The sequence below is a fragment of the Caloenas nicobarica genome, chromosome 27, assembly GCF_036013445.1.
Source record: "Caloenas nicobarica isolate bCalNic1 chromosome 27, bCalNic1.hap1, whole genome shotgun sequence".
NCBI lineage: Eukaryota > Metazoa > Chordata > Aves > Columbiformes > Columbidae > Caloenas > Caloenas nicobarica.
Genome location: NC_088271.1, coordinates 875,408 through 936,355, shown reverse-complemented (window position 1 = coordinate 936,355; position 60,948 = coordinate 875,408). Strand labels below are relative to the sequence as shown.

Sequence of the window (60,948 nt, the reverse complement as noted above, 5' to 3'; positions counted from 1 at the left end):
ACTACAGCCTCCAGTGACACCAACTATTTGTGCACCAAAGCATCTTCTTTCTCAATTATATTAGGTTGTCCTGTATGCTTGAGAACTATGGACATACTCCTATCAGTGGAGGGGAAAACAGAGGTATCAGAGGAGAAAGGAGCTTGCTCCTGTTTGTTCAGTGAGTTAGTGGCAGAGACAGGGAAAAAAAAATGATCTCCTGTGTCATGTTTTTCTCCCAGACAAAGCAGATATTTTGCTGGAAAAGAGAAGGTTCAATGTGCTTTCTGCTTGAAAACCACTGCCAAAACATTGTTTCGATTTTTCTTTCAAAACAAACCCGTTTCTCCAGTTTGAAATGGATCATAAACTTCCCTTTTCTTGCCAACCTCTCCTTACCCCCTTCTTTCCACTCACCCCATTTCCTTCTGTTTTACCTGAATCTTCTGATTCCTGCACTCTCCATCTTGCCAGGGAAAAGATGAACTTCATCTTCTAACTGAGCACCTGCAGTGATGAGACACGATAAAATATCAGTAGTCATGTCTGTTCAACACTATGTAACCCTCCATTGTATCACCAACGTGGATCTATCTCGTTCCAACCTATCTTATCACCAATAAGCCTATCTTATCACCGGTACATGCCTATTTATCAATTGCACTGCGATATCACGAGCACATACTGACCTTCCTATCTCTTGCAGCTATCTCAGCACTATGTGACTAACACAGCTCCGTGCTCACTAACCTTTGTATCATACCCCTAAGTCATTTACCGAAGGAAGGATATGACTTTTCTGTGGTTGCACGGAGAGCTGGAGGAAAAGCTCCCAACCACCTTTGTCTGTTTTCATACCTTCATCTCCAGACGATGTTTTCTTTTTATGTTCAAAGGCCTTCACAATTCAGAGAAGCTGATCCAGCCAACTGAATGGCAAAATAAAACATGGACAACCACAATGATATGAAAAATCACGATGAAGGAATTAAAAGCGATTTTAAAAGTAAAATGTCCGACTCTGGGACTCGGAGAGTGTTGATGTCACAGGGCTGTCCCCATACAGGCAGAGATTTGTAAAAACTGGTACCTAACTGGTATCTTGGCCTCCACGAGCTGGTCAGCCAGGAAATCTTGTAGCCACAGAGCCAGAAAGTCCAGGGACAAGGGGGCAGGTGAGTGAGCCTTCATTTCCACTGAAAGCTTTGACAGAACCAAAACCTTTCCACGGAACATTTCAATTCAGTCTAATCAGCATTTTCAGATGGAAAACTCTTTGGTAGGAAAATTTTCATCCAACTCAAGTCATTTACTCCTGGGGTAAATGAGTATGATGTGGGTGTAAAGCACGGTCATGTCGGAGATGCAGCAGTTGCCACATCCTTTGGCATGATGTAAAGAGGGATGTGGTGTAACAGACAATGGAAAACCAGCTCCCTCCCCAGCCTACAGCACCAGTGCACCCTGTCATCCTGGACAGACTTAAAAAAAAAAATCTATTTTGGCTATGCATCAGTGAATTTTGGGAAAGAGGATGGAATGATAAGCGGTCAAGAACTCTGGACCTGAAGTGAACAGGAAATCCTGTTTACCCAGAGCAGTGCTTCCAGAAATATACAGTTAATCACAAATAAACTTCCACCGCTGCAAAGGAGTGCAAAGGTACAGCAAGGGCAGAGAAGGGGCAGAGAAGTTACTAAGCAGGAGCATAGATAATTACATGGGCTCAGATACAGAAAGTGGAAGGTAAGGATGACTTTTCATGATATGATAGAATATAAAAAACTCAGAACAATTACTCTCATTAGAGGGCTAGGAATTTAGCAAAAGGTAGTTAAGAGATTGGCACAGTGAAAATTTCAGATTATATTCCAAGAAAAGTATAAGCTACAGGAACCACATTTTAAAGGCATTATTAAATTCTATTTTGCCATCTTTATTGCTCCATTTCACATAAAAACATCTGTTTTGTCTTCATTAATGTGACTTGAGAAATGAACAAAAATCTCCCCTCTAGGTTTTTTTAACTAGGTTTCCTAAATCAATTCCTCGACCTGATTGTAGTTTCCCCTAATCAAGAACTACTGCTCTTTTCGCTATGACTTAGGGATTTCGACTTCCCTTCTCTGTATACTTGCAGTAAAGTGAGCATTTGCTTCCCATACCCCACCTGTTTTGCCCTCCTCTATGCAGGGATCAGAGCCCAGAAGATGATGGAGAAAACCAGTTTGACAGGATGGAAAAAGGAGCTCACACTGGTGGAGAAGGAGGACACAGCTCCCGTAGTTCTCCCTCTGCCTTTGGGTCGGGATTCCTTAGCGCTGTCACAGACTCTAGAAGATCAACGGCAGGAAAAACAGATTTCATAGGCAGAGCTCAAATGCAGGGGGAATTAAGCGATGGGAATTTGTGGAGGTCATTCTTCCCAGCAAGTCAATGGAAGGAGGATGTAAATGTTCCTTTTGCACAGTTTCCAAAGGACAATCTGACTTACAGTCAGAATGAGGCTAATCTTCGTTTTCCCTTTCTGCACTTGGTTTTCAACCCATCCAACTGCAGAAGGACATCTCTGAGGAACTCTGTGCATGTGCAGAACTTGTCCGGCATATTTATGCCCTGATGCATGTAGAGAATGTTTTCCCTAGTAGGAAGGGTCACAAATGGTGATGTTTGGGTTTATCATCAAACTCCCTTGCCTAGAATCTCTGACCATTCCCCATGCAACTGTTCTGAGGGTTCTCATTTTCACTGCCATAAAGCATGCAGTGAAATTCCCGTTCCATGTCGGCATGAGCACACGCATGTACAAACTTCAGTAACAGCATGGAAATGCTCATTTGTTTAGATGCGATGCTGTAATTTCGTGCTTTGACTTCAAGAGGAGAATTACAGAACCATAAATGAAACTTTAGGCCTCAGCTCCCACATCAAGAGGATCTTCAAGTATCTGATCCTTTAAACATCAACCCTTAAGTAGGTTTTTTGAGAACATTACTTTCTCAGTAGACATCTGTACACAAAAGGAGTAAATTCTCAGTTCAGCCTCAGGTCATTCCTGGAACACAGAGCAACGAGGGCATTTCTGCTGAGCAGAAAGTGTGGTCTGTCTCTGTGAAAGCCGAGGTGAGGACAGGTATAGGGAGGATGGAAGAAGAGTTTCCTAAGAGAATAAGGAGAGCACAATCTTTGTGATTATGCTGTGTTTGACACACAGCCCCCATGTGAAGCAGCTACAGCTCCTCTCCTTCCTGCAGCATCTTTGTACTTCGAATCACAGAATCATTTCAGTTGGAAGAGACCCTCAAGATCATCAAATCCAACTATAACCTAAAACTAGCACTAAAGCATGTCTCACCAAGTCCACAAAATCCTCTCTGCTGGGAAACGGCTCTTTGGGTGTCCTGTGGGTATGAATAATCCAGTGACAAATCCTCCCTCTGCTCTGCCTCGCTCCAAGGGCTGCCTGCTGTGGTCACAAAGCCTCTTGTGCTGCCCCCATTTCATCTGGAGTTCTTTGAATAGCATCGAAATGGTAAAAGAGCGAGGAAATGGTAAAATGCTGGCACAGCCTGGTCCCAGAGGGAGAGCGCTGGCACCACAGATGTCAGAGTGCTTTCATACCAGCAGCTCTTGCCAACTCTTAAACAATGGCTCGAGCATGACAGAAAGGACCAAGGAGCTCTCCAGCCCCTCTGGCCAACTACTTCCCAGAGATGAGTCCTCCCAAAATCTTTGACCGAAGGCGCAGGACTGCAGCGATAGAAGCAAAATCCACCCCAACGCCAAAAATCTAGTGAGATCCCAGCTAAGCGTTACCATCCGTGCAGTCCAAATCCAAATCACCATCCATCCTTCTCCAGTTCTGGCTGACTTTCCCTACCTCACATGGCAGCAAGTTCCAGAGCTTACTCTTATATGAAGGTTTTTTACTTCATTTAGGCTAAAACATGTACTGTCTCATTATCAAGTCCCTGCAGTAATTGCCAGAATGGGATGGGGGGATCTATTCTTCTTGGTAGCTGGGATGAATGACCCCTGAAGGCAGCTATACCCCAAAACCGCTGTTGTGGCCCTTTCTACTCCCTCTTCGGTGCCAGCGTCCAAGTAATTCCCCTTGAAGTTAGTAATCAGTCTGTGCAGGTAAAGCCCAGCTCAGCTGGAATAGAGGTGGTGGCAGAGCAACAAATTGTTTGCTGGCGTTCAGGGGAAGAGCACAAAGAAGCCAAAAAGGAGGTAAGGCCACGGTCTGGGGTGCAGAGGAACGCTCTGTGGTTGCTTGTGTGGGTGCAGGGGTGAGGTGAGGTTTCAGAGATGAGGTTCAGATACAGCATCACACCAGGAAAGGTGAGACAGTTGCAGGTTTCCTGCTGTTTTGGTAACAGCACAAAGCGTGCTGAGCTCTACCTTGAGTTGGAAAGAGAAACAGAGAGGAACCACGTGTCCGAGAGCCAGAAAAGGGTCCCCAGGGAAGCTGGGCAGATGTTGTCCCTGCAGCAAAAAGTCCAGCAGTCCCATGACTGTGTATTTAGAGCTGTTTATAAATTTCCTGTTCCTGGCAATGATTTTGGCAACAGAAAACAAAACAAAACAAAAGGTTTTGGCTTTTTGAGAAGTTTTTCTTCCCAACCTTTGGAGGCATTCTTAAAATGACAAGGATGGAAAGTAAAAAACTATTTGGGGATCTTTTTGGCTGCAATGTTTTGATTGTCCAAGCTGAAAACCACTGGGGAGAGGGAGAAGAAATAAGAGAAAAGTGGTATTTGCTGCGGAAAACTTCCACTTGATGTTCTGGGGCAATCTGAGAGGCTTTGTGTCCACGCCAGCTTGCTCACAAAAGGTATTAAGCTGTAACTCTCATCTAAAGCACTCACCTTCCGCTGCCTTTATGTCAAATACAGAGAAAGATGCTAAGATGTTTTCTTTTCTTCTCAAGATCTAAAATAGATCAGATCACTCACACCCTACAAAAGCCCGTTTCTCTCCATTCACTGTAAGAGGAATCTCGGAGGATGGGTACATATGCAGAAACACTGCTTTTGCAGATACCTACAGTGAAATGAGATCAACAGGATCCCGATTCCCATTTTTGGGAGCAATGAGGGAGAAGAGTGACCTCTACAGCTCAGCCCCTTCCAGGCCTCACTCTCTCACTTGTTCACACTAATCCTGTCAGAAACAGGGGGGGAAAAAAAAAAAAAAATGAAGCCAAACTTAGAGACAGACCTTTAACAGCCACTTCAGATGCACAAGTGCCTGTGTCCCTCAGGCTGAAATTTTACTGGTGAAGGCTAAAGGAAAGTCAGTTTAAAAATAAAATAAAGCCTCTTGTCCCTTCCTGCGTTTGGAGGGCTTTGGAGCAAAGGCACTGCAGGCGTGCGCTGGTGGGCAGCGACTCGCGCACACCGGGCACGTTTGCCTGCGAAAAGGCACATTGTTTTCTACTACAAAACAGTTCACCCCGCTGGCATACGGAGCCACCCTTTCCACACCGCTATTATACTTTTAAACGTCCTTACCAGCGTGTCTCCAATCCCATTTGTACTCCTTCAGCTCGGAGGTTCAGGTCTGAAAGGACCCGAGCAAGCTGGGTTGGACATCAGGGCTCTGTCTGTGCTTTCAGAAAACATTTATTCCACCCCAGCACACTCAGTGCTCCCTTTTTGGTGTCCAGCAGGTAGCACAGGCCCCTGGCAGGTTTACAAACAGGTAATGGGGCAGCAGAGCACAAAGGTGATTTCTGCTTTTCCGAACTGCACCGACTTAAGTTTATTTCTTAATTTCAAAGCCATTCTGCCATCCCCGGTGCCTTCGCCTCCCACTGGGACCTGCAGCACCTCAGATGCCACCATTGTGCGGAGCAAGCTTGTTCTTATGTGAGGGAAGTGTGCCATAAACACTCCAACATGCTCTAAAAGTGATATATTAAAGCTTTTCACATACCTTGAGGGTGCAGACGCCTCATTGAGGGGGCCCCTTGTCCCGGGGCGGGCTGACATGGCGGAGCCGCCACAGCCCACGGGGTCGGCAGCAGGAGCCACAGGCACAGCTGATTTTACTGGCCTCTGGGGATTTAAAGGCAAATCGCAGCCCCAGCCCTTGATAAAAAGCGACAGGCAGCTGTGTTGCTGCATTCAGCAGCAATTGTTCCCCCGGCTTCCAGGGGGACCTCAGGGCATGGAACATGGCTGCCCTGAGGGAAGGCAGCGAGCTGAGGCCTCCGTGAGGCCTCCAGGAATCCGCGACGCCCCTGAGGCAGCGAGGTGAGCAGCGCCCTGCGGGACAGCCCCTGCTCCGGGGCTCCTTGTCACCACAGGCTGGGGGGTGAGAGGGTGGATGCAGGAAGGGGTTGAAACGAAAAAATGAACTTAACAGCAGAGTCAATTATACTGTTAAGCACTGGGGAGCTCTGGAGATCACCCTCCCGAAGTGCTCCAAAGACTGGGTGCTCTTGTGTTGCTTATATTCACACAATTGTTACATATTAATTACAATTTTTAGGAACTTTTAACATACACTATATCTATACAAAGAAATAATTGATGTTAGTTATAATTTAGTTTCTTACCTACAATACATCTATCAATTATTTAAATATAAACTAAGTGCTCTGCTTCTAAACAAGGTGTCACTTAATCTTTTGTCTCCTTGTCATGCAGAAGGATCTAAAACTTGAAAAATATGCCCTCATTTTGCAGGTGGTCAGAAGGCATTGATCATGTCGATTGCTTAATGATGGGTGTGTCTTTTGTAACTTAATCACAGTCTGCATTAATTTAGCAGCTTCTCCTCAGGGCGGCAGAGGGTGACCCCAGGGGGCTGGCGGGGAAGGGGGCTCTGCCAGGAGTGCCTTGAGGCAGGGGGGACACAGCCTTGAATTTCCCTGTCTATTTGTACTCTGCTGGCTTGCTCTGCCTCTGATTTAAAGCAAGATCCGCCTGGCTGCATCCATCGAGCCCTCCTCTTCTCCATGTTGCCCCATGGGGCTCCCCCACGCCACCCTCAGCCCGCGGCTCCTGCCGCCCTCAGCTCTCTGGGCACCGTTCTGAGTGACTCAACACCTACAACAGCTTTTTAAACTCCAGCCCCGGCAGGGAGGTCTCCCCCCTTGCTGCCACGGCCGGGGCTGACGTACTTTTTTGGTGTAAATGCCACGGGGAAGCTCGACAGCAGCTGTGTTGCTGGTGGGAGCCACCTGAGCCAACCCCGCTCGGTGATGCCGCCTGCTCTGCCGCCGCGTGTCACCGTCTCTTACGTAATCACTACATGACTGCAGCTTTCCTGAGCCCTGGTTATGCAAAAAAAAAAAAAAAAAACAAAAAAGAAAAAAAAAATCCTCACTGACCCACTGACACGGATCTCGGTGCAGGGCTGTCACAAGTGGGTGTGCGGTGAGTTCAGCACAAGAGCAGTTTGCCGTCCCCATCGTGTCTTGCCTGGGTGGCTCTTGGGTGAGGAGCTGATGGTGGATGACTCTGGGTGTCACGTCTGATCAAGGTAAGTCCTGCCCAGGTTTGTGAGGGGGGAGTTGCAGCGATGGGGCTTTTCCAGGTGTTGGGGGGCAAAATGGCATCAATACTCCACCAGAAAACTGTTTCTGTGCTTGTCCCTAGACCCCTGCTAGCTTTCCTGAAAAGTGAATGACTTCCAGTGTGAAAATTGCTGGCTTTTTGGTTTTGCATTTTTAAAAAATTTTTTCTTTATTTTTTTCCTTCTTTTTCTTCTTTTCTCTTTACCTGTTTTCATTTTTCTCCTTTCTCTCTCCCCTGTACATTATCTCTATACACTCTATCCTTCTCCCTGTCTGTCCCTGAATTTCTGTCTTTCTCTAAACTTCTGCTCTCCATCCTGCCAACCCACCGACACCTGCATGTGCACACACAGGGATGCGCACACACTCCCCGTATTGCACTGCCTGATATCTTCCTCCCTAATTCCTCTTCTCATCCTCAGGGAGTGATGGAGCTGATTAGATTTGTAGATTTTGTTGTATGCTTCTGTTTGCTGAGACATTGGCCCAGATGACAGGGTCAGGAGAGGCAGGTGGCTTTAGTGATAACAGTGGTTAGGATGGAGTGAAGGATTGCCAAGGCCAAGCACAACCCTGTATGGTATCAGCATTTGCTCAACTTCATATTTTAACCATGGCAAACTCTGCTGTGAATTTCATGAGATATGGAGCTTGCACTAGAAGGACAACCTGTGTTATTCCAGCTGGTCTGTATATGCTTCAAGCCTTTTGCTTCCATCTCCCTGGCTTCATCCTCTCCTTCCCTGGTCTAAATTTCTCCTATGACACTTTTGGCCAGTTTTTCATGGTGTTGGAGTCTCTAGATGCAAACCTCTTCTGAAAATCTCATCCTATATGTCGAAGTCTGTGTAAAAACCTAACGTTCAAAAATTGGTATTAGCTTTGCTTGCTCTTTGTGGGGAAGATATTGATATATATGCCCATCACTATGTCCCTTACAATATCGGAGTTACTGAGAACTAGGACAGAAAATATAACTGATCCAGGCATTGGAAACTCTTAAAATTATTAACACCATGTAGGACTGTTTTCTTCTTTCTATCATTGCTCAGCTTGTAATGTGGTTTCTTCAGTTCACACAGCTTCTGGGGACAAGCCTTTTCCTCTCTTGCTTTGAAAAACCTTTTTCATCTAATTTCAAAGATGGGGAGGGGTTGTTGTAATTTCCCTCTCTCCCTCTCAGACATCTCCTTCTGTAGCAAGTTTGAGAGAGAACGACAGAGAGAAAACTGTTCTGATGGCATGCAGGATTTATAGAAAGGCAGATGATACACATGTTTAGTTTACCTGGAGGAAAGTTTAAAATTATCACCCAAAAATCAATATATTCAAACCCTTTCAGGTTGCTGTTGTAGCAATGATCCTTTCTTTGCTCTTTGTCTAATGCTAAAACCAATATTCTTTGTCTACTTTATAGTCATCGCAAGGAACATGCAGTAGAGAAAACTATAGAGACAAAAGCTGCTATGCAAAAGAAAATGAAACTGCAATCTTTAATTCTGTGGAATTAACCAAATTTCCCCTTCTACATAAGTGTCAAGATTGTAGATACATGATGCAAGTGAATGTAACAGTGTACATTGGAAAAAGCTGGTGAGTCTTGTATGACAGCAGCGTGTTTCTGTCTGGATGTCGCAAACTGCCAAACCTCAATCTGCTCTTCATACTTACTCGGTTATTTGTATAGGCAACACAAAATTCAGTTTTGGCTACAGAATCTTCTTATTGCTAGTGGACACATAGTAAGAGTAAACTAATATCAAACACATGCTAAAAAACTCTGTGAAGATTTCTCTGAAAAGTTACATCACGAAATAAGTAAGTGGAGACCGTGGGAGGAACTCTCACATTCACTGACTTTCAGTGCCAGGGGCATGTGCTTACTTAGCTGAGAAATGAAAAGGTGCTTTTTTTTTTTCTTTAAAAGTCAAATATGAAAAAAAATCTCCTTGAATTTAAGCATTTAGCAGGGCAGAGTCAGGCAGACACCACGATGAGATCAAAACTGCAGCTTCAGACAGAGCAACACAATTCTGTGTATTTTAACATTCCCAGCAAAACCGTTTCTTCTGCTCTGTACAGCTGATACCTACATAGCAGAATTTGGCTGTGGGCAGCAGGTTTGATTCTCCTAATTGAAATGATGATGCCTGCGAGCAGGTTTTACACCCCACGTGCAAAATCTAGTTTGATGTGAGTAGAAAGGTCTGAGCAGTATAAAATGTGCAATTCCAGTCTGCTGCATTCTTTTTAGTGGGGTGGGAAGGAATAAACCCTTGAACGAAAGACGCTGGTCTTGTCATGTCAGTGTAGCTGAAACATCCAAGTAGTTGCTTTATATATGAGGTATGGACATTTTAACCAAGAGGATTGTTTTTAAATCCCATCCATGTATAATACCGAAAATAATTAGTAGCCAGAATTACTTTCGATTTATGGAGACCGTGACAGTAAATAACTGTTCTGTTGATTTAAAAAAAACCTATGAGAAGGACCAAGAAGTGAGCACTGAGAGCTCACATGAAGGTTGGAACCTCCTGTTTCTACCTGTGACAAACACCCTTGCTGTATCATACAGGATACAAGACTTGACATTTTTGAAACATCTACATGTGGTAAATTTTTTCTTGCTCTGAACTTTGCTGCGGCTTATGACAAGCTACATTTTTGGGGACATTGTTGGAAGAAAGAAAATGCTTTTTGTAGTGTACTGTGTTATCCCGTATCTGGCATCTCTGCTTATCAGAAATAATTATTGCGATAATTAACTGTAGGATTACTTCCATGCCAGCATGAGTGGAATAATCTGCAGACATCAGGCAGTATTTCAGAAAAAACTGACTCCAGACTCTGACATTTCTGATTGCCAAATGAAAAGCGCTTCATTTAAAAAAAATAAAATTCAGGCATCCTTTAAGATGTCTCAGAACTGCAGTCCTCTAATAAAGAGACTCTAAATCATGAACTATTTTAAGAAAACATTCCAGTTCTACTTTAAGAGACATCCTTTGCTGCATGTTTTTAAAAGCTAAATTCAACTGATGTTGAGTGGTAAAATCAAAATGTGAAGAACTTTTGGTTTTGTTTGTGGGGTTGATTTTTTTTTTTTTGCTGTTGTGTTTTTTGAAGGGCAGCTCTCTATTTGTCTTGGTTTTGAGACTCCTCAATGTTACGTTTTTAATCCCCTTCATCCGCAAGAGCTAAACACATTTTTCTCCACCTAAAAGCTGAGATTCTTACCTAATGAGATACCTTCTGCTCACAGAGGCTTTCAGGAAAACAGATAATAGGCAAGTCTTATTAAGCTTCAGGATTTCTTTACCTGTAACACTTGTCTGCTTACAAGCACTGACCCAAGGACCCAGCCTCATCCTTGGGATTCCTGCCCTGGCTCTTTCACTGAAGCATGAGCCTCTAGAGCACAATCCAGTTTTTGCTGTTTGCCCTCTCCCACCCGTGTCGTTCGTCTTGCAGTTTCCCCCTGGCTGCAGTGCTGTTCTCTGCTTCCTGGCTGGGTTATCGGCTACTATTGGTTTGACATGTGCTGCCATGTCAACGTGGCTGCGGCAACGGGGGGACTGAAGCATCCTCTGCGTCTCGGTCTTCGGGGAGCTGAGGACATGTCCTGTGCTCCTGGGGACCCCGCAGATCTAAGAGCTCTGGTAGGTGAAAACACTTTGAGTATCTGCTGTGTGTCTGGCTGGAATCTGTGCCCAGGTCACAGCTCCCTCCTCTTTCAAACCTGTGCAGTAGGTCAGATAAGGTGCAATTAATAGCAGAAAGCCAGATAAGGTGCAGGTAACAGCAGAACTTGGCTTTGTGATTTGAGAATGACAAGCATCTTTATTTTCTTGCAGAGTCAAGCAGAGATTCCCACTGCTTCCCTGTAGAGAAAGTGTGCTGTGAATATTAATATTGCAAGGAATAACCCAAGGGATGGAAGAGAGAGTTTCGTTGTCTTTTGCTGGTTTTCGCAAAAACTTCTGCAGTCTGGCTGCTGACTGCTGCTGCCTTGGCAGAAATCTGGAATGAGTTGTACAACATCAGTGCAGGCACTCCAGATATGACTCTAGTGTAGTTTCAGACAAAACCCAGGTCTTAATTTAAAGCCTTATCTTATTTTCTGATGATTTAAGAAGGAAACTGCAGCAATCAGTTTGAATCTGGACAAATTATTTCTAGGACTGGATCGTGTGAATTTACATGTTTTTCACTTTAGTTACCCAGAAGTAAGAATTTTGAATCTGATAAGGGACCGATAAGCACCCTGTTGCTTTGTGCAGAGAAAATCAATGATTTGGGACTTAAGTGAGTTGTCACCAGTTCTGTGTATTATAGAAACTCAGGCAGAAGTCGCTGCTGCATGACTCTGCCTTGTGAAATCTTCAAAAGTTTCCTTTATTTCCTGTGATAGCAGAGTGAAAGGGAAACCTCTGACAGAAAAGCTTGATATTAGCAATTAATGAATGAGAGATGTGGTTGTGCTTTGCAGCGAGTGCCCTTTGCATGCACGTGTCTGTTTGGGAGGCCTGGCAGCCTTCAAGAGAAGCCTGTAGCGATGGATTGTACTGCCTTGAAAAAGAAAAAAGCAAAAAGCTTTTACGGAGCATCACATCCTTTGGCAGGATTTCTGCAAAAGAACACAAGGATTGGAGTCTTCCTGCCAGAAAACGATGAGAAAGGTGCTGTGCACAGAAACTTGTGGTCCTTGATATGCTCCACTCCTCTTAAATATTTCTGGACATCTTAGTGTGAATGGTTTCTATTTTGTGATCATCAGTTTCTTGTTCTGAAACAGGAGCGTAGGCAAGGACATGGTTTATTCAGGTTCTGTAAAACTTTTGTAAATGGGATGCTGTGATCAGTCCTGCATTCTGGAAGTGCTTGTGCTGGAGCCAGGAGCGGGGAAGGACTGGGAGAGCTTGGCTTTGGTTTGTCTAATTAAAGTAAAAATGATTTATTCGGGCTGGAATCTGGATGACAGTGCTGCTGGGTTAGCAAAACCTCGTGGGGTTCTGCTGCGGATGTGTGTCTCTATGGCCCAGTGATAGGCTGAGGGCCTAATTCAGTTTTCTAAATAATGAATAATTTGCAACTGCTGATATGACTGCACAACAAGCAGGAGAATGGGGAATGAAGCAGGTCCTGGAAGTTTTACTGGCTGAGCAAAATATTTCGGGTTGGGCGTTTTGAAACAGTTATGTGAAAAGATGAAGAAAGGAATCAGGAATATCAAATCCTGCTGACTGGTGTTTGCTGGGGAATGGATGTTGAAAATGCGGGGGAAGGTCCTTGTTTTTATCAGGATTTGTTCTGCTTTTCCTCTTAAAGTATTGTGACAAACTGTGACTGTGACATCTTCGCAGTGCCTACAGAGTGGGGAGTTTTGTCATTTGCGAATGACCCCGCTCCATTTTCAAAATGGGGATTTTGGGTGCCTTCGAGACATATTAGCTACTGATGATTGAATCTAGGAAAGACTAGAAATGTGTTCAATTCTTTCCTGGTGGTGGTTGACTTCTAATTTCCAAGACAGAAAGCCACTGACTTGCTAACTTCAATGGCAGCCCTGCCCAAGCCAGCATTTCCGGCCTTATCTCAGAAAAACCTCTTAGCCTGCACTTAATTTTAAACACATACTTAGTTCTCATTGACCTCACAGCCCGCAATGACATTCTTGTCATCTCTTGAGAGGAAGGGACTTACCTTTGGGCCTAGACCACCTCTCGCCTCTTCCTCCTGATGAGGCATCACCATAACATCTGGGGTAACCTTCAGCTAATTAGGAGCTTTATCTTTGTGAATTGATCTTCACTTTTTAAAAAAAAACTTACTGCGACAGCAGTTTTTGTCAGGTCTGGTATGAACCAGATGGAATTTTCCATTCCTCTGGGTTGGCAGAGGGAGGTGGAGAGCGGATGCAGGGCTGCACGTCCTGCCCGGGCCACGAGCATCCATCTGCTGCTTCAACTGGAGCCAGACCTGCAAGTTCCTGGGCTGGTTTCTCTTCTTCTCCCATCAGTTGGGTGAGTGAAGATCTAGAGACTGGAAACGGCTGAGTTACCCCCAGGTAAATGCAACCACACCTTGCTGGTTCCTGTTAGCACAGCAGACCCAAACTGCAAACCCAATGCAACGAGGTATCTACCGTCGAGCCATGGCGGGGTGGGGTTGGCTTTATAGAATCACTTTGGTTGGAAGAGACACTCAAGATTGAGTCCAACCGTTCCCCCAGCCCTGGCACTGCCCCGTGTCCTGAGAACCTCATGTCTGTCTGTCCAACCCCTCCAGGGATGGTGACTCCAGCACTGCCCTGGGCAGCCTGTTCCAATGCCCCACAGCCCTTTGGGGAAGAAATTGTTCCCCAGATCCAACCTCAACCTCCCCTGGCGCAACCTGAGGCCGTTTCCTCTGGTCCTGTCACTTGCTACTTGGGAGAAACGACCAGTCCCCTCCGTGCTATTCTTTCTTGGGTGCAGAGGCAAACTGATGGCGGAAAACACCACGAAGACCTCGTGGATCAGCAGCAGCCTGCACTGAGGCATTTGCAGACCAAGAAATGCAAAACTTCATTTTCAGGAGTTCAGCATCTGTGGTTGTAGCCACGTTTCAAAAGTGATCCATGCCAGAGAATCTTTATGGGGTCTTGGAATCTGATTTTCAAACAAATGCCCAAATGAGTGCAAAGCTTCAGTGGAAACCAGACTTTAGGAAACCTGGCCCGGTGCTGAAAGGGCTTGATTTTGAAAAATCGGTCTGCAAAGGCACTGAAATGCACTGACAGACTTGCAGCAACACTTGACACTCCGGGCCGACCATCATTTGTATGTTTTCAAAATAGGCACATGGCAAAACTGTGACTTTGGCATGATGAAGGTGTTTCTGAGTCTTTTTTGGTTTGAATTTGAGCTGAAAGCTTCCCCAGCTAGAGCGATTCCTCCGCCAGCAGCAGCCACAGGCATGCAGGTCATGCGGCTCTGCTCTGTCCTCACATTTTCTGCCCACTTTAATCACTGAGATGAAGAAAGTGAGTAACGCACATTCCTCAATAGCGCCTGTTAACTGTGGCTTTAGCATGAATGTGACATACTCAGGAGTATGAGTAATTAGAATGTCCTTTTATCTTAAACAGGCCAGTAAGTTTAGAGAGTATTGTAAGATATTACCAAACAACAGATGTATTTTTTTTTAAATTTGTTTTATTTTTATTATTACTAAGGTGAAGAAGCAGCAGTCAGGATCGAAACTTCTTTCCTAAGGTCCTTGCAGTGCAGTGTTTGTACAGCGCAGTGTTCCTGGTGAAAGATTTAAGAGGTTTGTGCTGTAAATCATGCTACGCTCGCTGGGGCCTGTTTATTATCTCATTTTATCAGGGTAAATTCTCCTGTGGGTTAGATACTGGTGTACTAGAGCGGCTTGAGATTAACAGCTGAGTTCTGATTTAGTTTAGAATTATATAATTAAAAGTGAAAAAATAGGCAGTAGATAGACTATCCTGAGGCAACGAACTCCAAATTTTAATTTAGTGTTGTGTTAAGATATGATTCCTTTTGTTTCTTTGAGATCCATCACCTGATAATTCCAGTGCATGGTCTTTATTCTTGAGAAATAATGAGTTGGCATTTCTGTATACAGAAACTGTTCTGAATCTGTGGCTGTTCGTGGTGCCCTTCACAGGATCTATTCTAATTTTACTACCTACTGGGGAAAAAGAAGAATTGGAGGGTTGAGGGCTTGACTCACGATCACAGATAAATGAGACTCACCAGCTATTTTATGAGGCCATGTGTTTTGATTAAAGAAAAGCGTATATTGTCTCGTAGATCTGCAGTGAATCAGTTCCTGTTAGATATAAGATTTTTGCTGGAGGCCTTTGTACAAACTGCTGGAAAATACAATTAATCAGCATCTGCTCTGATCTGCTGCTCAGGGTGGAGATAAGAGGAAGAAAGGGAGATAGGGCTGAACCAAACCTTTGAAGCCTGAGCCTTAACGGGGTCTTCTTTTAGTGGAAATAAAGCAGTTTTCCCAGAAATGAGGATCTTTTGACCAGGTTGTTTTTGCAGAGGTGTGAATGGTTCAGCATCAGCATTAAACTAGGACGTTACAAATTTACCCTAATCCCATACATTGTAGAAGTGGTAAAGATAGGGGTTTTTTGCCTATCTTCATGTATTTAACAGTCTTTACGTGAAAATGTGGTTTACTTTCTGCCTGCTCAGAAAAGCAGGAGACTGGAGAAATTTGAAGGCTGCTCCTTCTGGAGAGGCTTTGGAAAGGTGCTCTGTCTGAGCAGAACGAGCAGCTTTAGTGCAAATCCGAGGTGAAAACCCAAGGAATGCTGTCACCGTTTGACAGTGTTCGTGGTGCTTAATCTTTTGTTCAGGATGCAGATAATACAGAACGTGGCCGATGTTCTGACAAGACATTAGTAATTGTCTTCTACAATTTATAGCTACAGAAACAAGGTACCAATGCACCTTAAGAAATATTGATTGCATAAGGTACTTGACCAAAATAGTTCTACCATCGTTACTAATATTAAAGTTTCTGCTGGAGTCTGCACTCATGAAGAGTCCCAAGACAAATGTCGTGTGGGTGTATGTGCGATTTTTGTGGGCTGCAAATGTAAAGAACAGGTAGGGTTTAGCCTCTGTGGCCTAAAATCTTGATGCTTTGATATATTGGCCCAGCTAAAGCTTCATTTCTTGCCCTTAAAAGGCCAGATCCTGTGTCTGATCTTCCCCTGCCTCCCACTTCACACTCAACCTCCTTTCAAATCTTCCCCACCTTCAAGGACGAGTAACTGTGTCCTCCCTCTGGTTTGACTCCTGCCTCTTCTCGCTATTTTGCTTCTGTCTGCTTCAATCCACACAGCGCTGAGTTGGGGTCTGAAGGAAATTCCCACCTTGGCACAATGGGTTAGAGCGTGTGGGACCAAAAAAATGGGGGAATGGTGAAACAAATGTGCTGAAATGAGTTTGCTGGAGGGAAGAGTTCAGGTTCTTCGGTACTTTTTTGTTCTGTCTCACAAATGCCTATTTTGCATCCCTTTTATTTCCTGTGCTTCCCAGCTATCTTGGACAGTGAGTGTTAGTTACGGTAATCTTGAAACTTCTTGTAGAATCTCCTTATGACAGGCACCGGGAGCAAGAGAAGGACAAAGAGAAAACAAACTACCTTGCTCAGTGCGGGTGACGAGTTTACCCAGTGAAAAAGCCACCTGTTGATCTTTGACTCATTCAACAAAAAAGTCGCGTCAAATGCTAACCTGAAAAATTCCTGGTAAGTGATTAAGCCCTGAAACAATAGTGTATTTTGGCCTCTTGACGCTGTTAAAAACCACAGATACACTCACTCAAATTCTCCCTTTGATGCTTTGAGATCAGGAGCAATTTTGATCAAAAGCCAGAGGAATTACCCCAAAAGTATTCATGCTAAAGGACATTCTTTGTTTTGGTCTTTAGTTACTCTCAGAACCTTTGCACACCGTTTCAGATCTCAATGTGTTACAGCTAAATTAAAATGCATGCATTCCAAATATATTTAATCACAAAATCACACTGATTCGGACAGAGGATACTTCATGGAACTTGTCCTGATTTAAATCAGAACAAAATTCTGGCCACACTGAGCAAACCCGGATAGTGAGTAGATGTGGATTTGTCTGTTTTGCAGGTCTGCAGTGTGTGGAGAGCTCAGCTGATGACAACCTGCCAATACCCAAGGTCTCTAAATCTGATATTTTACCTGCAAGCGGCAGGATATTTAATCAAATAGCTTCTATAGAAGGTTAGTGTTTTTATGCTCAGTGTTCACATTTCTGCTGTCCAATATGTATCTAACTTTCATAGTGTTCATCTCCGTTTGCTTACAGGCCTTTCAATATCACAAACGTCACCCAGTGCAGGTTTCCAGGGTGGGACCGGGGGTTTTAGGGAAAAAATGGGGACTGAGTAGATGCAGTAGATTTGTAATCCTGCTTCTGCTGCTAACTAAGGTGTGACTGAGGTAAATCAGTTCTTCTCCCTGTGTCTTCCTTATCTGTAAAACAGGCAATGAGACTTATTTCCTTTGTATGGCAGTTTGAGATCAGTGGAGATAAGTAGTACGTGAAAGCAGTGTTTGTTATCCTGACTGAAGTTAGTTAGGCAAAGTGTTTGTGGTTGTTCACTGAGTTGGCAAAATATGTCCTTTTAAACTCAGTCATACATGTGTTTTTAATACCACTTGATGGAGTTTGCAGACACTGGTGAGATGGGAGTGTGCTGATGTGCTGACAGTATTTTGGCATTGGAACAGGCTGCCCAGGGCAGTGGTGGAGCCACCATCCCTGGAGGGGTTTAAAAAGCGTTTAGATGAGGTTCTTGGGGACATGGGGTAGTGCTAGAGTTGGGTTATGGTTGGGCTCCATGATCCTGAGGGTCTCTTCCAACTGAAATGATTCTGTGATTCTATTTTGAAAAATACTCCAAAATGACACAAACAGCTGCTGGAAGCTGTCCTCAGGTTATTTCTGTGTACAGCGCTGTGCTCAGTGCTCCCACTGTGACTGCAACAGAGATAACACAATCCCATGGCTATATTAATTTATTTTTTGTTATTAATTAATACCACCTTTAGTGGTAATAGTTTAATGTTCTCATTCTGGCAGAACCCTGGCTGTATCTGCGACCATGGACAACTTCATGGCACCGCTGGGCGCCGTCGGCGAGCTGGCGTTTCGACAGAGCAAGGCCAAGCTGCTCCACGGCAAGGTGAGCGGTCCCTCCCGGCGCAAGCGCGAGTTCATGCCGGACGAGAAGAAGGACAACATGTACTGGGAGAAGAGGCGCAAGAACAACGAGGCGGCCAAGCGCTCGCGGGAGAAGAGGCGCCTCAATGATTTTGCCATGGAGAGCCAGCTGGCCGCTCTCAGCGAGGAGAACGCTGTCCTCAGGATGGAGCTGCTGTCCCTCAAACTGCACTTCGGGCTCATCGGCCCGGACACCAGCACCTACCAGGACTTCCTGGGAGTTTATTTCAGAGGTCACAGAGCTGCCTCGCCGCTCCTCGAGGCTGAGCCCTTTGCTGGGGAGTCCCGCTTCTTCCCAGCGAAGAGCTTTGTGCCGAAGGTGCTGGAGCCAGCTGACTTTTCCTGCAAAACCTTTGGGCCATCCAGAAACATCCTCGGCTGCAACTGGAAGCCAGTTCCCGTGGACACACCTGGCCTTCAGCAGCCAAGGAGGCTCGATGCAGCCTTCAGATCCACAATTTGCTCTCCATCCCTCGGTTACCACTGCCTGGACAAACATGCTTTCCATTTGCCTTTGTCAGGCAGCGCCTGCTTCATGTGCCCTTCCCCCTGTCCGGCTGAGGCGAGCAAAGAAAGCACCACAACTGCCTCAGATGAAGACGATGAGCAACAAGTGCCCATCACTTCTCCTCTACGCCCCTGCAGCCTGCCCTGCCCTTCAGAAGAGCATTCAAAGGGCCGAAGCTGTGCTGCGCTACCTCACAAGCTCCGGATTAAGACCAAAGCCCTTGGCAGCTTGGAGGAGAATGGCCTGGACTCCCGCTAAGGCAGCAGAGGAACGGCCTGTGGTGGGGCCAGTGCAAGACCTTCCAAAGACATGAAGGGTTTGGAGGGATGGGCTGGGGGGAAATGTCTTGCGCTTCAAAGAGAGAAATAATTTTCTCTGCTTTACATAAGTGATAAGGGAGTTGATAGGGCTGGGCTGTGTCACTAGAGCACAGCCGCAGCTGGCCATGCTGTTAATCTTGCTGGGGGAAACCTGCCAGATGCTGTTGCAGTGCGAGCAGGTCTGAGCTTCATTTGGCTGCTCTGCTCGCGAACTAAGCTCAAATGTGAGGTGTGAAGGGACCAGAGGCAGGAAGAGGCTGAGACAGTGGAGGTGGCACTCACACCATGTAATGCAACTACAGCTGTTTGGGCTGGTAACTGTTTTAATTACCTTTGCTTCATCACCGCCTTCAGCCCCTTTCCCGTTTTAAAACATTTTGCTTCCTTCTACCTACGCGCATGCTGCATATAGTGTCTGTATTCTCTGGGGTATCTGCTTGGACGCTCCTGTCCCTCCCGCCCTGCGCCTGCTGCAGCCGTGGCAGCGTGTGGAGCAGCTGCGACACAGCTGCTGAACTCGATCCCAGCCGACCACGTAGCTCAGGGCTTGGAGTGAAGCAGGAGGCATCTTGAACTACAGCGACATTGGGCTGAAAAGCAGCTGAGCCTCAGGGAGCAGTGGCCTCATGAAGGTCTCTAAAGCCAACTTCATGCTGTTTCTCAGTCACCTCAGGTTACAAGCCAAAGATAGTTTTGAGAGAGATATTCCAGGTATACCTGTAACTTCTTGTCTTCATTTCTTCTTTCATATTTTGTCTTTTTTTCCTAAGGAAAGGAAATGCAGTTCTGATCTTTCTGTGTCTCTTTTTGTCATTTTTTGACATGTTGGACAATTGTCAAGAGTATTTTTCTAGAAATCATTTTTGTAGCTGATAAAGAAATGCACCGATAATAAGGCTGTGTAAAAGGACAAATAATGAGATGGGATATGATAATCCCTCAAATCAGTTTGGAAAAGAGAGCCCTTAAGGTGTGCTGTGCATGGGGTCACCTGAACTGTGGCGGTGTATGAACATGTTGTACCTAATAAAACTCTTGTTTCCAGAAGCTGCGAAAGGTGTGTTGGCCTGTCTGTTGGGACTCTATCTGCACCAAACTGTTGGTCTCTTCTCCCAGGTAGCAAGTGATGGGACAGGAGGAAACGGCCTCAAGTTGCGCCAGGGGAGGTTGAGGTTGGATCTGGGGAACAATTTCTTCCCCAAAGGGCTGTGGGGCATTGGAACAGGCTGCCCAGGGCAGTGCTGGAGTCACCATCCCTGGAGGGGTTGGACAGACGGAGATGAGGTTCTCGGGACACGGGGCAGTGCCGGGGCCGGGGGAATGGTTGGACTCGATCTTTTTTCCAACCAAAGTGATTCTATGACCTTCATGCCCACAGCTGCCAAGGCCAAAGCACCGTCAGGGCAGCTCTGCTGTACTCGCTGGCATGAAGGGAAACCAGAACTCTGCAACCACTCCTCAGGTGTGAAACTTGACACGGCGAAGCTTTCAGATTAAAAGAAACCGCAAGTAGTTCAATTTCCTGTCCTGTTCCCCCTGCCCTCTCTTGCCCTCAGAACAGGTAGGGGCAGCCCATAGCAAGAAGGCAACTCTAGAAATTATTTTGCTAGAAGACATGGCCTCCGTTCTTCTCCTGCCGTTCCCTGTCACCAATGGGCCAGTGTTTCTCATCACCGTGCTGGTTCCGTGTGCCTGCAGCTGTCTCGGGATGCAGCAAGTGGCCGTGGGCGCTGAGGGGTGCTGGCAGCAGAGCCGGGTGGGTCAGCTCGCCCTGCTGTGTCGGATGGATTTGGTGCTCACAGGGTGGGGTGAAGCCCCCAGGACCTTCCTCCCCTCCCAGCCCTGGGGCCTGGGGTGCGATGACCCTGAGAAGTTTAAACCTGCAGGTACCCAAAGGTGGCTTTCTGTGGGGACGCTTCATCTGAAGACGATGCAGAAATGAGTAAAGTTTCCTGTTTGTCTCCCTGGAGGTGTTTAAAAGGTGTTTAGATGAGGTTCTCAGGGACATGGTTTAGTGCTAGAGCTGGGTTATGGTTATGGTTGGATTCTGATCCTGAGGGTCTCTTCCAACCAAAACGATTCCGTGATTCTGTGCTGTTGCACTTTTAGTAGGAATGGGCAGGAAATTATGATTAGAGCCTCAGTAACAGTTTAGCGCACAATGAGTTGGACACCACTGTGCCTTGGTGCCTATGGGCTGGGTCCTCCAGGGGACTAAGTCCTGTGGTGGCCATGTGTATGACTATGGGCTTCTAGACCTGATTTATCCTTTGGGGATTTAGGGCTGATAAACTTTAGTGTCTGTCAGGTGGGTCCATCCTTGCACAGTGAGATCAGGCTGAAATACAGCTGGAGAAACGGTCTCGATGCCCCCTGGGCATCATGTGGGACAATCTTCAGCTTCTTGTGTCACTTTAACTGGGGCTTTATCCTGCAGGTTGCAAAAGGATAAAGCAGGTTATGCAATTTGGCTCTCTTTAATGCAAAGTGCTGGGAGCTGCTCTCTAAATTCCTAATGATGCCAGATATCCATGTTTATGTGCAATAATGCTCAACGGTGTGTTAAGATGAAGTGATTATTAGAAGTATCTTGGGGTGCATAGGAGTCAGTATTTATGTAGCTGCCTTCCAGCTTATATCTTCCTCTTATCAGATACTCAGTCTTTTAAATTTGTGTTTAACTGTGCAGAAAAAAAGAGAAAAAGAAAGCACAGACCCTTACATTAGCCTGTAAATATGATGTAGTAAAACGCAACTGAAGAAGTGTGGATACACTAAGCTATTCATCTTCAAGCTGGCTCTCTGATATCAGTTCTTCTGAAGACCACAATCTTTCATTTCTCGCATGTAGCGTTACTCATACTCGATAAGTGTGCTAGAACATCAGAGGGAGCTGGGGAGGTTTGACAACTCCTTGACCTCCAGCAAACTACTCAAATAGCAACACTCCAGGATGAATAAAGCTTGTGCAATTCTTATTTTTTTTTCTTTTTCAGACATTAAAAGTCTTTGCACTTTGTGTTAGGGCTTGGTGTGGGTAAAGGAGCAGCTGACTAAAACCTGCGCCCAAACTCAACCTTGGCTCCCAAAGCTGTGGCAAGTGGGGGACCAGGTGCCTCCCCCCGATGTCCCCTCGGCGCAGACACGGTCCTGGCACCCTGGGGATGAGGGAACGGGTGTGTTTTCCCCAGTTCCCCACGCTGTTCAGGAAGGTGAAGTGGGGAGCTGAGCTCCGCTTCCCAGGCATCAAACACACTGGTGTTGTGCCTGGTTTTGCTTTCTGCCAAAACCTGTCTGCTTAATGATGGCCGCACCAATTAGCTTGGACTAAAGTGTGAACCAAGCCTTCCCAGATCCTCCTGAAATGCCATTTTTCTGGGTAAAAAAAAAGGGTGAAAACCAGTGCCTTTCTGCTCTCCATCACCCTGAGCGGTGCTGGGATGGGTCAGGAGGGAGAGGTGCTGCTACTCCGGGCTTTTGCTGATCAGAAATGGGAGGAGAGGGGATTCACTGGGCTATAAATGCTGCAGATGTTCCAGCTGGGCTGCAGCAGCACCCGCTTGCAGGGCTGCACTCACCGCAAAGTTAAAGTCAGAATTAGAGTCCTGTCCCTCTGTTAAACCTTCAGTAGGAAAAGGTATAGGCTGAAAGCCAAGTGTTTGATTTTTCAGCTGATACCAGGGATGTGGAATAACACCCCTGGGTTGTGCCTGGTCCTCCTATGTTTCTCCTTCAGCTCACAGGAAAAAAATTTGCAGCTCTTTGCTCTGCGGGACATGGGACTGTGGTTTGCAGCTGCACCGGACACACAGTACCAGCAGCTCAGCCCCGTCCCCGAGTGCATCCCTTGGGATGCAGCAGCCAGTGGTTGTCTGGGAGTGCTGCTGTCGGCTCACAAGAGCTGCTTGCTCCTCCCAGGCAGCCCCGCATCTGCCGCCTGGGTTTCTAGTGAGGTAAGAACTTGTTTTCTCCGGAAAGTTTCAGGGGAAATGAAGTGGCTAGTTTGAGTCAATTTGAGAGCCAAGCACCCTTGGCTTGTCAGAGACCTGTGGGAAAGTGCCTTCAAGATGCTTCCTGCATCCCTGCAGCATCTGTGCAACACCCCCCTGCATCCCCCCTGCATCCCTGTGACATCTCCCCTGCAGCATCCCTGTGACATCCCCCCCTGCATCCCTGCAGCATCCCTGTGACATCCCCCCTGCAGCATCCCTGTGACATCCCCCCTGCATCCCTGCACTCAAGACAACTGAGGAGCAAAAGCTCAGGGACCTCAGCAGGGCAAAAGTAGCTTCTGATTTGGGATGGAAAGTGTCACCGCAGAGGAAACATAGGGAAATACAGTTTCATGGCAATAAGCATGGCATTTATTAAACTGAAATCAGTATCAATCTCAAAAGACACAGTGTGACTGTATTGCACTCAGGCTTAACAATGTATCTTTATGTAATCTCTTGACATAATTTTAAATATATGAAATGTTTCAATCTGTTTAAGATATCTATGTTTTAAGAGATAAATTGGGGAAAAAGCTAAAATCTAGGTGAAGTTTTAAAGTTTGTAACAGTCAGTCCCCTAAAATCTAGAAATTAGTGTAATTTTTTTCAGAAAACTGACATTAACACTGAAGAGCCTCACAAACTGCAGTTCCTGGTAGTCTTTATTTTCTGTTGGCTGGGTAGTGGTTGTAGAAAATACTGCAGTGCTTCCAAAAAAAAATTTTTCTCAACATCTGCATTGCTGGTGGTTTCCCATAGTATGAAAATAGTGCAATGATTTGCCTGAAAACAAGAGAAAATGCTAAACATAATTTATTGAAGAAACATTTTTCTAGTGCTCGTAAACATTTTTTCCTTCATCGATGGACGAACAGGTCTGTGCAGACAGACCCACCAGTGACGTTAATGCACTTTTCTGGTGCTCAGGTGTGGGAAGTACACCCCGTACATGCCCTGTTGGACCTGGTACAGATGTGACTTTCTTCTCAGGCAAAAGACGATCTGGTGGGGAAAAAAAACAATGTTAATGGAGACTAAAAAAAAAAAAAAAATTCTGTACTTTGCCCTTCATTAGATGCCCCCAAATGATGTTGCCAGGTGGGGATGGAGGGACTATGTGAATAAAATGCTTTCCTAAGTCTGCCTGGGCAGACACTAGCACAACCCCCATTTTAAATCCGAGGTTTTTCTTATTCTAAATCTTGCTGACTGTGATGTTTACTGTCAAACCTCCAAGGACAATAATCCATGTTCTCTGTGGGTTTAGCTGTTGTCTTCTGGCTGGTGCAAAGCAAACAGAGCTACTTCAGCAGTGCTATTAAAATGCTGTTTGCCCCATCAAATCATCCCCAGAGATCAGCAAAGGGTCTGCTCTGCTCTTTGCAAGGGTGAGCAGCTGGAGCTCGGCCCTGCAGGGCTGCTATGGTCTGTACATGGAGAGCATTGAATACTAAATTCTGAATGTGATTCATGCAGGTTATTAAAGGCGTCATATTCTGCACACTGCCTTATCTGTAACCTGGTCGTTCTGAAGATATTTGAATGGAGAAGAGGTTTAAGAAATGCTGCAGGACATCCCCTAATTCAACCTGCTTGTTGTTTTGGTGTTTGCTTTACCCTTGGTTTTACATTTTTCCCCTTTGCAAAGGACTCTCGTTCATGATCCACTGCTTCCTTTCCTAGAAATCTACTGAGCTGCCTGTAAATAGCCTTCCCCGTCCTGTGCACAAGTCCTTGAAAGAATCGGCTGTAATGAAGGATTTGGCGTGGCATTTGCTGTCACCACACGTGTCAGGTGCTGCTCCCACGGGGCTTCTTGTGGCTGTGTCTGGATGTCCCTCCTGCAACGCTCCAGATGTTTGGGCGCTGCTGGAGTCAAGTGGCAGGACAGTAAAGGGGCCACTTACCAGGAAGCATAACAAGAGGAGGAGAATGAAGCCAATCACGGTGAAAATGCCAATGAGGACGATTGCCCAGACCTGAAGCTCTGCAAAGGCAAAATAAGGGCAAGTCAGTTTTTTGGATTCCTGTATGTGGGATAGAGATCTCACCCTGGCAAAATTCAAAGTACCGTGCAGCACATAAGTGAGGCTAAGTTGCTGAAAGGCGGGATGTGGCCTTCCCTGGCTGTGGGGCAAATGCACCCCAGCGATGTGAAAATGGGTGGGATGGGCAGAAACTTCTGTAAAATAAAGGGAAGGTCCAAGGATCTGCAACTTTAAATGTCACCTCAGCACCAGAGCCCTCAGATGGTCTCAGGAATGTTCTGAGAGACAAAGTTCTCAGCTGGCTGGACTTGTTGGAGGAAGGGGACAGGGCTGAGGGTGGCAGCAAGAGCTGTAGTTACTCTTGCCAGCAGGTTTGTGGTGCATAGAAAAGCAACAGTTGAGTATTCCTTTTTTTTTTCCCTACTGTTTACTGTTGGTTCTGGGGTTGTGGCTGTGCTTACAATACTACCTGGATTTTTTTTTTTTTTGGTAAATACTGCATTTATCAAATAGCTACCCAAATTGCATTGATTTTTGCCTGTCTTTCCCTTCCGTTTTCCTCAGGCTGGCTCTGGCCACTGCTGTTTGCCAGCCTACCAAGAGTCTGAGATTTCTGGGCTCTTGCACAGGTCTTGTCTCCACTTCAAGGCACGTGAAGCTAATTTACTGTTTTTCAAGTATTCAGTGGCTGTAAGGTGGATCCCTCCTGAAAAGCACTTACTTTTGGACTCCTGTTCATCTGTTATAAGTGGAGAGTAACCTGGAAATAAAGGGTGAGACAGGTGAGAAGCCGCTCTGCAGGTGATTAAAACAAAACTAAGAAATGTTCTCACAAAGTCATCTCACCTTCAACAACCAGACTCCGCTCTTCCAGCTCGTAGCTGGGGCCCAGCCTGGTGAACCCGTGTGTCAGGCGCCTCAGCTCCTCGTACACTTCTTGCTTTTGTAAAGACCTTGAGAAGGGGTCCAAGGTGAACTTGCAGACAGAGGCAACACTTGTGGAAGATTTCCCATCAACAGGCCTGGAGGATGAGAGCCAGAGTCGTCATTACAGGACAAAAAAAAGAAACACAGCTGAGCAGAGGCAGGGAGAGGGACTTGGAATTGGTCTGAGGTTTGCAGATGTCTAAGCAATGTTTTGTTGGCATGGGATCAGTTTTTGCAGCTTATGCTGGATAAGAACTCATGCAGCTTTGTGAAATCCACCCACTGATTTAATCCTAGATAAGGCATTTCTAAAAGGTAAATCAGCTCAGCTTTTTTTTTGCTCCTCCAAAGGTGCTGGAGAAGATGCACAGAAGTAGATTTTGTTCTTGGGCTGGTCAGTTCTGATGATTTACTGATGCATTGCAGTGGAGTTTTAACTTATTTGAATAAGCTAAATGAGAGAATGAATGAGTATTTGTTTTACTCTGGAATTGTTTATGCATGAAAATAGCTTCGCTAGCGTGGAAACAAAACCACCTCTCATTTGGACAGAAACCTTTTGTGGCAAAGACAAAACTGACTGCGAGGGAATGAAGGTGCCTCCTTGTGTGTCATCCAGAGCACGACGGTTGGCAGTGAGGCATGAACCCCCTGCTGTGGCTCTGAATGCCTTTGCTGCTAACTGCTCTTTTGGAACTCAAGAAAAAACCCACATTTCCAAAGCAGAACGTACCCAAAGCTCTCAACAGTACAGCCAGCAAAGTAATCCTTCAGGCTGCCAGTTCTGAACACATCAAGCTGATGGGAAGAAACAAAACAATTGAGGAAAATCGAGTAAATTTAATACATATTTAATTTGGACAGGGAAATCAAGCTGTTGCTGTTAGGTTTACCTCTTTCTCAATTTTCTCTTTGTTCACTTGGTACATCCGTGACCTGGGGTCCTGCAGTTCTGGGGAGTAGGGAAGGTTGGAGATCCTGAAATTTATTCTGAAGTTTTCTTTCCCAGACTTGAGGGGTGTTTCGTAAGTTGCTGCCTCAACCGCTAGTTCCAACCCTGGAAATTTGAGAAGAAAACTTGGTATAAATTCTTGCAGAAAGAAACAGGCTCTTCTACCAAGCAGTATTGACCCGTCGACTTTGAGCTAGGAAAACTTGAAGTCTTAATAGATAAACAGAACTTGGATTGCACTGGGGTCTGACGGCAACTTCACGGTCTGGTCCTTCAATGTACTGGGCCACTCATTTCTTTGGGAAGTTGTACATTTGAAAAAAGCTAAAAGTCTGTTTAAGTGTTCTGGGTGGAAACTGTGATTCGAGCTCTACATACCGTCTACTGAGAATCCTTGCAGCTGGTAACTGCTTCCCAGCCACAGGCCGGTTGCGTTGGAAGTCCCGTTCTGAAAAGCCCTTTCAACCACGGCCCTGTTGATGCCGGGCTCAGGTTTGAAGAAGCACATGCAGTCGACCACTATGGATCCAGTCCTGTGGACAGAGAAGCAGAGGAGCTGAGATAAATAGGCTGAAGATCGTAAGACTTCATGTGGGAAAGGGTTTCCTGAAGAGTACCTGCTACTTTTAAGTTAATGTGGTGCTATTGAGAAATATGGAACAGGCTGTTTGGGGATTTTCCTTTGGACTGAGACACCAAATGAAATATAATACCAGTACTACTACTCTCTACAAATGTAGGTTATACTGCAAGCACACAATGAAAGATCTTCACTTCTTTTTAAAGCTTTTAGCCAGTGTGAGAATCCCTGTCCAAGCCTCTTTTCATTTAGAATCGGACACTCCATCTCTACCTGACGCCCACTTTTAAAACATGGTGGAGTCCAAGTCGAGAGGAGGAGTCCGGAGGTTGCAGGGTCACCTCATTAGGAGGATGGCAATTAGTAATTGCTCAGATATTCAGAGACCTAAGAGTGCATTGCAGAAATCCTGAGACTGAGAAAAACGTCAGTCCATACTGAGTCAGGAAAAATTCAAACTGATGAATTCTAGGAGGCCTACAAATTACTTCTCAGGGCATAAAGCAAACCATTTCCCACATGAGAATGGAGGGGAGGGATTCTGCAGAGGACAATGGTGCTTGGCCATCAGGACCGGTGCCAAGGTGTGGCAACATTTCAAACAAAATCCGATTGTGCCGCAGACCTCAGCCTGGTGATACTGCAGCTCAGGAACTGGTCTTGCAGGTTGCTGTGACGGTACAGTTGATTCATCTGAAACAGAAATGTCATGTTAAATATTAATGAGTTCTGGGCCTCCTGGCAGATGCTTTAGGGCAGCAGGAAGGCCTCTACCTTTGGAAAAACACCAGATTTTTTTTTTGATAGCTGTATTTTATGGGAGTTGGCTTTTACTTCAGAATATGCCTTCTGGTGATGGAGTCTGACTTGCAGCTTGGCAGAGCTTTCTGTCTTACCAGAGCACGTTGTCAGTGTTAACCAGCGCAAGCTGCTGACTGACAGCTGTCAGCCTGATCCACGTTTTACAGACAGCGCAGACTCAGAACTCCAAGTATGGAATGTTACAGCTTCATCTAAAAAGCAAAACCTACTTAAGTAGGGCTTTATTGGGTTGATATGTTAGTGAATTGGTGCTGAAGTGAATGTGTTGGATTCTCAGCTATGAATTGGGTGCCGACCTCGGAGCTGGTGGATATGTTGTACACTTCTGGAGATGGGACTGAGTGTATGTTCATTGAACGGATGACCTAAACCTCTTGCACTTTGTAGTGCATATTTTTGGCTGGAGGTAATTTCTTAAGACCACATGTAACATAGAAAAATCAAAAGTGATTCAAAGGTGAATGTCATCTCTTAGATTCTAGAAATTTTTGTTCCTAGAAGTTGATTTTTTAAAAAATTTTTTTTAACTAACAAAAAAAAACGGATGGCAGTTGCTGCAAAAATTGACAGTGCACACGTACTAGAGATGAAGCTACTTACCTTGTTACTGATGCTTTCCACTGCTGCTCTGTATTCTGGAGACTGAGAGTCTGGGTTAGTTAGATTTTCATTGACTATTCTGAAGGTCAATCTGTAGCCTGATTTAGCTGGAGCTTCAGTCAAGACAGGCTTTGTGGTGATGGCTGTGTCTGCAAGGGGGAAACCTAAATAAAAAGATAGAGTGCATTTATTTTTACATAAGATCTATCAATGCCACAAAAGAAATACAGGTATGTCTCTGTTTAGATTATGTAATGTAACAATGAAATTCTCTAGGAATTTGTACGGTTTAAGGGACAGAAATGTTTCCAGGGCAGCAATATCATGCTGGATTGGTTTTGTCAGTGTCAAACCCTACAGAATACCAACAAACCAAAGGGGAAGTTCATTAATGCTCATGCTCCAGTGGAGTGGAAGAATGAGCAGTGTTCTCAAAGTGATTCCAAAATCACATCTTGATACCATTTGTGGATTCTTACCATTGACATACAGGCTGTTCTTCTCCAGGCTGTAGTGCCCTAGTTCGGTGACACCATTTGTCATGTTGCTCAGTTCATGATAAACCTTTTCTCTGTCAAAGCTGGCCAGGCTGACGCTGTAGCTGCAGACAGCGTCCACGCCTGTGTCATCCCTGTCTCTCCCAGACCTAAGAAGGAATGTCAGACACATTTTTAGGACACTGATGCTTACGGAACACTCTGTGTGATTTGTATGACTAGGAGTGACAGGCACTGAAACGTCTCAGTGCAGTTGGGCTCCTACAGCTTTCAACAGATTCTCAAGAGTTGTGGCAATGATATTTAGATACCAAAATGATTTTACGAGCAAGAAACTCATGAATGGACAGGGAGGTATCACTGGCTTCTGTTTTCTGGTATCAGAAGAACTATGATAACTTATACAAGTTTAAAGTGTATAAGAGCAGATGAAGAAATTATTAATTGCACTTTCAGGAATCTTACCTAAATCTTACTACTTTACATCCTGTGTAGGCAGAGCTTATGCTGCTTCGTTTGAAAAGAGGGTCAATCTGTCAAAAAAACATATGTACAACTGAGAACTTGAAAACATCTTCTGAGTTTAATGCAGGAGGTTAAGGTAATCACGTAACACAAAATGGGCAAAACCAAGGCCAGACTTACATAATGGTTGATAACCCTTGCTGTGGAAATGAACTTGCGGGAGCTTGGTGCATCCAGATCTGCAGTGTACGGGAGGTTGGTCAGGGTGAAATTAAGTGTGAAATTCCTGGATGTTGGGCTTGGTGCAGTAGTTGTGCTCAGAGCTATATCAAAGGAGAGAAGGATTATGATTTTACTACTAGAAAAGCTATCTTCATTTTCAAAGACATTCTAAATCTTGGCACACTTCAAGGCTGCTCTTGCTCTTATTTTCTGAGTGCACCACTCCTTTAACAGCTTTTTTTTTTTATTTGGCAAAACTCTTACCTGATCTCTCAAGCGGCTCATTGTAACCTGGGAAGGAAATGCAAGAGAAACATTATGTAAGAGAACTACATAATTTTAAGAGAATGAAACAGAAGAGGGGATGATTAAATGGATGACTTGGGAATGAATCACCAGAGCCAGTTCCCGAGGGTGTGAATCTGTTGAACAGCCAACCTACTGCTTAAGCAGAACAAGGTCCTTTTATAATGGTTGAAGACTACAGTGAGAAAATAAATGTGCCTCTGTGCAAATTAAATGGAGGTGGGACAGAAATCAGGTCAGATGTTCACGTGTAGGTGAATGAGGTCAAGACTAAAATTAAGTCGGTCTTCAGTGTAATATAGAAATTAAAATCTTCAAAAATGTCCATGTGAAAATGTTCTTGGAAGCACATGCTTCATCTTATGCACATAAGTTATGCAGTACAGTCCAGTAAGACCAGTTTTTCCTTAGGGTCACTTTTTTTTTCACATTGAAGTGGTCCCAAACTGCTCCAGTGCCTGGAGGAATGAGAACATGAAGCACTTACCATTGACATAGAGGCTCGTGCTGTCCAGGCTATAGATTCCTAATTTGGTGATGCTGTTTGTCATGCTCTTTAGTTCTTGGTAAACCTTTGCTTTGTCAAAATTGGGCACTTGGGAGCCATTTCCATAGTTGCAGATGGCGTCTACTCCTGTGTTATCCCTATTCCTCACTGACCTGAGGAATTGAATACCAAGAAGGTTCTGTTAGTTATTCCAAATTTTTTTTTTTTTTCCTCCGATGTGATTATAAAACCCAGAACTATTCAAATCTGACCACCGTTCTCAGATGAACTGCAGAAATTACTGGGATATGGTATTACAAAGAAGGTGGCTGTGTAAGATAAGGACCATACAGAAGTGCACAGAAGGTTTATTATAATGATACTGACTTATTGAAAAGGAAAAGAACTGTAATTAAAGTGTCAGTCAAAAATAAGGAAATCCATTTGCTAAGATTCAAAGTTAATTTTTCTGCTATAATATATCGCTCACCTGAATCCTGTCACTTTGCAGCCACTGAAATAGGGGCCAACGCTGCTCCTCTGAAGCAGGGGGTCAATCTGACAAGGAAAGATTTTTGTGAGTACGGGAAACTCAAAATACTGAGTGATTTCAGTGGGAAAACAATGTGACTTTGGCTTACGTAATGTTGCATTATTTTCGCAGTAGAGTTGAACTTAGCAGAATTTGGTGTCTCTAGGTCTGTGGTGAACCTGAGGTTGGTTATTGTGAGGTTCAGTGTGAATTGCTTTATTACTGGTCCTGGGCTTTGTGTGGTGGTTGGCTGCACCACTGTAAGAGAACAAAAATTACACAGATAAAATAAGAACAGGATCATCATAAGACATAGTACTGAATTATTTTTCCTTACATTTAGAGCAGACAGACATATGAACATAATCACACGCTTCATATACTTTGCAGTCTCACGACCATTGCCAAATCAGGAAGAAAAAACCATCATCTTATGCCTTTGAGTAGTTTTAATGTATATCTGATTTTAAATATACTTACGTGACAGACTATGCAGTTCATTGTAATCTGAAAAACAAACAGACAGTTATCAGGGAAACATTCCAATAACGTCTTAACAGGACTAAACGTGTTTTTATTAAAAAATATTCATGATAGGGATTACTAAATTCATGATGGTTTTAACTTAGTGACTGGTTTTTGCTCTCTACTTTTTCTTATCCATTTTGAGAGGTGTATTTGATCCTCTTCATTCTCATTTAGAAACAGCCTGTGTCAAGGTGAGGAATGGTGCCCTGATGTGGTCTCATTACCATTAACGTAGAGGCTCTGGCTGTCAAGGCTGTAGTGTCCCAGCTGGGTGACGCCATTTGTCGCATTGCTCAGCTCACGGTAAATTGTCACTCTGCTGAACCTGGGAGCTGAAGGCTCATCCCTGTAGCTGCAGATGGCATCTACTCCCGTGTTGTGCCTGCCCTCCTTTGACCTGGGAAATCAGGAATTGTTTTAGGATGTTTTAGCCATTATTGAGAAGCCCATCTTAACTTTTAGCAGGTCAAAGACACATCTAAGAAAACCACTCAGTGACATTAATGTATTAAATGCTGAGAAATGGGAAACAAGTTTTCAGACGCAGGTAATGCAGACTATTCCTGCCATGGCTCTTACCTGAATGCTATTACTTTGCAGCCAATATAAGCAGGGCCGATGCTGCTTTTTTGGAGTAAGGGGTCAACCTAGGGATTTAATAATATTTAAGTAAAATGTCAAGGCAAAGGTAAGAGATCACAGATATTAAAAGAACTGTGCCCAAGCAGGGCATCATTTTGCCAGACTTACATAATGGTACATGACTTTTTCTGTTGACTTGAATTTTTTAGAATTCGGCATTGCCAGATCTGCAGTGAACTGGAGGTTGGTTAGAGTGAAATTCAATGTGAAGTTCCTTACTGCTGGTGATGGAGGTTGTGTAGTTGGATCAACAGCTGCAGCAAACAAGGTAAATTATTGTTTGAAAACACAATTGATGATTGTCATCCCTAGAGGAAACACTAAGAAAAATTCTCAGATATTCTAGCTGGCTTCAGGGTCATAGGTGCTGCGGTTCCCTAACAGGCTCCCAAATTCTCTTAACACTGTTTTTTAAGTGTAGTAGCTCTTGTGGTTGGTTAGTCCAACCTTCTTTTTTTTTGGCTATTGCTAACTGGCAAAATCTTCTTGCCCCTTCAGTTGCTATTTAAAGGTACTTACATAGTACAGGCTGCAGTTCATGATAACCTGTGGGGGAAAGAAAAAGGACAGTATTTAAGAAACTGGCTTATAAGTTGGAAGATCTCACTTACAGTGGAATATAGAGCTTCAGTTGTTTTTGTCTGAGAGATCCTGTGTAAACATTTGCTAGGAAAAACTGATTTGGTGACTGTCTTAGGCATAAATGCACATTCACACTGCTGTATGTTGTTGGCAAGCTGCTACTTATCTTAGCAATGCACAGAATTCCTCCTTCCTCAGGGGTGTTGAGAAAGAATTTACCAGTTCCCTAAAACCAATTTAACTTCTACATTGACAATTTACGTGTGAATTTTAAGTGTCCAGTTCTAGTGCTGTTCATCTGCAGGGGAACACATTCCGTAGTGCAGCTTGAAGTTAATCTTTATATTTTATGGAGAATGACCTATGGTGTATATACAGTATGATATATGGTATTTGGCTAAGCTCAAAGGAATGCCGAGGTGCAAAGGCTATGAGTGGCAGTGGCTCCTCTGCTTTGGTTAGCACTTGCTCTTGCTCTCTCTCCAGGTTCTATTGCTTCTATAGTTATGTAGTAACTCAATTCCTCATAATATCAAACGAGCAGTCCTGACATGAGCTCAGCCACTTACCGCTAACATAAACACTCTCTGCATCCAGCCTGTATGGTCCTAGCTCAGTGCAGCCGGCTGTCATCTTGCTGAACTCGTGATAAACCTTGATTCGGTCAAATTCAGTAGTGGTCGCGTTGACCCTGTATGTGCAGATGGCATCCATGGCAGTGCCATCTCCATTCTTCACAGACCTGAAAAATCATGCGTGTTTACAGACCTGAACGACACTTGTGTGTGTTTGAGTTTGCTGTATAGGGCAGCAGAGGCAATGTGTGATGAAGTGACAGCCACATCTGTTCCCTGTCCCCCTGCACTGCAGGGGGAAGGACGTAGAGAGAATTGGGAGCAAGGTTAAGCACAGGAGGAAAGGAGGGGTTGGGAGAAGGCATTTTTAAGATTTGGTTTTATTTCTCATCATCCTTCTCAGGTAGTAAATTACTTTCCTCAAGCTGAGTCCATTTTGCCTGTGACAGTAATTGGTGAGTGATCTCTCCCTATCCTTATCTCAACCCAATTAGCATTTTGTTATATTTTCTCTCCCCTGTCCAGATGAGGAGGGGGAGTGACGGAGTGGCTTCGGTGGGCACCTAGAGTCCAGCAAAGCTCAAGCCCTCACACTTGTACACCACCACAAATTGAATTTCCCTTTCAAATACTGTAAAAAAATACTAAATGACAGTGCCCTCAAATTCTGAAAATTGAGTATTATGCTGTTTTATACAATTGAAACACCACTCTTATGATCTAACTGAAATGTGTTGAAAATTAGTCAGATTACCCTCCTTATGTAGCGCAGAATTGGTGGGAAATCAATTCTAGCATAATCAGAAGAAATTATGTAATAACCACCCCATCACAAATGATCATAAATGAGGTATAATTCTAATTGACACTCGCTAGAACTTGACAGGTTCTACCAGACTAGGAGGAAACAAAATCAGGAAGGAATTATATGCAAAGGAAGGATTTCTAGATAATCCTGTTGTCAGTCAAAATTTCAATTACCCTTGTCACCTTTACCACTTCCAGGATGTGCCTACCTTAGTGCCACCACTGTACATCCAGTGTAAACAGGTCTAATGCTGCTGTTCTTAAGCACGTGATCAAGCTGTCAAGAAAAAAAGCCAGTTGATATATTCACAGTGAAAAAATACTAAAACCAACAAGGCAATAGCCACAAGAGGAGCCTGAGTGACACTCACCAAGTATGTCAGAGCTTTCTTTGTAGCAATGGATTTTTTAGAATTTGGATTCGCAAAAGCGGAGGTGTAGAGGAGATTGGTCACAGTGAAGTTCACTGTGAAATGTCCCTCTCTTGCAAGAGGAGGAGCTGGAGATGTTGCTGCAAGAAAAGCACAAAATTTGTTGCAACAAGAAAAAAAAAAAATCCTGATGAATCTGGTAAAGCCAGGGATGGCTGGAATGCTCTCCTGCTTGTCCCAATGTTCGTGAGCCTTGGCCCCCAGGTGCCTCTCCCAGGAGAAGACCCCCATGGTGTACACTCTGCCTTCTAAGCCCAGCCCGCTCCCACAAGGTACTCACTGGGCTCAATTGGCTGCTCATTGTAACCTGGGAAAAGAGAGAGAAGAGAGAGAGAGGGTCAAGGGCTGGGAACAGGCCAGGGCTGGGGAAGGCTGCCATGGGACAGCAGCGGTGGCAGCGAGAGGAGCGTAGGTCACCATTGACGTAGAGGCTGTCCTTGTCCAGGCTGTAGGGGCCCAGCTGCGTGACGCCTCTGGTCTTGTTGCTGACTTCATGGTAGAGTCCCACCCTGTCCAAGGCGGGGGCGGAGGGCTCCTTCCTGTACCTGCAGACGGCGTCCACCCGCGTGTTGTCCCCTTGCCTCTCTGGCCTGCAAAACAGAGCGCCGTGCCTGAGCAGCCCTCCTCTGCGGCCTCTCGCTGCAAGGCCAGGCCTTGGGGCTTCCGCAGCCATCCCTGCGCGGGAACGCAGGCTCTGCCTTCCCAACCCGGGGGTGCGTGGTGCCGCTCACTGCTGTCCTGCCTCCACTAATGCCCGGGGCTGGTCAGAAGGACGGGGCCAGGCAGGACTGTGAGTGGTCTTAAGGCTACATCATCAGCCCCTTAAAGAGATGGGGCAGGCAGCGAAGACAGTCCCTAAGGCAGGAGGGAACTGGGGAGAAGTTCCTAAGGAAGAGAGTGTCAAATTGAAGGTCCTAAAGGCAGGAGGGCATCAGAGAGAAGGTCATAAAAGCAGGTGGGCATGAGGGAAAAGCTCCAGCTTTCTTAGTCTAGGTGACAACAGAGCAGGAATGAGATGGAATCCCTGATGTAAATCTGGGACATTCCAAGTAACATGTGGTTGCAGCCCATACCTGAAGGCTGTTGGTTCACATCGAAGGAAAGCGGGGCCAATGCTGCTTTCCTTCAGAAGGCGGTCGAGCTGCCAAGGAGAGAGGTTTCAGGTTTAGTATCAGGCCCTCTTCCTGCAATTCCCTTAAATATATGATTGCACTGGGGGCATGGCCATGTGACAGATGACGTACCAGGGTGGCCATGACTCTTCTCGTGCTGTTGTACTTTGCAGAGCCAGGAGTGGCCAGGTCAGAATTGTAGGGGAGATTGGTGATGGTGAAGTTGATGGTGAAATGGTCGAGGGCTGCAGCTGTGGCTGGTGGATGGCTGGGAGCTGCAAGAAGCACAGGTGGGGAGTGAAAATCTGCAAGAGGCAGAGTGTCAAGCCTCTGGGTGGTTAAATACAGAGGTCTCCTGCTTGTCCCAGTGTTCATGAGCCTTGGCCCCCAGGTGCCTCTCCCAGGAGAAGACCCCCATGGTGTACACTCTGCCTTCTAAGCCCAGCCCGCTCCCACAAGGTACTCACTGGGCTCAATTGGCTTCTCATTGTAACCTGGGAAAAGAGAGAGAAGAGAGAGAGAGGGTCAAGGGCTGGGAACAGGCCAGGGTTGGGGAAGGCTGCCATGGGACAGCAGCGGTGGCAGCGAGAGGAGCGTAGGTCACCATTGACGTAGAGGCTGTCCTTGTCCAGGCTGTAGGGGCCCAGCTGCGTGACGCCTCTGGTCTTGTTGCTGACTTCATGGTAGAGTCCCACCCTGTCCAAGGCGGGGGCGGAGGGCTCCTTCCTGTAGCTGCAGACGGCGTCCACCCGCGTGTTGTCCCCTTGCCTCTCTGGCCTGGAAAACAGAGCGCCGTGCCTGAGCAGCCCTCCTCTGCGGCCTCTCGCTGCAAGGCCAGGCCTTGGGGCTTCCGCAGCCGTCCCTGCGCGGGAACGCAGGCTCTGCCTTCCCAACCCGGGGGTGCGTGGTGCCGCTCACTGCTGTCCTGCCTCCACTAATGCCCGGGGCTGGTCAGAAGGACGGGGCCAGGCAGGACTGTGAGTGGTCTTGGTCTGCAATGTCAGTGCCTTGAGCGCAAGGCTTAAGGAAGGTGGGGATCAGGGAGAGAAGGTCCTACAGGGAGGAGGGGATCAAAAAATCCTGCCCTCTTGGTCTAGGGAGCAAAAGAGCAGGAGCATGATGGACCCCTGAGCCAACAGTGAGACCTGCAAAGGGACACGTGGGTGCAGCCCATACCTGAAGCCTGTGGTTTCACATCCAAGGAAAGCAGGGCCAATGCTGCTTTCCTTCAGAAGGCGGTTGAGCTGCCAAGGAGAGAGGTTTCACAGTTTGAGCCCTGCCCCTCTCCCTGCTATTCCCTAAACTTATGGGATAGATCAGGGGAGAGGCATGGGCCTCTCACAGATGACGTACCAGGGTGGCCATGACTCTTCCCGTGCTGTTGTACTTTGCAGAGCCAGGAGTGGCCAGGTCAGAATTGTAGGGAAGATTGGTGATGGTGAAGTTGATGGTGAAATGTTCGAGGGCTGCAGTTGTTCTTGGTGGATGGCTGGGAGCTGCAAGAAGCAGAAATGGAGAGTGAAAAGGTGGAAGAAGTAGAGCGTCAAGGTTCTGGCTGGTTAAATACAGAGGTCTTCTGCTTCTCCCAGGGAACACCACCCCTTGCTCCCAGCTGCCTTCCCTGGGAGAAGAGCCCGTGAATAACTTGCTGCCTTCCAAGGCAACCCATTCCCGTAAGGTACTCACTGGGCTCAACTGGCTGCTCATTGTAACCTGGGGAAAAACAGAGAGAGAGGGTCAAGGGCTGAGGAAGGCTGCCATGGGACAGCAGCAGTGGCAGCGAGAGGAGCGTAGGTCACCATTGACGTAGAGGCTGTCCTTGTCCAGGCTGTAGGGGCCCAGCTGCGTGACGCCTCTGGTCTTGTTGCTGACTTCATGGTAGAGTCCCACCCTGTCCAAGGCGGGGGCGGAGGGCTCCTTCCTGTAGCTGCAGACGGCGTCCACCCGCGTGTTGTCCCCTTGCCTCTCTGGCCTGGAAAACAGAGCGCCGTGCCTGAGCAGCCCTCCTCTGCGGCCTCTCGCTGCAAGGCCAGGCCTTGGGGCTTCCGCAGCCATCCCTGCGCGGGAACGCAGGCTCTGCCTTCCCAACCCGGGGGTGCGTGGTGCCGCTCACTGCTGTCCTGCCTCCACTAATGCCCGGGGCTGGTCAGGAAGGATGGGGCCAGAAGGACTTTATACTGGGTTTGGGCTACCCCGTCACGGCTTTGAGGCAAAAGGTCAAGCAACGAAGAGAGGACCTAAGGTGGGAGGGAACCGGGGAAAAGGTCCTAAGGAAGGGGATGCAAGGAGGAGGTCCTTAACGCAGGAGGGTATCAGAGAGAAGTATCAAAGGCCAGAAATACACCAGGGAGAAGGTTGTAAAAGCAAGTGGGCATCAGGGAAAAGCTCCAACTTTCTTCGTCTACGTAACAACAGAGCTGGATTGGGATGGGACACCTGACGCGACTCTGGGACGTTCAAAGCGCCACTCGGGTGCAGCCCATACCTGAAGGCTGTTGGTTCACATCGAAGGAAAGCGGGGCCAATGCTGCTTTGCTTCAGAAGGCGGTCAAGCTGCCAAGGAGAGAGGTTTCAGGTTTAGTATCAGGCCCTCTCCCGCCAATGCCCTTAAATATATGGTTTCACTAGGGGCATGGCCATGTGACAGATGACGTACCAGGGTGGCCATGACTCTTCTCGTGCTGTTGTACTTTGCAGAGCCAGGAGTGGCCAGGTCAGAATTGTAGGGGAGATTGGTGATGGTGAAGTTGATGGTGAAATGGTCGAGGGCTGCAGCTGTGGCTGGTGGATGGCTGGGAGCTGCAAGAAGCACAGGTGGGGAGTGAAAATCTGCAAGGGGCAGAGTGTCAAGCCTCTGGGTGGTTAAATACAGAGGTCTCCTGCTTGTCCCAGTGTTCATGAGCCTTGGTCCCCAGGTGCCTCTCCCAGGAGAAGACCCCCATGGTGTACACTCTGCCTTCTAAGCCCAGCCCGCTCCCACAAGGTACTCACTGGGCTCAACTGGCTGCTCATTGTAACCTGGGGAAAAACAGAGAGAGAGGGTCAAGGGCTGGGAACAGGCCAGGGCTGGGGAAGGCTGCCATGGGACAGCAGCAGTGGCAGCGAGAGGAGCGTAGGTCACCATTGACGTAGAGGCTGTCCTTGTCCAGGCTGTAGGGGCCCAGCTGCGTGACGCCTCTGGTCTTGTTGCTGACTTCATGGTAGAGTCCCACCCTGTCCAAGGCGGGGGCGGAGGGCTCCTTCCTGTAGCTGCAGACGGCGTCCACCCGCGTGTTGTCCCCTTGCCTCTCTGGCCTGGAAAACAGAGCGCCGTGCCTGAGCAGCCCTCCTCTGCGGCCTCTCGCTGCAAGGCCAGGCCTTGGGGCTTCCGCAGCCGTCCCTGCGCGGGAACGCAGGCTCTGCCTTCCCAACCCGGGGGTGCGTGGTGCCGCTCACTGCTGTCCTGCCTCCACTAATGCCCGGGGCTGGTCAGGAAGGATGGGGCCAGGCAGGACTGTGAGTGGTCTTGGTCTGCAATGTCAGTGCCTTGAGCGCAAGGCTTAAGGAAGGTGGGGATCAGGGAGAGAAGGTCCTACAGGCAGGAGGGGATCAAAAAATCCTGCCCTCTTAGTCTAGGGAGCAAAAGAGCAGGAGCATGATGGACCCCTGAGCCAACAGTGAGACCTGCAAAGGGACACGTGGGTGCAGCCCATACCTGAAGCCTGTGGTTTCACATCCAAGGAAAGCAGGGCCAATGCTGCTTTCCTTCAGAAGGCGGTTGAGCTGCCAAGGAGAGAGGTTTCACAGTTTGAGCCCTGCCCCTCTCCCTGCTATTCCCTAAACTTATGGGATAGATCAGGGGAGAGGCATGGGCCTCTCACAGATGACGTACCAGGGTGGCCATGACTCTTCCCGTGCTGTTGTACTTTGCAGAGCCAGGAGTGGCCAGGTCAGAATTGTAGGGAAGATTGGTGATGGTGAAGTTGATGGTGAAATGTTCGAGGGCTGCAGTTGTTCTTGGTGGATGGCTGGGAGCTGCAAGAAGCAGAAATGGAGAGTGAAAAGGTGGAAGAAGTAGAGCGTCAAGGTTCTGGCTGGTTAAATACAGAGGTCTTCTGCTTCTCCCAGGGAACACCACCCCTTGCTCCCAGCTGCCTTCCCTGGGAGAAGAGCCCGTGAATAACTTGCTGCCTTCCAAGGCAACCCATTCCCGTAAGGTACTCACTGGGCTCAACTGGCTGCTCATTGTAACCTGGGGAAAAACAGAGAGAGAGGGTCAAGGGCTGAGGAAGGCTGCCATGGGACAGCAGCAGTGGCAGCGAGAGGAGCGTAGGTCACCATTGACGTAGAGGCTGTCCTTGTCCAGGCTGTAGGGGCCCAGCTGCGTGACGCCTCTGGTCTTGTTGCTGACTTCATGGTAGAGTCCCACCCTGTCCAAGGCGGGGGCGGAGGGCTCCTTCCTGTAGCTGCAGACGGCGTCCACCCGCGTGTTGTCCCCTTGCCTCTCTGGCCTGGAAAACAGAGCGCCGTGCCTGAGCAGCCCTCCTCTGCGGCCTCTCGCTGCAAGGCCAGGCCTTGGGGCTTCCGCAGCCATCCCTGCGCGGGAACGCAGGCTCTGCCTTCCCAACCCGGGGGTGCGTGGTGCCGCTCACTGCTGTCCTGCCTCCACTAATGCCCGGGGCTGGTCAGGAAGGATGGGGCCAGAAGGACTTTATACTGGGTTTGGGCTACCCCGTCACGGCTTTGAGGCAAAAGGTCAAGCAACGAAGAGAGGACCTAAGGTGGGAGGGAACCGGGGAAAAGGTCCTAAGGAAGGGGATGCAAGGAGGAGGTCCTTAACGCAGGAGGGTATCAGAGAGAAGTATCAAAGGCCAGAAATACACCAGGGAGAAGGTTGTAAAAGCAAGTGGGCATCAGGGAAAAGCTCCAACTTTCTTCGTCTACGTAACAACAGAGCTGGATTGGGATGGGACACCTGACGCGACTCTGGGACGTTCAAAGCGCCACTCGGGTGCAGCCCATACCTGAAGGCTGTTGGTTCACATCGAAGGAAAGCGGGGCCAATGCTGCTTTGCTTCAGAAGGCGGTCAAGCTGCCAAGGAGAGAGGTTTCAGGTTTAGTATCAGGCCCTCTCCCGCCAATGCCCTTAAATATATGGTTTCACTAGGGGCATGGCCATGTGACAGATGACGTACCAGGGTGGCCATGACTCTTCTCGTGCTGTTGTACTTTGCAGAGCCAGGAGTGGCCAGGTCAGAATTGTAGGGGAGATTGGTGATGGTGAAGTTGATGGTGAAATGGTCGAGGGCTGCAGCTGTGGCTGGTGGATGGCTGGGAGCTGCAAGAAGCACAGGTGGGGAGTGAAAATCTGCAAGGGGCAGAGTGTCAAGCCTCTGGGTGGTTAAATACAGAGGTCTCCTGCTTGTCCCAGTGTTCATGAGCCTTGGTCCCCAGGTGCCTCTCCCAGGAGAAGACCCCCATGGTGTACACTCTGCCTTCTAAGCCCAGCCCGCTCCCACAAGGTACTCACTGGGCTCAACTGGCTGCTCATTGTAACCTGGGGAAAAACAGAGAGAGAGGGTCAAGGGCTGGGAACAGGCCAGGGCTGGGGAAGGCTGCCATGGGACAGCAGCAGTGGCAGCAAGAGGAGCGTAGGTCACCATTGACGTAGAGGCTGTCCTTGTCCAGGCTGTAGGGGCCCAGCTGCGTGACGCCTCTGGTCTTGTTGCTGACTTCATGGTAGAGTCCCACCCTGTCCAAGGCGGGGGCGGAGGGCTCCTTCCTGTAGCTGCAGACAGCGTCCACCCGCGTGTTGTCCCCTTGCCTCTCTGGCCTGCAAAACAGAGCGCCGTGCCTGAGCAGCCCTCCTCTGCGGCCTCTCGCTGCAAGGCCAGGCCTTGGGGCTTCCGCAGCCGTCCCTGCGCGGGAACGCAGGCTCTGCCTTCCCAACCCGGGGGTGCGTGGTGCCGCTCACTGCTGTCCTGCCTCCACTAATGCCCGGGGCTGGTCAGGAAGGATGGGGCCAGGCAGGACTGTGAGTGGTCTTGGTCTGCAATGTCAGTGCCTTGAGCGCAAGGCTTAAGGAAGGTGGGGATCAGGGAGAGAAGGTCCTACAGGCAGGAGGGGATCAAAAAATCCTGCCCTCTTAGTCTAGGGAGCAAAAGAGCAGGAGCATGATGGACCCCTGAGCCAACAGTGAGACCTGCAAAGGGACACGTGGGTGCAGCCCATACCTGAAGCCTGTGGTTTCACATCCAAGGAAAGCAGGGCCAATGCTGCTTTCCTTCAGAAGGCGGTTGAGCTGCCAAGGAGAGAGGTTTCACAGTTTGAGCCCTGCCCCTCTCCCTGCTATTCCCTAAACTTATGGGATAGATCAGGGGAGAGGCATGGGCCTCTCACAGATGACGTACCAGGGTGGCCATGACTCTTCCCGTGCTGTTGTACTTTGCAGAGCCAGGAGTGGCCAGGTCAGAATTGTAGGGAAGATTGGTGATGGTGAAGTTGATGGTGAAATGGTCGAGGGCTGCAGTTGTTCTTGGTGGATGGCTGGGAGCTGCAAGAAGCACAGGTGGGGAGTGAAAATCTGCAAGGGGCAGAGTGTCAAGCCTCTGGGTGTTTAAATACAGAGGTCTCCTGCTTCTCCCAGTGTTCATGAGCCTTGGTCCCCAGGTGCCTCTCCCAGGAGAAGACCCCCATGGTGTACACTCTGCCTTCTAAGCCCAGCCCGCTCCCACAAGGTACTCACTGGGCTCAACTGGCTGCTCATTGTAACCTGGGGAAAAACAGAGAGAGAGGGTCAAGGGCTGGGAACAGGCCAGGGCTGGGGAAGGCTGCCATGGGACAGCAGCGGTGGCAGCGAGAGGAGCGTAGGTCACCATTGACGTAGAGGCTGTCCTTGTCCAGGCTGTAGGGGCCCAGCTGCGTGACGCCTCTGGTCTTGTTGCTGACTTCATGGTAGAGTCCCACCCTGTCCAAGGCGGGGGCGGAGGGCTCCTTCCTGTAGCTGCAGACGGCGTCCACCCGCGTGTTGTCCCCTTGCCTCTCTGGCCTGCAAAACAGAGCGCCGTGCCTGAGCAGCCCTCCTCTGCGGCCTCTCGCTGCAAGGCCAGGCCTTGGGGCTTCCGCAGCCGTCCCTGCGCGGGAACGCAGGCTCTGCCTTCCCAACCCGGGGGTGCGTGGTGCCGCTCACTGCTGTCCTGCCTCCACTAATGCCCGGGGCTGGTCAGGAAGGATGGGGCCAGAAGGACTTTATACTGGGTTTGGGCTACCCCGTCACGGCTTTGAGGCAAAAGGTCAAGCAACGAAGAGAGGACCTAAGGTGGGAGGGAACCGGGGAGAAGGTCCTAAGGAAGGGGATGCAAGGAGGAGGTCCTTAACGCAGGAGGGTATCAGAGAGAAGTATCGAAGGCCAGAAATACACCAGGGAGAAGGTTGTAAAAGAAAGTGGGCATCAGGGAAAAGCTCCAGCTTTCTTCGTCTAGGTAACAACAGAACTGGATTGGGATGGGACACCTGACCCAACTCTGGCACATTCATAGTAACATGTGGTTGCGACCCATACCTGAAGGCTGTGGTTTCACATCCAAGGAAAGCAGGGCCAATGCTGCTTTCCTTCAGAAGGCGGTTGAGCTGCCAAGGAGAGAGGTTTCACAGTTTGAGCCCTGCCCCGCTCCCTGCACTTCCCTAAACTTATGGGACAAATCAGGGGAGAGGCATGGGCCTCTGACAAATGACATACCAGGGTGGCCATGACTCTTCTCGTGCTGTTGTACTTTGCAGAGCCAGGAGTGGCCAGGTCAGAATTGTAGGGGAGATTGGTGATGGTGAAGTTGATGGTGAAATGGTCGAGTGCTGCAGCTGTGGTTGGTGGATGGCTGGGAGCTGCAAAAAGCACAGATGGGAAGTTAAAGGTGCAAGAGAGATGGTGTGAAGTCTCTGGGTGGACAATAGCAGAGGTCTCCTGCAAGGCATCCCTCCATTTCGTCCTGTTCTCACTGCCTTAAATTTTGTTTGCACTACCAGTTCTCAGTCATGAATATTTGGTTGTTCTTCTCACAATTCAAATATGACAATAGCTTTAGGTGACTTATATTTTCAGCAGTGAAGTCAAATATTTCATATTAATTTATAGGAAAAAGTATGTTTATTGATGTTGACATGTCATTGGTTCCACTGCAGTTACATAACAAAGAAAGTTGGGAAATATTGATAAAACACCATTGAATTAGTCTTGTCATGCATTTAAAATTAGAGATTTAATTCAGTTCATAAATGTAGAGAAGTGCCCTTAACCAGAAAAGAGAGAGGCTACAATCAATTTGTAAGTTCACCTCAGGAATAATCTAAGGGTGAAATGTACTTACTGTGTAATGACTTACTTGTTTTTGAAAAACTGTAGACAGTAACTGCAGCTGCTGTTTCAGAATACACTGAAATAGTGATATCAGAAACAGAAACGATTGATGCATCTGGAGCTGTGGTTGTAAAAAGAGCATTGGTGGATGTTCCAAATGAAGTTGAAGTAACTGCAGTTGTTCCTGTAGTAGCTGGGCTGGAGGTTTCTGCTGTGGTGGAGACAAGTGTGGAGGTTGTGTCAGCAGGAGACGTTTGTTGTGGAGTGGAAGAGGGTGAAGCTGTCATCTGAGGAGACGACGTGGACTGGGCAGCCGTGGTAGAGGTTTCTACTGTGGTAGAGGTTTCTACTCTGGTAGAGGGTTCTACCGTGCTGGAGGTGGCCACGGTGGTGTCCTGAAGGGTTGAGGTGCCTGCAGTGGTAGCAGTGGAGGTTGTCTCCAGAGTAGAGCTGGATGCAGGTGTGGTGAGAGTTGGGGACGTTCTCAGAGTAGGAACATTTGACGTGGTGGTGGGAGGTGGGCTTGTCCCAGGAGAAGAGGAGGATGTTTGTGGAAGGAGCGTGGTGGGAGATGTTGTTTTCTCTGAAGGTGTGGTGGTGAGAGGAACAGGAGTGGATGTTCCAGGTGGGCTGGAAGTGAGTGCAGTTGTTCCTGTAGTAGCTGGGCTGGAGGTTTCTGCTGCGGTGGAGACAAGTGTGGAGGTTGTGTCAGCAGGAGACGTTTGTTGTGGAGTGGAAGAGGGTGAAGCTGTCGTCTGAGGAGACGACGTGGACTGTGCAGCTGTGGTAGAGGTTTCTACTGTGGTAGAGGTTTCTACTGTGGTAGAGGTTTCTACTCTGGTAGACGGTTCTACTGTGCTGGAGGTGGCCACGGTGGTGTCCTGAAGGGTTGAGGTGCCTGCAGTGGTAGCAGTGGAGGTTGTCTCCAGAGTAGAGCTGGATGCAGGTGTGGTGAGAGTTGGGGAAGTTCTCAGAGTAGGAACATTTGACGTGGTGGTGGGAGGTGGGCTTGTCCCAGGAGAAGAGGAGGATGTTTGTGGAAGGAGCGTGGTGGGAGATGCAGTTGTCTGCAGAGGTGTCGTAGTGAGAAGAGCAGGAGTGGATGTTCCAGGTGGGCTGGAAGTGAGTGCAGTTGTTCCTGTAGTAGCTGGGCTGGAGGTTTCTGCTGTGGTGGAGACAAGTGTGGAGGTTGTGTCAGCAGGAGACGTTTGTTGTGGAGTGGAAGAGGGTGAAGCTGTCGTCTGAGGAGACGACGTGGACTGGGCAGCCGTGGTAGAGGTTTCTACTCTGGTAGAGGTTTCTACTCTGGTAGAGGGTTCTACCGTGCTGGAGGTGGCCACGGTGGTGTCCTGAAGGGTTGAGGTGCCTGCAGTGGTAGCAGTGGAGGTTGTCTCCAGAGGAGAGCTGGATGCAGGTGTGGTGAGAGTTGGGGAAGTTCTCAGAGTAGGAACATTTGACGTGGTGGTGGGAGGTGGGCTTGTCCCAGGAGAAGAGGAGGATGTTTGTGGAAGGAGCGTGGTGGGAGATGTTGTTTTCTCTGAAGGTGTGGTGGTGAGAGGAACAGGAGTGGATGTTCCAGGTGGGCTGGAAGTGAGTGCAGTTGTTCCTGTAGTAGCTGGGCTGGAGGTTTCTGCTGTGGTGGAGACAAGTGTGGAGGTTGTGTCAGCAGGAGACGTTTGTTGTGGAGTGGAAGAGGGTGAAGCTGTCGTCTGAGGAGACGACGTGGACTGGGCAGCCGTGGTAGAGGTTTCTACTGTGGTAGAGGTTTCTACTCTGGTAGAGGGTTCTACCGTGCTGGAGGTGGCCACGGTGGTGTCCTGAAGGGTTGAGGTGCCTGCAGTGGTAGCAGTGGAGGTTGTCTCCAGAGGAGAGCTGGATGCAGGTGTGGTGAGAGTTGGGGACGTTCTCAGAGTAGGAACATTTGACGTGGTGGTGGGAGGTGGGCTTGTCCCAGGAGAAGAGGAGGATGTTTGTGGAAGGAGCGTGGTGGGAGATGTTGTTTTCTCTGAAGGTGTGGTGGTGAGAGGAACAGGAGTGGATGTTCCAGGTGGGCTGGAAGTGAGTGCAGTTGTTCCTGTAGTAGCTGGGCTGGAGGTTTCTGCTGCGGTGGAGACAAGTGTGGAGGTTGTGTCAGCAGGAGACGTTTGTTGTGGAGTGGAAGAGGGTGAAGCTGTCGTCTGAGGAGACGACGTGGACTGTGCAGCTGTGGTAGAGGTTTCTACTGTGGTAGAGGTTTCTACTCTGGTAGAGGGTTCTACCGTGCTGGAGGTGGCCACGGTGGTGTCCTGAAGGGTTGAGGTGCCTGCAGTGGTAGCAGTGGAGGTTGTCTCCAGAGTAGAGCTGGATGCAGGTGTGGTGAGAGTTGGGGAAGTTCTCAGAGTAGGAACATTTGACGTGGTGGTGGGAGGTGGGCTTGTCCCAGGAGAAGAGGAGGATGTTTGTGGAAGGAGAGTGGTGGGAGATGTTGTTTTCTCTGAAGGTGTGGTGGTGAGAGGAACAGGAGTGGATGTTCCAGGTGGGCTGGAAGTGAGTGCAGTTGTTCCTGTAGTAGCTGGGCTGGAGGTTTCTGCTGTGGTGGAGACAAGTGTGGAGGTTGTGTCAGCAGGAGACGTTTGTTGTGGAGTGGAAGAGGGTGAAGCTGTCGTCTGAGGAGACGACGTGGACTGGGCAGCTGTGGTAGAGGTTTCTACTGTGGTAGAGGTTTCTACTGTGGTAGAGGTTTCTACTCTGGTAGAGGGTTCTACCGTGCTGGAGGTGGCCACGGTGGTGTCCTGAAGGGTTGAGGTGCCTGCAGTGGTAGCAGTGGAGGTTGTCTCCAGAGGAGAGCTGGATGCAGGTGTGGTGAGAGTTGGGGAAGTTCTCAGAGTAGGAACATTTGACGTGGTGGTGGGAGGTGGGCTTGTCCCAGGAGAAGAGGAGGATGTTTGTGGAAGGAGCGTGGTGGGAGATGCAGTTGTCTGCAGAGGTGTCGTAGTGAGAAGAGCAGGAGTGGATGTTCCAGGTGGGCTGGAAGTGAGTGCAGTTGTTCCTGTAGTAGCTGGGCTGGAGGTTTCTGCTGTGGTGGAGACAAGTGTGGAGGTTGTGTCAGCAGGAGACGTTTGTTGTGGAGTGGAAGAGGGTGAAGCTGTCGTCTGAGGAGACGACGTGGACTGGGCAGCCGTGGTAGAGGTTTCTACTCTGGTAGAGGTTTCTACTCTGGTAGAGGGTCCTACTGTGCTGGAGGTGGCCACGGTGGTGTCCTGAAGGGTTGAGGTGCCTGCAGTGGTAGCAGTGGAGGTTGTCTCCAGAGGAGAGCTGGATGCAGGTGTGGTGAGAGTTGGGGAAGTTCTCAGAGTAGGAACATTTGACGTGGTGGTGGGAGGTGGGCTTGTCCCAGGAGATAAGGAGGATGTTTGTGGAAGGAGCGTGGTGGGAGATGTTGTTTTCTCTGAAGGTGTGGTGGTGAGAGGAACAGGAGTGGATGTTCCAGGTGGGCTGGAAGTGAGTGCAGTTGTTCCTGTAGTAGCTGGGCTGGAGGTTTCTGCTGTGGTGGAGACAAGTGTGGAGGTTGTGTCAGCAGGAGACGTTTGTTGTGGAGTGGAAGAGGGTGAAGCTGTCGTCTGAGGAGACGACGTGGACTGGGCAGCCGTGGTAGAGGTTTCTACTGTGGTAGAGGTTTCTACTGTGGTAGAGGGTTCTATTGTGCTGGAGGTGGCCACGGTGGTGTCCTGAAGGGTTGAGGTGCCTGCAGTGGTAGCAGTGGAGGTTGTCTCCAGAGGAGAGCTGGATGCAGGTGTGGTGAGAGTTGGGGAAGTTCTCAGAGTAGGAACATTTGACGTGGTGGTGGGAGGTGGGCTTGTCCCAGGAGAAGAGGAGGATGTTTGTGGAAGGAGCGTGGTGGGAGATGCAGTTGTCTGCAGAGGTGTCGTAGTGAGAAGAGCAGGAGTGGATGTTCCAGGTGGGCTGGAAGTGAGTGCAGTTGTTCCTGTAGTAGCTGGGCTGGAGGTTTCTGCTGCGGTGGAGACAAGTGTGGAGGTTGTGTCAGCAGGAGACGTTTGTTGTGGAGTGGAAGAGGGTGAAGCTGTCGTCTGAGGAGACGACGTGGACTGGGCAGCCGTGGTAGAGGTTTCTACTCTGGTAGAGGGTTCTACCGTGCTGGAGGTGGCCACGGTGGTGTCCTGAAGGGTTGAGGTGCCTGCAGTGGTAGCAGTGGAGGTTGTCTCCAGAGGAGAGCTGGATGCAGGTGTGGTGAGAGTTGGGGACGTTCTCAGAGTAGGAACATTTGACGTGGTGGTGGGAGGTGGGCTTGTCCCAGGAGAAGAGGAGGATGTTTGTGGAAGGAGCGTGGTGGGAGATGTTGTTTTCTCTGAAGGTGTGGTGGTGAGAGGAACAGGAGTGGATGTTCCAGGTGGGCTGGAAGTGAGTGCAGTTGTTCCTGTAGTAGCTGGGCTGGAGGTTTCTGCTGTGGTGGAGACAAGTGTGGAGGTTGTGTCAGCAGGAGACGTTTGTTGTGGAGTGGAAGAGGGTGAAGCTGTCGTCTGAGGAGACGACGTGGACTGTGCAGCTGTGGTAGAGGTTTCTACTGTGGTAGAGGTTTCTACTGTGGTAGAGGTTTCTACTCTGGTAGACGGTTCTACCGTGCTGGAGGTGGCCACGGTGGTGTCCTGAAGGGTTGAGGTGCCTGCAGTGGTAGCAGTGGAGGTTGTCTCCAGAGTAGAGCTGGATGCAGGTGTGGTGAGAGTTGGGGAAGTTCTCAGAGTAGGAACATTTGACGTGGTGGTGGGAGGTGGGCTTGTCCCAGGAGAAGAGGAGGATGTTTGTGGAAGGAGCGTGGTGGGAGATGCAGTTGTCTGCAGAGGTGTCGTAGTGAGAAGAGCAGGAGTGGATGTTCCAGGTGGGCTGGAAGTGAGTGCAGTTGTTCCTGTAGTAGCTGGGCTGGAGGTTTCTGCTGTGGTGGAGACAAGTGTGGAGGTTGTGTCAGCAGGAGACGTTTGTTGTGGAGTGGAAGAGGGTGAAGCTGTCGTCTGAGGAGACGACGTGGACTGGGCAGCCGTGGTAGAGGTTTCTACTGTGGTAGAGGTTTCTACTCTGGTAGAGGGTTCTACCGTGCTGGAGGTGGCCACGGTGGTGTCCTGAAGGGTTGAGGTGCCTGCAGTGGTAGCAGTGGAGGTTGTCTCCAGAGGAGAGCTGGATGCAGGTGTGGTGAGAGTTGGGGAAGTTCTCAGAGTAGGAACATTTGACGTGGTGGTGGGAGGTGGGCTTGTCCCAGGAGAAGAGGAGGATGTTTGTGGAAGGAGCGTGGTGGGAGATGTTGTTTTCTCTGAAGGTGTGGTGGTGAGAGGAACAGGAGTGGATGTTCCAGGTGGGCTGGAAGTGAGTGCAGTTGTTCCTGTAGTAGCTGGGCTGGAGGTTTCTGCTGTGGTGGAGACAAGTGTGGAGGTTGTGTCAGCAGGAGACGTTTGTTGTGGAGTGGAAGAGGGTGAAGCTGTCGTCTGAGGAGACGACGTGGACTGGGCAGCCGTGGTAGAGGTTTCTACTGTGGTAGAGGTTTCTACTCTGGTAGAGGGTTCTACCGTGCTGGAGGTGGCCACGGTGGTGTCCTGAAGGGTTGAGGTGCCTGCAGTGGTAGCAGTGGAGGTTGTCTCCAGAGGAGAGCTGGATGCAGGTGTGGTGAGAGTTGGGGACGTTCTCAGAGTAGGAACATTTGACGTGGTGGTGGGAGGTGGGCTTGTCCCAGGAGAAGAGGAGGATGTTTGTGGAAGGAGCGTGGTGGGAGATGTTGTTTTCTCTGAAGGTGTGGTGGTGAGAGGAACAGGAGTGGATGTTCCAGGTGGGCTGGAAGTGAGTGCAGTTGTTCCTGTAGTAGCTGGGCTGGAGGTTTCTGCTGCGGTGGAGACAAGTGTGGAGGTTGTGTCAGCAGGAGACGTTTGTTGTGGAGTGGAAGAGGGTGAAGCTGTCGTCTGAGGAGACGACGTGGACTGTGCAGCTGTGGTAGAGGTTTCTACTGTGGTAGAGGTTTCTACTCTGGTAGAGGGTTCTACCGTGCTGGAGGTGGCCACGGTGGTGTCCTGAAGGGTTGAGGTGCCTGCAGTGGTAGCAGTGGAGGTTGTCTCCAGAGGAGAGCTGGATGCAGGTGTAGTGAGAGTTGGGGAAGTTCTCAGAGTAGGAACATTTGACGTGGTGGTGGGAGGTGGGCTTGTCCCAGGAGAAGAGGAGGATGTTTGTGGAAGGAGAGTGGTGGGAGATGTTGTTTTCTCTGAAGGTGTGGTGGTGAGAGGAACAGGAGTGGATGTTCCAGGTGGGCTGGAAGTGAGTGCAGTTGTTCCTGTAGTAGCTGGGCTGGAGGTTTCTGCTGTGGTGGAGACAAGTGTGGAGGTTGTGTCAGCAGGAGACGTTTGTTGTGGAGTGGAAGAGGGTGAAGCTGTCGTCTGAGGAGACGACGTGGACTGGGCAGCTGTGGTAGAGGTTTCTACTGTGGTAGAGGTTTCTACTGTGGTAGAGGTTTCTACTCTGGTAGAGGGTTCTACCGTGCTGGAGGTGGCCACGGTGGTGTCCTGAAGGGTTGAGGTGCCTGCAGTGGTAGCAGTGGAGGTTGTCTCCAGAGGAGAGCTGGATGCAGGTGTGGTGAGAGTTGGGGAAGTTCTCAGAGTAGGAACATTTGACGTGGTGGTGGGAGGTGGGCTTGTCCCAGGAGAAGAGGAGGATGTTTGTGGAAGGAGCGTGGTGGGAGATGCAGTTGTCTGCAGAGGTGTCGTAGTGAGAAGAGCAGGAGTGGATGTTCCAGGTGGGCTGGAAGTGAGTGCAGTTGTTCCTGTAGTAGCTGGGCTGGAGGTTTCTGCTGTGGTGGAGACAAGTGTGGAGGTTGTGTCAGCAGGAGACGTTTGTTGTGGAGTGGAAGAGGGTGAAGCTGTCGTCTGAGGAGACGACGTGGACTGGGCAGCCGTGGTAGAGGTTTCTACTCTGGTAGAGGTTTCTACTCTGGTAGAGGGTCCTACTGTGCTGGAGGTGGCCACGGTGGTGTCCTGAAGGGTTGAGGTGCCTGCAGTGGTAGCAGTGGAGGTTGTCTCCAGAGGAGAGCTGGATGCAGGTGTGGTGAGAGTTGGGGAAGTTCTCAGAGTAGGAACATTTGACGTGGTGGTGGGAGGTGGGCTTGTCCCAGGAGAAGAGGAGGATGTTTGTGGAAGGAGCGTGGTGGGAGATGTTGTTTTCTCTGAAGGTGTGGTGGTGAGAGGAACAGGAGTGGATGTTCCAGGTGGGCTGGAAGTGAGTGCAGTTGTTCCTGTAGTAGCTGGGCTGGAGGTTTCTGCTGTGGTGGAGACAAGTGTGGAGGTTGTGTCAGCAGGAGACGTTTGTTGTGGAGTGGAAGAGGGTGAAGCTGTCGTCTGAGGAGACGACGTGGACTGGGCAGCCGTGGTAGAGGTTTCTACTGTGGTAGAGGTTTCTACTGTGGTAGAGGGTTCTATTGTGCTGGAGGTGGCCACGGTGGTGTCCTGAAGGGTTGAGGTGCCTGCAGTGGTAGCAGTGGAGGTTGTCTCCAGAGGAGAGCTGGATGCAGGTGTGGTGAGAGTTGGGGAAGTTCTCAGAGTAGGAACATTTGACGTGGTGGTGGGAGGTGGGCTTGTCCCAGGAGAAGAGGAGGATGTTTGTGGAAGGAGCGTGGTGGGAGATGCAGTTGTCTGCAGAGGTGTCGTAGTGAGAAGAGCAGGAGTGGATGTTCCAGGTGGGCTGGAAGTGAGTGCAGTTGTTCCTGTAGTAGCTGGGCTGGAGGTTTCTGCTGTGGTGGAGACAAGTGTGGAGGTTGTGTCAGCAGGAGACGTTTGTTGTGGAGTGGAAGAGGGTGAAGCTGTCGTCTGAGGAGATGACGTGGACTGGGCAGCCGTGGTAGAGGTTTCTACTGTGGTAGAGGTTTCTACTGTGGTAGAGGGTTCTACCGTGCTGGAGGTGGCCACGGTGGTGTCCTGAAGGGTTGAGGTGCCTGCAGTGGTAGCAGTGGAGGTTGTCTCCAGAGGAGAGCTGGATGCAGGTGTGGTGAGAGTTGGGGAAGTTCTCAGAGTAGGAACATTTGACGTGGTGGTGGGAGGTGGGCTTGTCCCAGGAGAAGAGGAGGATGTTTGTGGAAGGAGCGTGGTGGGAGATGCAGTTGTCTGCAGAGGTGTCGTAGTGAGAAGAGCAGGAGTGGATGTTCCAGGTGGGCTGGAAGTGAGTGCAGTTGTTCCTGTAGTAGCTGGGCTGGAGGTTTCTGCTGCGGTGGAGACAAGTGTGGAGGTTGTGTCAGCAGGAGACGTTTGTTGTGGAGTGGAAGAGGGTGAAGCTGTCGTCTGAGGAGACAACGTGGACTGTGCAGCTGTGGTAGAGGTTTCTACTGTGGTAGAGGTTTCTACTCTGGTAGAGGGTTCTACCGTGCTGGAGGTGGCCACGGTGGTGTCCTGAAGGGTTGAGGTGCCTGCAGTGGTAGCAGTGGAGGTTGTCTCCAGAGGAGAGCTGGATGCAGGTGTGGTGAGAGTTGGGGAAGTTCTCAGAGTAGGAACATTTGACGTGGTGGTGGGAGGTGGGCTTGTCCCAGGAGAAGAGGAGGATGTTTGTGGAAGGAGCGTGGTGGGAGATGCAGTTGTCTGCAGAGGTGTCGTAGTGAGAAGAGCAGGAGTGGATGTTCCAGGTGGGCTGGAAGTGAGTGCAGTTGTTCCTGTAGTAGCTGGGCTGGAGGTTTCTGCTGTGGTGGAGACAAGTGTGGAGGTTGTGTCAGCAGGAGACGTTTGTTGTGGAGTGGAAGAGGGTGAAGCTGTCGTCTGAGGAGACGACGTGGACTGGGCAGCTGTGGTAGAGGTTTCTACTCTGGTAGAGGTTTCTACTCTGGTAGAGGGTTCTACCGTGCTGGAGGTGGCCACGGTGGTGTCCTGAAGGGTTGAGGTGCCTGCAGTGGTAGCAGTGGAGGTTGTCTCCAGAGGAGAGCTGGATGCAGGTGTGGTGAGAGTTGGGGACGTTCTCAGAGTAGGAACATTTGACGTGGTGGTGGGAGGTGGGCTTGTCCCAGGAGAAGAGGAGGATGTTTGTGGAAGGAGCGTGGTGGGAGATGTTGTTTTCTCTGAAGGTGTGGTGGTGAGAGGAACAGGAGTGGATGTTCCAGGTGGGCTGGAAGTGAGTGCAGTTGTTCCTGTAGTAGCTGGGCTGGAGGTTTCTGCTGTGGTGGAGACAAGTGTGGAGGTTGTGTCAGCAGGAGACGTTTGTTGTGGAGTGGAAGAGGGTGAAGCTGTCGTCTGAGGAGACGACGTGGACTGTGCAGCTGTGGTAGAGGTTTCTACTGTGGTAGAGGTTTCTACTCTGGTAGAGGGTTCTACCGTGCTGGAGGTGGCCACGGTGGTGTCCTGAAGGGTTGAGGTGCCTGCAGTGGTAGCAGTGGAGGTTGTCTCCAGAGTAGAGCTGGATGCAGGTGTGGTGAGAGTTGGGGAAGTTCTCAGAGTAGGAACATTTGACGTGGTGGTGGGAGGTGGGCTTGTCCCAGGAGAAGAGGAGGATGTTTGTGGAAGGAGCGTGGTGGGAGATGTTGTTTTCTCTGAAGGTGTGGTGGTGAGAGGAACAGGAGTGGATGTTCCAGGTGGGCTGGAAGTGAGTGCAGTTGTTCCTGTAGTAGCTGGGCTGGAGGTTTCTGCTGTGGTGGAGACAAGTGTGGAGGTTGTGTCAGCAGGAGACGTTTGTTGTGGAGTGGAAGAGGGTGAAGCTGTCGTCTGAGGAGACGACGTGGACTGGGCAGCTGTGGTAGAGGTTTCTACTGTGGTAGAGGTTTCTACTGTGGTAGAGGTTTCTACTCTGGTAGAGGGTTCTACCGTGCTGGAGGTGGCCACGGTGGTGTCCTGAAGGGTTGAGGTGCCTGCAGTGGTAGCAGTGGAGGTTGTCTCCAGAGGAGAGCTGGATGCAGGTGTGGTGAGAGTTGGGGAAGTTCTCAGAGTAGGAACATTTGACGTGGTGGTGGGAGGTGGGCTTGTCCCAGGAGAAGAGGAGGATGTTTGTGGAAGGAGCGTGGTGGGAGATGTTGTTTTCTCTGAAGGTGTGGTGGTGAGAGGAACGGGAGTGGATGTTCCAGGTGGGCTGGAAGTGAGTGCAGTTGTTCCTGTAGTAGCTGGGCTGGAGGTTTCTGCTGTGGTGGAGACAAGTGTGGAGGTTGTGTCAGCAGGAGACGTTTGTTGTGGAGTGGAAGAGGGTGAAGCTGTCGTCTGAGGAGATGACGTGGACTGGGCAGCCGTGGTAGAGGTTTCTACTGTGGTAGAGGTTTCTACTGTGGTAGAGGGTTCTACCGTGCTGGAGGTGGCCACGGTGGTGTCCTGAAGGGTTGAGGTGCCTGCAGTGGTAGCAGTGGAGGTTGTCTCCAGAGGAGAGCTGGATGCAGGTGTGGTGAGAGTTGGGGAAGTTCTCAGAGTAGGAACATTTGACGTGGTGGTGGGAGGTGGGCTTGTCCCAGGAGAAGAGGAGGATGTTTGTGGAAGGGTAGTGGTGGTAGATAAAGTTGTCTGCAGAGGTGTCGTAGTGAGAAGAGCAGGAGTGGATGTTCCAGGTGGGCTGGAAGTGAGTGCAGTTGTTCCTGTAGTAGCTGGGCTGGAGGTTTTTGCTGTGGTGGAGACAAGTGTGGAGGTTGTGTCAGCAGGAGACTTTTGTTGTGGAGTGGAAGAGGGTGAAGCTGTCGTCTGAGGAGACGACGTGGACTGTGCAGCTGTGGTAGAGGTTTCTACTGTGGTAGAGGTTTCTACTCTGGTAGAGGGTTCTACCGTGCTGGAGGTGGCCACGGTGGTGTCCTGAAGGGTTGAGGTGCCTGCAGTGGTAGCAGTGGAGGTTGTCTCCAGAGTAGAGCTGGATGCAGGTGTGGTGAGAGTTGGGGAAGTTCTCAGAGTAGGAACATTTGACGTGGTGGTGGGAGGTGGGCTTGTCCCAGGAGAAGAGGAGGATGTTTGTGGAAGGAGCGTGGTGGGAGATGCAGTTGTCTGCAGAGGTGTCGTAGTGAGAAGAGCAGGAGTGGATGTTCCAGGTGGGCTGGAAGTGAGTGCAGTTGTTCCTGTAGTAGCTGGGCTGGAGGTTTCTGCTGTGGTGGAGACAAGTGTGGAGGTTGTGTCAGCAGGAGACGTTTGTTGTGGAGTGGAAGAGGGTGAAGCTGTCGTCTGAGGAGACGACGTGGACTGGGCAGCTGTGGTAGAGGTTTCTACTGTGGTAGAGGTTTCTACTCTGGTAGAGGGTTCTACCGTGCTGGAGGTGGCCACGGTGGTGTCCTGAAGGGTTGAGGTGCCTGCAGTGGTAGCAGTGGAGGTTGTCTCCAGAGTAGAGCTGGATGCAGGTGTGGTGAGAGTTGGGGAAGTTCTCAGAGTAGGAACATTTGACGTGGTGGTGGGAGGTGGGCTTGTCCCAGGAGAAGAGGAGGATGTTTGTGGAAGGAGCGTGGTGGGAGATGCAGTTGTCTGCAGAGGTGTCGTAGTGAGAAGAGCAGGAGTGGATGTTCCAGGTGGGCTGGAAGTGAGTGCAGTTGTTCCTGTAGTAGCTGGGCTGGAGGTTTCTGCTGTGGTGGAGACAAGTGTGGAGGTTGTGTCAGCAGGAGACGTTTGTTGTGGAGTGGAAGAGGGTGAAGCTGTCGTCTGAGGAGACGACGTGGACTGTGCAGCTGTGGTAGAGGTTTCTACTGTGGTAGAGGTTTCTACTCTGGTAGAGGGTTCTACCGTGCTGGAGGTGGCCACGGTGGTGTCCTGAAGGGTTGAGGTGCCTGCAGTGGTAGCAGTGGAGGTTGTCTCCAGAGTAGAGCTGGATGCAGGTGTGGTGAGAGTTGGGGAAGTTCTCAGAGTAGGAACATTTGACGTGGTGGTGGGAGGTGGGCTTGTCCCAGGAGAAGAGGAGGATGTTTGTGGAAGGAGCGTGGTGGGAGATGTTGTTTTCTCTGAAGGTGTGGTGGTGAGAGGAACAGGAGTGGATGTTCCAGGTGGGCTGGAAGTGAGTGCAGTTGTTCCTGTAGTAGCTGGGCTGGAGGTTTCTGCTGTGGTGGAGACAAGTGTGGAGGTTGTGTCAGCAGGAGACGTTTGTTGTGGAGTGGAAGAGGGTGAAGCTGTCGTCTGAGGAGACGACGTGGACTGGGCAGCTGTGGTAGAGGTTTCTACTGTGGTAGAGGTTTCTACTGTGGTAGAGGTTTCTACTCTGGTAGAGGGTTCTACCGTGCTGGAGGTGGCCACGGTGGTGTCCTGAAGGGTTGAGGTGCCTGCAGTGGTAGCAGTGGAGGTTGTCTCCAGAGGAGAGCTGGATGCAGGTGTGGTGAGAGTTGGGGAAGTTCTCAGAGTAGGAACATTTGACGTGGTGGTGGGAGGTGGGCTTGTCCCAGGAGAAGAGGAGGATGTTTGTGGAAGGAGCGTGGTGGGAGATGTTGTTTTCTCTGAAGGTGTGGTGGTGAGAGGAACGGGAGTGGATGTTCCAGGTGGGCTGGAAGTGAGTGCAGTTGTTCCTGTAGTAGCTGGGCTGGAGGTTTCTGCTGTGGTGGAGACAAGTGTGGAGGTTGTGTCAGCAGGAGACGTTTGTTGTGGAGTGGAAGAGGGTGAAGCTGTCGTCTGAGGAGATGACGTGGACTGGGCAGCCGTGGTAGAGGTTTCTACTGTGGTAGAGGTTTCTACTGTGGTAGAGGGTTCTACCGTGCTGGAGGTGGCCACGGTGGTGTCCTGAAGGGTTGAGGTGCCTGCAGTGGTAGCAGTGGAGGTTGTCTCCAGAGGAGAGCTGGATGCAGGTGTGGTGAGAGTTGGGGAAGTTCTCAGAGTAGGAACATTTGACGTGGTGGTGGGAGGTGGGCTTGTCCCAGGAGAAGAGGAGGATGTTTGTGGAAGGGTAGTGGTGGTAGATAAAGTTGTCTGCAGAGGTGTCGTAGTGAGAAGAGCAGGAGTGGATGTTCCAGGTGGGCTGGAAGTGAGTGCAGTTGTTCCTGTAGTAGCTGGGCTGGAGGTTTTTGCTGTGGTGGAGACAAGTGTGGAGGTTGTGTCAGCAGGAGACTTTTGTTGTGGAGTGGAAGAGGGTGAAGCTGTCGTCTGAGGAGACGACGTGGACTGTGCAGCTGTGGTAGAGGTTTCTACTGTGGTAGAGGTTTCTACTCTGGTAGAGGGTTCTACCGTGCTGGAGGTGGCCACGGTGGTGTCCTGAAGGGTTGAGGTGCCTGCAGTGGTAGCAGTGGAGGTTGTCTCCAGAGTAGAGCTGGATGCAGGTGTGGTGAGAGTTGGGGAAGTTCTCAGAGTAGGAACATTTGACGTGGTGGTGGGAGGTGGGCTTGTCCCAGGAGAAGAGGAGGATGTTTGTGGAAGGAGCGTGGTGGGAGATGCAGTTGTCTGCAGAGGTGTCGTAGTGAGAAGAGCAGGAGTGGATGTTCCAGGTGGGCTGGAAGTGAGTGCAGTTGTTCCTGTAGTAGCTGGGCTGGAGGTTTCTGCTGTGGTGGAGACAAGTGTGGAGGTTGTGTCAGCAGGAGACGTTTGTTGTGGAGTGGAAGAGGGTGAAGCTGTCGTCTGAGGAGACGACGTGGACTGGGCAGCTGTGGTAGAGGTTTCTACTGTGGTAGAGGTTTCTACTCTGGTAGAGGGTTCTACCGTGCTGGAGGTGGCCACGGTGGTGTCCTGAAGGGTTGAGGTGCCTGCAGTGGTAGCAGTGGAGGTTGTCTCCAGAGTAGAGCTGGATGCAGGTGTGGTGAGAGTTGGGGAAGTTCTCAGAGTAGGAACATTTGACGTGGTGGTGGGAGGTGGGCTTGTCCCAGGAGAAGAGGAGGATGTTTGTGGAAGGAGCGTGGTGGGAGATGCAGTTGTCTGCAGAGGTGTCGTAGTGAGAAGAGCAGGAGTGGATGTTCCAGGTGGGCTGGAAGTGAGTGCAGTTGTTCCTGTAGTAGCTGGGCTGGAGGTTTCTGCTGTGGTGGAGACAAGTGTGGAGGTTGTGTCAGCAGGAGACGTTTGTTGTGGAGTGGAAGAGGGTGAAGCTGTCGTCTGAGGAGACGACGTGGACTGGGCAGCCGTGGTAGAGGTTTCTACTGTGGTAGAGGTTTCTACTCTGGTAGAGGGTTCTACCGTGCTGGAGGTGGCCACGGTGGTGTCCTGAAGGGTTGAGGTGCCTGCAGTGGTAGCAGTGGAGGTTGTCTCCAGAGGAGAGCTGGATGCAGGTGTGGTGAGAGTTGGGGAAGTTCTCAGAGTAGGAACTTTTGACGTGGTGGTGGGAGGTGGGCTTGTCCCAGGAGAAGAGGAGGATGTTTGTGGAAGGAGCGTGGTGGGAGATGTTGTTTTCTCTGAAGGTGTGGTGGTGAGAGGAACGGGAGTGGATGTTCCAGGTGGGCTGGAAGTGAGTGCAGTTGTTCCTGTAGTAGCTGGGCTGGAGGTTTCTGCTGTGGTGGAGACAAGTGTGGAGGTTGTGTCAGCAGGAGACGTTTGTTGTGGAGTGGAAGAGGGTGAAGCTGTCGTCTGAGGAGACGACGTGGACTGGGCAGCCGTGGTAGAGGTTTCTACTGTGGTAGAGGTTTCTACTGTGGTAGAGGGTTCTACCGTGCTGGAGGTGGCCACGGTGGTGTCCTGAAGGGTTGAGGTGCCTGCAGTGGTAGCAGTGGAGGTTGTCTCCAGAGGAGAGCTGGATGCAGGTGTGGTGAGAGTTGGGGAAGTTCTCAGAGTAGGAACATTTGACGTGGTGGTGGGAGGTGGGCTTGTCCCAGGAGAAGAGGAGGATGTTTGTGGAAGGAGCGTGGTGGGAGATGCAGTTGTCTGCAGAGGTGTCGTAGTGAGAAGAGCAGGAGTGGATGTTCCAGGTGGGCTGGAAGTGAGTGCAGTTGTTCCTGTAGTAGCTGGGCTGGAGGTTTCTGCTGTGGTGGAGACAAGTGTGGAGGTTGTGTCAGCAGGAGACGTTTGTTGTGGAGTGGAAGAGGGTGAAGCTGTCGTCTGAGGAGACGACGTGGACTGGGCAGCCGTGGTAGAGGTTTCTACTGTGGTAGAGGTTTCTACTCTGGTAGAGGGTTCTACCGTGCTGGAGGTGGCCACGGTGGTGTCCTGAAGGGTTGAGGTGCCTGCAGTGGTAGCAGTGGAGGTTGTCTCCAGAGGAGAGCTGGATGCAGGTGTGGTGAGAGTTGGGGAAGTTCTCAGAGTAGGAACATTTGACGTGGTGGTGGGAGGTGGGCTTGTCCCAGGAGAAGAGGAGGATGTTTGTGGAAGGAGCGTGGTGGGAGATGTTGTTTTCTCTGAAGGTGTGGTGGTGAGAGGAACGGGAGTGGATGTTCCAGGTGGGCTGGAAGTGAGTGCAGTTGTTCCTGTAGTAGCTGGGCTGGAGGTTTCTGCTGTGGTGGAGACAAGTGTGGAGGTTGTGTCAGCAGGAGACGTTTGTTGTGGAGTGGAAGAGGGTGAAGCTGTCGTCTGAGGAGACGACGTGGACTGGGCAGCTGTGGTAGAGGTTTCTACTGTGGTAGAGGTTTCTACTCTGGTAGAGGGTTCTACCGTGCTGGAGGTGGCCACGGTGGTGTCCTGAAGGGTTGAGGTGCCTGCAGTGGTAGCAGTGGAGGTTGTCTCCAGAGGAGAGCTGGATGCAGGTGTGGTGAGAGTTGGGGAAGTTCTCAGAGTAGGAACATTTGACGTGGTGGTGGGAGGTGGGCTTGTCCCAGGAGAAGAGGAGGATGTTTGTGGAAGGAGCGTGGTGGGAGATGCAGTTGTCTGCAGAGGTGTCGTAGTGAGAAGAGCAGGAGTGGATGTTCCAGGTGGGCTGGAAGTGAGTGCAGTTGTTCCTGTAGTAGCTGGGCTGGAGGTTTCTGCTGTGGTGGAGACAAGTGTGGAGGTTGTGTCAGCAGGAGACGTTTGTTGTGGAGTGGAAGAGGGTGAAGCTGTCGTCTGAGGAGATGACGTGGACTGGGCAGCTGTGGTAGAGGTTTCTACTCTGGTAGAGGTTTCTACTCTGGTAGAGGGTTCTACCGTGCTGGAGGTGGCCACGGTGGTGTCCTGAAGGGTTGAGGTGCCTGCAGTGGTAGCAGTGGAGGTTGTCTCCAGAGGAGAGCTGGATGCAGGTGTGGTGAGAGTTGGGGAAGTTCTCAGAGTAGGAACATTTGACGTGGTGGTGGGAGGTGGGCTTGTCCCAGGAGAAGAGGAGGATGTTTGTGGAAGGAGCGTGGTGGGAGATGTTGTTTTCTCTGAAGGTGTGGTGGTGAGAGGAACAGGAGTGGATGTTCCAGGTGGGCTGGAAGTGAGTGCAGTTGTTCCTGTAGTAGCTGGGCTGGAGGTTTCTGCTGTGGTGGAGACAAGTGTGGAGGTTGTGTCAGCAGGAGACGTTTGTTGTGGAGTGGAAGAGGGTGAAGCTGTCGTCTGAGGAGATGACGTGGACTGGGCAGCCGTGGTAGAGGTTTCTACTGTGGTAGAGGTTTCTACTCTGGTAGAGGGTTCTACCGTGCTGGAGGTGGCCACGGTGGTGTCCTGAAGGGTTGAGGTGCCTGCAGTGGTAGCAGTGGAGGT

General features: G+C 49.4%; 1 protein-coding gene across 1 annotated transcript; it reads left to right on the top strand.

The window, feature by feature from the left end:
• The first annotated feature begins 18,183 nt into the window (after positions 1-18,183).
• NFILZ (NFIL3 like basic leucine zipper) lies at positions 18,184-19,068 on the top strand. Its single transcript, XM_065652839.1, has one exon. The coding sequence runs from the start codon at positions 18,184-18,186 to the stop codon at positions 19,066-19,068; it is 885 nt and encodes a 294-aa protein (XP_065508911.1).
• Positions 19,069-60,948: the final 41,880 nt, after the last annotated feature.

Excerpts from the sequence above, each read along its gene's own strand:
- NFILZ (XM_065652839.1), top strand. The coding sequence starts at position 18,184 with ATGGACAACTTCATGGCACCGCTGGGCGCCGTCGGCGAGCTGGCGTTT.